Source organism: Kogia breviceps, chromosome 1, assembly GCF_026419965.1.
Source record: "Kogia breviceps isolate mKogBre1 chromosome 1, mKogBre1 haplotype 1, whole genome shotgun sequence".
NCBI classification, from domain to species: Eukaryota; Metazoa; Chordata; class Mammalia; order Artiodactyla; family Physeteridae; genus Kogia; species Kogia breviceps.
In genome coordinates, this window is record NC_081310.1 from 124,874,382 (window position 1) to 124,946,470 (window position 72,089).

General features: G+C 37.9%; 1 long non-coding RNA gene across 3 annotated transcripts; it reads left to right on the forward strand.

Moving 5' to 3' along the window:
- Positions 1–15,783: 15,783 nt before the first annotated feature.
- On the forward strand, positions 15,784–43,562 carry LOC136794699 (uncharacterized). 3 transcript variants are annotated; one of them, XR_010841815.1, is made up of 5 exons: positions 15,784–16,102; positions 37,275–37,397; positions 39,437–39,502; positions 39,966–40,087; positions 43,288–43,562. It is a non-coding gene; the product is annotated as an uncharacterized lncRNA (long non-coding RNA). The 3 variants fall into 3 exon arrangements; XR_010841818.1 differs by lacking the exon at positions 37,275–37,397; XR_010841822.1 differs by lacking the exons at positions 15,784–16,102; positions 37,275–37,397 and adding an exon at positions 37,527–37,598.
- Positions 43,563–72,089: the final 28,527 nt, after the last annotated feature.

Genomic DNA, 72,089 nt, shown 5'->3' on the forward strand with positions numbered 1-72,089 from the left:
CTTTTCTTCATATGTCATCTTTTCCATGGTCTTTATTAACCATTGTATTTTAAATTGAATCTCTCTGCTGACTCCCTGGCTTTATATATCCCCTCTCCTAGTTTATTTTTCTCAAGGACATATAAAATGATGCACTACATATTTTATTATCTATGTGTTTTATTTTCTATCTCTCCCACTAAACTGGAAGCTATATATGGACAGAGATTTAATCTTTTTTTTTTTCCTCTCTCTCTGAGATAAATCCAAAACTTAGAAATATACCTAGTATGTGGTAGGGCTTTGGTAAGTATAGTTGATCACATCTTAAAAATAATATTTTTCTAAAAATTACCAAGTTCATAACCTAGAAGAGAATAATTATACAGATTTAAAACATTTTCCATATTATGTATGGATTTCAAAATACCCAAGTTGCATTTTTTTCCTCCAGAACTCTATTTTATGGAGGCAGCATTCTTCTTACATAGTTAAGAGTTAAGAAGTAACTAAGGGCTTCCCTGGTGGCGCAGTGGTTGAGAGTCCACCTGCCGATGCAGGGGACATGGGTTCGTGCCCCGGTCCGGGAAGATCCCACATGCTGCGGAGCGGCTGGGTCCGTAAGCCATGGTCGCTGAGCCTGCGCGTCTGGAGCCTGGGCTCTGCGACGGGAGAGGCCACAACAGTGAGAGGCCCAAGTACCGAAAAAAAAAAAAAAAAAGTAACTAGTATATCTAAGCATCCAATATCAATGTCACAAAATCTATATGGAATAAAACTGAGAGTACTGGTATCTTACCCCCCAAAAAGCTCATTAATCTGATTTTGCATGTAAGTCTTTCAACTCTACCACCCAGCTTCCAGTTCCACAGCAGAATAAAAATTGCCAAATGCATTTTTATTTGTAAGCACCATGATAGGGAACAGGAATTAACATTGGTTTATTTTTCACTACACTTAAGACCCATCATTTAATGCTTATTACATCTCTATTAGGTGAGTTGCTGTGATCATTTTACAGATAAAGAAACTGGATTAAAAGTGTAATTGGCACCCCAATCAAGAGCTTGGATCTAAACATAGCTTTCTCTTCCTTCTAAGCCTACCTCTTTGTACCTACCTGTGCTGCTTTACTGTCAGCAGTGAGAATGACAACTAGGGGTCTACCAGTAAAGGAAGAATATAACCTAGATGCAAATATTCATAAAGACTAATAGGACCACAGGCCATCCTGCATACCACAATCAGTGTCTAGGACGTCATCTCTGGATAGCACAGCACAGTCATTAATGTTCATAATGATAAAACCAAGTCATCAAAAAAAGATTAATTACATTCCATCCACTCTGTTTAAGAAGTCAGGGAAGTGTGAAATCCATTTTAGAAAGATTTCCATCAAAAATGATTAAAATTTTCAGCTATCCAGAATGATTCATTCCCTGGGGTTTCTACGTAGCCAAATATGTAAATGAAAAAGCACAAATATTGCCCATTTCCCACAAAACAAAACAGACAAGCAAACCACAAAAAAGTGCAGAAAAGACTCAATCGAATTGAGGATTTGATATCCTTACAGTGTATATACCAAGGCGTATACCTAAGCTGGTAGGCATCCATTTTTTTATATATACTATATCTGTTCTTATTGGTTAGGTATCCTTTTGAATGGTTGGTACCTTTGTTTGGAAGGTTTTAATTATTTTGATTATTTCTTCTGCTGTACAATATTTTAGGTGGGGTAAATGTATTTCCCATACTCCTGGGCACATAGCTGGAATGATTGAGTCTGCCTTAACTACACCTTCTTCAAAAACCTAAGTTTGTTTCAGATACAAAAGAGGTTAACTTGATACTAAAAGTAAAGCTGAACACTACTTAATTCATATTTCGTTTATAAAAACAAAAAACAAATGTACTCCTCATCTCAGTGTAGTGCCTTTGGTATCCGATAGCTATTTAACAAACGTTGGTTAAAAGAATTTTAGCTGTCCATTAGTAGAAGAATGATTAAATGAGTTGTGTGAAATTATGGAACATCTATATGATGGAATTATGTATACTTATTTCAAATAATGACCTGACAGATGCTGACACGGATATTCATTGACCCCTGTATCCCCATCTCCTAAAAGAATTCTTGGCATCTAATAAGCATCCAATAAATACTGGTTCCAAGAATGAATGAATAGATAAAACATAGAATAAATGAACAAGTGGTAAAACTCTGATTAATAGTATAATGATATGACTAATTTGATATAATTTCAGGGAGGGGTATATACATTTAGCTGAATCAAGAAATAATCTGGAATGCCACACTGTAGTTACTCTGGTAAATGTAGGGGTACTTAAGAAAGACTCTCGGGCTTCCCTGGTGGCGCAGTGGTTGGGCGTCTGCCTGCCGATGCAGAGGATGCGGGTTCGTGCCCTGGTCCGGGAGGATCCCGCGTGCCGCGGAGCGGCTGGGCCCGTGAGACATGGCCGCTGAGCCTGCACATCCGGAGCCTGTGCTCCGCAGCGAGAGAGACCACAGCAGTGAGAGACTCACGTACCGCCAAAAAAAAAAAGACTCTCACTTTTTACTTTATTTATACATTAGTTAAATGTTCACAACACATATATACTACTTTCACAGTTAAAATGGCTTATGCTATAGCTACCACAAATGATTTATTACATCAGACAGTCTGGAACTTAAGTGTTCATTATAGAAATACAAAAATGAGATATTAGCTGCCTATAATATAGAACACTAACCAGAATAAATGCTGATGGACCCAGAAACAGTCTTTTAGCATTAAAAAGCCTTAACTGGGCAGGGAGTAGGAGGTGTGAAAAGTTAAACAGAAAAGAAACTATTAAAAATATCCTCGAAGTACAGGGTTGATGGGAGAAACTGCCTTAATGGATATGAGGTTTCTTTGGGCGTTTATAAAAATGTTTTAGAAATAGATAGAGGTGGTGGTTGCACATTATGAATGTACTAAATGTCACTGAATTGTTCACCTTAAAATGGTTAATGTGAATTTCACCTCAGTTTAAAAAGAATATAACTGGGACTAATTTCCAAAATAAAGGGGCAAGGATTGGTTCTAATCACCAGAGCCCAATTCTTTGAAAACTAAATCCTAGTATCTATTCTTGTGACAGGAACTTCCCAATTGAATTATCTTCCAGAAGAATGTAATAGAGGAAAAATAATCAAATCCTGATACCAGGAAAGGTCAACCATTGTCAGCTAGGTAGACCACAGGATGCTGTGCCTGGCAATGAGCTCATTACCAGGAGAGACCACATGTACTTATTCTTTGTGTACTCAGCTCATGGAGTAATGCCTGACACAGTAAATGATGGATGTTGAACTAGTGATAGTTTACAGGGGGAGTAACACTGGAGGGAAATGGCCCTCAAGTCCCGTTTGATGTTGACCAATGGAGAACTGAATTCAGGAGCTCACATGGCCATCTCCAAGCCAAAGCAAGCAAATAAAAGGGCTATTCCTTCCCAGTAGGGCCTTCTACCCACCCAGACATCCAAGAATCAGTTAAGAAGTTTGTGAAAAATGTATATTCAGGGCTCTACCTCAAGATATCCTGTTTCAGAAGGTGTCAGGTGGGGCTTGGGAATCTACATTTCAAAAGAAGTTCTCAGGTGGTTTCATGCAGGTAGTCTGTGGACCACACTTTTAGAAAAATAGAAGCCGAGGATTGGGAATGGCCAATGCATTTTTTACATATGAATTAGTAGCCACTGCTTTCTTTTGACTTGTTTTCATTTAATATAAGGACTTTAAAACAACCAAAACTGTCCAGAAAATGAAAAAGCCTTGTGGTGTCATGAGCTCTAGAAACATTCACATGGTTGAAAAAAGCCTCTCTCAGGGGTGTTATGATAAATTCCTTTGCGGTAAGCAGGATTTCAATTGGTTGACTCCTAGGGTTCCTTCCAGCTTAGATTCTCTGATTCTATAATCACATCAGGTTGAGGGAGAAGAGACAGATGATTCATATAAATGTAACTACTTTGAAAAATGTGGATTACTATAAAAATGTGAAATATTATTTTTATTATTCATGATTTGGAGGCAGAAGTCTAACATTATTTTTTGAAAGTTTCTGAACTTCATTTCTATTTTTATGAAAATATTTAATAGAATATTGTTGACAAACAGGTGAATTTGGGGAAACTTGAATTTTATTTGTAAACTATAACAGATATGGTGTTTTCAGGACTTATTTTGTCTTCAGTGTTAATCATTTACTTTTTTTCTGATTTTAAAACTAATGAACTTTCATGGTAGAAAATTTGTAAAATTCAGAAAAGTTAAAGAAGAAACATTAAAAGGAGAAAAGTTAAAGAAGAAAATTTTACCACTGAGAGATATACTCTATTAGCATTTTGGACTATTTCTCTCCCCCTCCCAAATACACACACACTAACAAAAACTTTCATGGTGAGCATTTTCTGTTGTCTTATATACCCTTTGAAAATGTTCTTAACAACATACTACATCATTAATAAATGGATTAATCCTGGAATGAAATGGCCCCTTGGGTCAAGTTTGATGTAGGCAAGTGGAGAATTGAATTCAGGATGCCATCTTTAAACTAGGCAAGCAAAAAGAGTTCTATATTGATTTAATCAAATTCTTATCTTTGGACATTTATTAGAGTATTTCCATTTTTCCCCTATAATAAATTTTCAGTGAAAGTGCTTGCACATGATTCCCTGACATACCTGTATATCTTTAGGTTAAATTCTCAGGTATGGAGATTGTGGTTCAAACTCTATGAACATTTGTAGACATTCCATACATGTTTTCAAAGTGATTTACAGAAAGATTGCACCAAATTGCACTTCCACCAACTGTGGATGAGAGTTTTTCTCTTACTGTCCAGTGGCAAGCATGAGTATTAATAAAAAAACAAAACAGACAACTTTCTGCCAAAGTTAGTGGGCAACAATTTGAAATCTTGTTTTAACTTCTCCTTTGATTACATTAAGTTAATTATGTTTATATATCCATACTACACATTTGTATCTTCTTTTAATGTTTCCATTTTCACTTTTACTAACATTTCTTCACCTAAGGCACAACTGTGGGAAATTTTTTTTTTTTTTTTTTTTTTTTCGGTACGCAGGCCTCTCACTGTTGTGGCCTCTCCCGTTGCGGGGCACAGGCTCCGGATGCGCAGGCTCAGCGGCCATGGATCACGGGTCCAGCCGCTCCATGGCACATGGGATCTTCCCGGACCGGGGCATGAACCTGTGTCCCCTGCATCAGCAGGTGGACTCTCAACCACTGCGCCACCAGGGAAGCCCACAACTGTGGGAAATTTAATCTTCAAAATTCTTCTTACTGTTTATTTTTGAAAAAAAAAAAAATGGATTGGGAGGGAGAATATAAGAAGATACAACTATCAAGTTATTTTAATATTTTTATTATAAAATTTGTGCCATTATGTGGTATTTGCTGAGCTATGCAATGGTAACTCTTCAGAAAAATAATATAACAATAAATATGAATGACTTTTTTTTTTTTTTTTTTTTTTGCGGTACACAGGCCTCTCCTGTTGCAGAGCACAGGGTCCAGATGCGCAGGCTCAGCAGCAATGGCTCACAGGCCCAGCTGCTCTGCAGCACGTGGGATCCTCCTGGACCGGGGCATGAATCCATGTCCCCTGCATAGGCAGGCGGACTCCCAACCACTGCACCACCAGGGAAGCCCTATGAATGACTTTTTCAAGAGCGTTGGAAAACACCATGCAATAGTAAATATATGTCTTCCAAGTAACTATACCAAAATTTTGTTTTTAATAAACAGTTTTCAGCGAGAAAGAAATAGTTCCATGCAGCTTTATTTTTATATTTAAAAAAACCCCAAATTTCAACTGACAAGATTTCTTCAACTTCTATGATAATCTCAATATCATATACAGATTACTTGTAAAATTGTGTCTTTATTAATGTGGTATCTGTTGCCACCTAACAGCTTTGGGACTCCTCCCTGAAACTGCATCTCCTATCTGGGTATCTGCCAACAGGTTATTGATGATGTCTGGTTTATGAATATGAGCCCATTCTACAAGGCACTGTACAGTCACAAATTTCTGAATTTCATATAGTATATGTTTTCCCTCAATTAAGCTTTTTCTTATAAAATAAAACATCTGTTAAAATAAGTAATAGATACATTGCTACATTTTAACATTTCCATAGTATATCAAAAAAGGACAATTTTAGAGCAAGATTTAAATAAACACAACTTTCTAGATACTATACCTTTATTAATAAATAAACCTTTATTTTATTTAATCATAGTTTGTTTTAGAAAAGAAGGTTTTTCCCTTCATTTGTAATGCTTCAGATGTTGAAAATGTGGATTGTGCTCAGTTTCCTAGCAGTAGCACTAGTCCTAATAGCTTAATCCTGTGATGTGAGATTGTGCCTTGCTTTACTATTACTATTCAGATCTCACTATGTAGACTACTTCCTTGTACAAAGAAAAAATTGTCTTCAGTTATTTTCTTTATCTAGTTTTGACTGTAAATGAAAAAATGGCAGCAAAATATTGTGGCAACTTAGAAAATAGTTTGAAGAAAACCATGTTTTTCAACATTTTTATTACTCTCCTATTAGTTTATGTATTTAAATGTGTAGTCTGTGATTCAAAATGTGCAAAAAGAAATGTTGCCATTCATTTGCCATGACTAATCTAAATGTTCAAGCTCTCCATCCTGTTGGGTATCAGTGAATACAAACTTAAACTTGGTAATTAAAAGAATCCCAGACTCGTGCATTTAAACAAAGCTTTGGGGTAAATATTCAGTTAATTTAAAGGTAAGCTTTTTCTTAGTGGTATTTCTCTTCTTTCTGTCCTTTTTTTCAAGATGCTGTCTAGGTTCATGGAGAAGCTTCTGTATCCACCTTGCAAAAAGGAAGAAGGTCTTCATGTTGTCCTTCATATCTTTGCTGGTCTATGATGTGACAAAGCCAGTCTGGTCTCTTTACTCACTAGCCATCTGACATTACTGCCCACTGAATTGTTGTTAATACTGCTTTTTTTGTTTTTTGGGGGGTTTTTTTTGGGGGGGGGGTGGAGGGGGGATGAGCATAATGCCACTGCTGAAATTCATGGTTTATAAATTTCAAAGATATATCCAGCTCAGCTTTCACTGGCCTATCAGTCTTACCTCAGCTCTCATTGATTCTACAGTACCTCTGGTCAGCTTCCTTTTATCTGCTCCTAGTTTCACCATGGTGGTCTCATTGAACATCTGTTGCTTCTCAATTCAACTACCTTCTTGTGCCTCCTATTGTACTTTCTTAAGGGAACATCTAGATCTCTTCTCTACTATCTCTTCCTCTCTGCCTCAGTATGTCATGCAGCCCTTTCTCCTCTATAGAGGTTAAACTGAAGTTGATGTGAGCCACCCTGTGAAGGTCCTTCTCAAGACTTTCCTCTGATTAAATACTTCTAGGACAGCAATTTTTAAAGGACATCCTAGAAACACCTTAGATGGCATTTTGTGGCCATAATCATTCTGACCTGAGGTATTTTCTTCAGAGGTCTGTAATTTTCCTGAGCTATATCTGAAACATCATGTACAGACTATCTTTTCAATCCTTCCCTCTTACCTCTTGCAACTTCCTCAGGGGAAAGCCAGGACACATAATTAGGATTCTTTCCCCCTCTCCTTAAATTCCCTCAGAATCACTATCAGGACTATATCTTTTGCTTTCTTTTGTTGAAGTTGAGCTTTCCCTACATTAAGTTTTCTTTTTCTCTATATACTAAAACATATTTTCATACCTCCAAGATTTAACTTATATAGCAGAGTAGCTCTTGGAATTTAGAAAACCCCTTTATTTTGCCACAAATTTGTATTTATAAATTTTGTCTCACTACATACTGATAAAAAATAAAAACAACAACCTTCCTAGAACACTGACTTTTTCTTTCCTCTTTGTATTCCTGCTTTAATAATCCAAATCCTGCCTCAAATAATGGATGCCTCTGGCTGAATAGGGGGAGGGTCAATTAATTTATTTCAAAAAGTCTTTTCCCTCTTACAGTTGAATTGATGATATTGATAAATTACTTTTATCTTCCAGTTGTTTCCAAATTCATTTCTTAGAAGAACCATTCCTTTTCTCCAGAACCTATTTTTAAAAACAAAGTGTTTTAAACAAAGATACACTATAGTTTATCTTCAGCTACACAAGAGCTTCTATCTTGTACTACACATAAAGATTTCAATGAATTTTTTTTTGTTTTTTTAAAAATTTCAATCCAATTCAACAAGCATCAGTTAATAGTTTTTTAACCAGCCTATAACTGTGCTTTATATTAAAAAAAGTTTACAAAAGGAAAATATAAGATCCTAACTTTTAAAATGTAAGTAACCAGATGCATACATGAAATAATCAGAATACTGTATAAGACTTGGGGTAACTATGTCAACACGTGCGCACTGCTTGTAATAAGTTCTTAATAGATATTTATTGTTCCTTATTATGCATTGCATAGACAACACAGTGTAATTTATCTGAGCATCTTGAAAATATTGAGTTAGAGAAGACATTAAGGAGGAAGTAGGATGGGCTATACTTACTATTTTGGGTAGAATCTGGAAATGGGGTAATGAGGAAATCATCTATTCCAGGCAAGAAGAAAACAACGTGGGGAACAACTTGGAAAAATAATAAGAATTGTGGGCTCAGAAACAGTTTTGTTATATTAAGCTTTAAACTGGCTGAACAGCACAAGTCATTCTAGAAAAATGTATTTTTTCAGATATTTGTTCTTGGCATTGCCTCCCTCATTCTCCTCACCCCCATATTTTCCCTAAAGCAAATGCTTTGTCATATTCATCCTCTTCATGCGATTCATGTTGGCTTATTCCACTGCTTCTGTTTGCTTGGTCACAGCTGCCCATGAGAGTCTCTCTTCTCTCAAATGGTCTGACTAAGTGAAGCTCATAGCAAATAATGGGCAGCCCTAGGGTCAGCCCCATCGGGGCTCACAAGCTTTTAACTTTGGACTAAAGCCATTTTTGCTACTCATGAGACTTATGAGAGTTTGTTTTTCTTGTAATGTTGCAGCTAAATTTCCATTAAAATAATAATAACTCAAAAAAGTAAAAGATGCTACCGTTTCATCTTTTCTCATTCCTTTCACTGTCAAACATATTAAGAGAATGAGAAGATATACACTGCAGAAACTCTCTCTCAACCTACAGCTCTGCTGAAACTGCATCCTCCAGGGTCCCAGTGGCCTAAAGAGACTCGTCTCAGACTGTGATTTCAACTTAATTATCCTTGACCTCCCTTCCACCCTTGGCACTTTAGCCAAGCCCTCTTAAGATGTGTTTCTTGGTTTCTAGCTCTCCTGGTTTCTAGCACTCTTCTGATTTGCCTCCTACCTCTCCAGACTATTCTCTTCCTGCCTCCCCTTGTTCTCCCAATACAGATATTTTCTAAGATTCTGTCATTATTTCTATTTTTTCTCTCCCTGAATTCTCTACCTAGGTAATCTTATTTACCTTTAATATCATTTATATATATATGGCTCATTTTGCCACGGGACTACAATCCAGCATTTCCAACTGTTTGCTGAATATTGCCATTTAGATACTCCCAGTAATTACTGCCAATTCAATGTGTCCAAAGTTGAAGTTCCCAGCTCCCTTTCTGGATCTCCTAATCTTCATTCCTCTGTGTCCATAACTGGCAGCCATGTGCTAGAGCTAGCTCTTACCAGCATATGAGGGTTCACTGTGTGCATCTCTTCCCAACTCTGATGTTGGCCATAGTGGAAGCATTTACACCACAGATAATGGCAAATGCTACAAATCAGAGCTTTGTTTTCTTCTTCTTCTCTTTCCTCTTCCTCTTCCTTTTCTTTTCCTTCTTCCTCTCCTCCTTCTCCTCCTCATCCTTCTTCTTCTTCTTCCTCCCTTCCTCCCTTCCTCCCTTCTTTCATTCCTCCTTCCCTCTCTTTCTCTCCTTCTTTCTTTCTCTCCTCCTTTCTTCCTCTCTTTTCTTTCTTTCTTTCTTTCTTTCTTTCTTTCTTTCTTTCTTTCTTTCTTTCTTTCTTTCTTTCTTTCTTTCTTTCTTTCCTTCTTCCTTTCTCTTTCTTTCTTTCTTTCTTTCTTTCTTTCTTTCTTTCTTTCTTTCTTTCTTTCTTTCTTTCTTTCTTTCTTCCTTCCTTCCTTCCTTCCTTCCTTCCTTCCTTCCTTCCTTCCTTTCTCTTGTTCAAGCAGATTGTTGAACATTTTCTAGCACACCACTGATTGTCATACTCCTTCAGTAAACTGAGCTTGAAACATGGGGATGGTTTTAGATTATTTTCTTTACCTCACCACCTAAGTAATTCAACTACTCAGTCTTCTAATATTTATATCACTCCAAACCTTCCCATTTCCATTTCTCCTAGCCTATTTCTTGCTAGGCCTTGCCTTATCTCTTACCAACTAGGCAAAATGCTACGAAAGTAACTTTCCCAAGGAAGAGCTGTGATCACAGTAAAAAGTTCAGTGATTATCTTTGCTTACCAAAGTGAAGAATCATTAATTTTCAGTCAAGATCAGCCATAATCTGGTTGCCAGTCCCACTGCAGCCTGTCTCTCAGTGTTCCTGTCACATAGCTCAGGATCCTGAGCTTCTAGCTTATGTCTAGATTATAAGTACCTGGGAAAACCTGGAGGATAGATTGTCTAACTGACCAAATGTGAGGGCCTTTTTGATTCTGTGCCTAGTTTTTTCCTCCTGAACTCTCTCTTTGCCATTTTCACAAACCTACATCTTACCTATATGTCAAGGTTCAGCCTACTGACCACTTCTCCAGTCAAAATGGTCTTTTTCCATGATCTGAGAGCCCAATCTCATTTTTCTTCTATAGTCACATGATCATTATCATTCTCTGCCTTTTGTTAAGATTTCTAGTGAATATACAGTATTCTACTTCTTTATGTTGTTTGTTTTTTTTGCGGTATGTGGGCCTCTCACTGTTGTGGCCTCTCCCGTTGCAGAGCACAGTTTCTGGACACGCAGGTTCAGCGGCCATGGCTCACAGGCCCAGCTACTCCGCAGCATGTGGGACCTTCCCGGAATGGGGCGTGAACCCATGTCCCCTGTATTGGCAGGTGGACTCTCAACCATTGCACCACCAGGGAAGCCCTATTCTACTGTTTTAAGTGAGCAGGACCATGATGAGTTTCTTCTTGAGTCTCATGAGCATACAACCAAACTGTGTTGAATAAATTGATATAAATGAGAACATCTAGGATTTATATAACATGTTTTCTCTCAAAGATTATCTATCTAGTATTTTTTTCATTTTTCATAACATGTGATAATGCAGGAAGAAATCAGAAATTTTATCTCATCTGTAATATTACTCATTAGGAAACTGAGGGCTACAACTGAGATGAAGTTTACATGCAAGACTTCAGATTTCCTACTTTTGCAGCATTATTTTCTACCATGCACACCTTTGCTCTTTACATTCTAGGCAGAGTTTATATGGTTGGATGATTGTTTGGTTAATATCTATCTTCCCTGAATGTATAAAGAAGGATTAGAAGGATATTAGGGATATTAAGGGATAATATAGTGGACCATAAGCTCTATGAGGACACAGACCAAGTCCATTTTATTCTCCAAAATAACACCAGCACCCAGTTTGGTTCAACATTATTCTGTTAAATTAACAAACTTTATTGCCTGTGTCTTTTTAACACCTTAGGTAGAAGGATAAATATATAGTTTCTAGTATTATTCTGCAAAAGTTTATTTTCCAAAGTTTTTCTTTTCAAGCTACAAAATCACTGTGTTGTAGATTAAGGACTTTTCCTCAAGGGTTTTATTGGTTTATTTATTTACAGAGTTTGACTATAGCTTGGCAGATAGTATCAGTAACTGAGCACAGAGAAAGAGTAATTGGGCATTGTTTTAAAATTTACTGATAGCCTCTTATGGCTGTAATACTTTAACATGGGCAGTGTGAGTAACATCTCTAAATATTTTTTACCCTTTTTATCTGTTAGATGGTGGCTGACATCCTTAGGTGCATAAGGTTATAGCTAATGATCATTGAACATATTCATCTTGTTCTAATATACTTACCTTGTTCTAATTCTGGAGAGTTTTTTGTTTATTTGTTTTGTTTATTTCTTAACATTAAACTGAGAGGATTCCCCTTTGTTTTACTTTCTGATCTGTAAATAGCTCCAGTAGCAAAAGCTAAATATCCCTTCAAAATGTGTGTACATGGACTGGTTGACAATACAAATTGGTAAACCATATGAGTAGATATTGCAATCTTAAGAATATCACTATAGACCAAGATCCAAAATAAGAAAAAGACTATGCTGAATCCTATGAAGGTGATAGATAACATGTCAGGCTTAAACAAAATTGGTGACTCAGCTATTAATATTCTATGTATACTAGTGCATCTTATTTTGCTTCCCCATATCTTTCTCTCAATACAGCACATGTTTTTGTAACATTAATATTTTATCTGTGGTTGATTGCTTTAGTTTTTTTATACCATACTCTTCATAGCAATATTTATGATGGAATCCCTGGTCTACTACACATACTTCTCTCATAGAAGGTTTTAATGTTCTTCATGTCTCTTGTGTAACTAACAACTATTAGATTTGGGCTTATGGAAGCCTATTTCAACATGCAGATTCCATAAACATTTTTTTTTTTTTTTTGGTATTTAGTGTTAAAATGAAATAGTAAGGACCATTAACCCATCGGACAACCTATTTTAAGGTATCATGATTCTGAAATATGAATGTGAAAAGAAGCATTATCTTAGCCTGGTCCCTTCCATTTCTGTCTCTGTGTAATATTTTCTCAGATTAGTGTAGTTGGTAAACTGTTGTTTAAACTAGTCAATGCACATTAGCCTTGTAATTTCCCTTGTAATAAAAGTCTGTTCTCACTCACCTAATCTGTAATTGAGTATTATTCAGGCTGTTGCTTTGAGCTCCTATTAAGGACAGAGGAATCAGGAGAATGGTAGATATAATCCACTATCATCTACTTCAAATATGGGTTTTAAATGATTCTTTCTTTTTCACATTAGCTTTTCTTAAATTTTATAAAACACTGGCTGTCATTTTGAAAGAGCTATACTCTGCATTTTAAAATTAAAGTTCTTAGAAAATAGTAAATAATCAAAACTTCCAACACATATCATGGCCAATGACCAAACACTAGCTAATGTCCACACCAAAACAGGAGAAACGTGTAAATTTATAAATGATATGAATTATATTTTCATTGCAGGGAAAGTGGTTTTAAATTAAATCCTTTGGCCTTCTTAAAGATGATAATAATAATGGCCATAATAACAGACATCATTTATTGAGTGCTACCTATCTGCAAAATTCTTAATATAAATTAACATTAATCCTCACAACAACTCTGAATATATATTATTCTTACTTTGCAGGTGAAGAAATCAAAGCTAAGAAAGGTTATATAACTGGCTCAATGCTTCATGTTGGAAAACTACAGAGTTGGAATGTAGAACCATGTCTCTTATTTCAGTGTCCATCCTCTTTGAATATTTTACTCTCCACCCACAAACCCCATAAAACTAGCTCCAACTATCTGGGAAATGTAAACTTCCTAATAAGGTTAATACACTCTTTAATAGACTTAACTAATTCATAGCATTTTTCTATGAGCAAGTTTCTTTCTTATCAATATTTGAAAATAGAACTATAAATACTGATTTTTATTAATTTCATTTTGATCTTCCACATCCATCCCTCAACTCCCATAGTCAACACTGATGACCTTCTCAGTTGGCCTCTATCTTTGCTTGGAAGGACAAATGCAGCCCTGAACACCTCCTGCCGAGCAGAAAGCTTGTCTTCCTTATTTCTTATCTTCAGCATCTCTCACAACATCTGGCACTAAATAAATGGAAATTTTTTAGTTAGTTGTTTCTTTACATAGACTGAGACCTCCTTGACTGTTAGGACCACATCTAAGCCTTCTAAGGTGACTGCTTCAGTGTCTGGAGTGGTAGAGGCAAGACCCACACCCACATGGTAAAATGTGCTGAAGGGATGAATTCATCATTCAATCAATTGATCAACTTCTTGAACAGAAAGAAAGAGGCAAAGCAGAATAGCACCCTCCTGAAAAAGAATTAGAACAGTAAATAGCCTTGCCACTGGCTATTTTTTAATGGATTATTTGCATAATAATACATTTAATACCAATAATAAAAATAGCTATCACTCAAAGTACCATTATATTCCAGAATCAGTGTCAGATTCTTTATACATAAGTATTATCTCATTTAATTCTTAGAAAATATGGTTAATCTTTTTCTGTTTTAGAGGCAAAGAGCTTGAAATTCAAAGAAGTCACTGCTATAAAGTGCAAAGCTACAATTTGAACAGAGGTTTGTTTTCCTTTAGTTCACATGATTTTTTTAAAAAAAGTACCAAATCTGGAATTTGTCCAGCAAAATAAGAGGTTCCTGCATCTTTAAAAATACCACTGATTCTTTCTTTGTGTAAGTACATATTTACAGCAGTTCAATGAGCTTTCATAAACTATTTATATAGTTTAAAACATACTCTGCATCAAAGTTGTTTTCCTGAAATCATTGTGTCCATCCAAGAACTGGAAGCCAAATAAGGTGACCACTGGCCACATTGTTACTGTTAGGTTTGTTTTATGGAGGAGTGTTTGTGTGTGTGTGTGTGTGTGTGTGTGTGTGTGTGTGTGTGTGTGTGTGTGTGTGTATTATCTACAATATTAAAAGAACTCAATTCCTGAGATTGATGATTATTTTCCATTTATCTCCAGGGTTAAATAAAGAAGAAAGTCCTCAAAATAACATCATTTATATTGTAAACTAGCTTATGCCCTGTCTGATGAAAGACAAATTGAGAAACATTTGCAGTGCTGTATGCAGACATCAATTTTGGGTGCTATATATTAGAACTGTGTGTATTATGCTATTATCCAAATAAAAAATGGGTATAGAGAGGAAGAATAAAGTACTAAGCATAGCTTGTTCTTTACCGAAGTTCACCCTGGAAGATGTTTCCTTCTATTTCTTATTATGAACAGTTAGTTTCTGTTTATGTAATTATTTGTCTATTTCAGAAAGAAATTTACCAGTACAATGACTAATTTTTAAGAACAAACCAAATATATTTCAGAGACTCTGCCAGTGTGTAATGTCTTCTAACACTGGCCAAAAATAGCAGTAGACGAGTTTTGAAATGACTGTTTTCTCTGCAGAATTCTCAATGCTGTTCTCATTTGCCCTCCTTTCTTGAATCCCTCACCTTCAAACTCCCACCCCGGAAAAAAAGAAAAACAGATTACAGTAAATTTTGGCAAGGAATTCAATTTGCATCATTTTCTTAGAAGTCACGTGCTTTGGATTTCCTCTTGTTTATGATATATTAAAATGCCTTCCAGATGTTTTTAATTACAAAAAAAAGTTTTCAAGAAAGCAGAGTAATCCATAATAAAATTTCCTCTTTTTTTAATGTCCAATAAATTAGTATACTCCAGCTTATCAAACTGCCCCATAATTCTGAGGATGACCTTTTTAAAGAAGGTCAGGCATTGAGTTAGACAGCTACATTTGGGCAGATACAGAATTTTACCAAGAACACTTGCAGTTCCTGTTTCCAATTGAGGCTGCTCCCTGCCTGGGGCCTAGCCCGATGTAAAAGCCCATTGGCTGGAATTGCTTAAATGTCCCACACAAATATAAACACCTCCACAGTGTTGAGAAGATGAAAGGAACAGCTTATTGATATTGTATATGCTAACGTTTGGATGTGGGACAGGAAAGACAGCATTCAACTGCTGGTATGCAATGCTGAAACTGGGCTGCATGAAGAGGTTTTCATTTACTGATGTTGGATGTGTGCCCAGATTGCCATAGCAGAATTTAGGAAGAAACACAGTAAGGAGAAGAACCACAGAATGGTTTGGGGGAACATCTACGTGGGTAGAAGAACAAATACATTTGAGGACTGTGTTTCCAGAAAGGGAAGGACTAACCACTGGGGAGCAGTTATGAGCCCCCCCAAATCCCAACCTGGTCGTCTACTTGAAGGTAACTGTTCATCGTAATCTTCATTCAGAGTAATAGTAAGATTATAATTCAGCTGAAAGAGAAAGAGAGGCACGGCAGAGCAGGAAGAAACCTTATCTTGCTTTGCCTGTTGTTTTAAGCTTAACAAGGAAAATAAATGTGTTTTTCTTTTACTAATGTTACCAAAAGAGAAAGAGCTTTGTGGATTAGAGACATGGTGGCTTTTTTTTTTTTGCGGTACACGGGCCTCTCACTGTTGTGGCTCCGGACGGACGCGCAGGCTCAGCTGCCATGGATCACGGGCCCAGCCGCTCCGCGGCATGTGGGATCTTCCTGGACCAGGGCTCGAACCCGTGTCCCCTAGCATCGGCAGGCGGACAACCACTGCGCCACCTGGGAAGCCCAATGGTGGCTTTTTAAAATGTATCTGCTAAATATCTATCATGTGGGACAGACCAGGAAACTTTTAGGAAGTAGAGATTTTGTGACTCACAATGTGAATTTAAATTTGAATGAGACATTTACTGACCTCACTTCATAGAACATTTTCTGATAACTCATCACTCTACTCCACCTCATCTCTTTGTTTGTAACTTTAGTATATTTGCCAAATATGATTAAGTGTAAAAATGATGATCACTTTGGAAAGGTAGTTCTTCAAAATAGGTGTCTGCAAGAAAGTGGTGCTTGAGGAAATGTTAAAGAAAATCAGACACTGTGACACATACAAACTATGTGACACATACAGACTAGTCACGCAATTCGTATTTACTGAGCTCCCACGTTATACAGAGAAAAAAGAGGATACTATAGAAGGGAAAAATTGAAAGAATTTCACTGGATAAGAATGAATGCGTCAACAGAGGGAAGTTATGGGATTACTGTGGAGACCTTCTGGCTCAAAGATTAGGAGGTTGGAATTTGCAGAAAAGAACATGAGGACTGAATGTGTGTCTTGAAGGCAGAAAAAAAGATCACCAATGGGTCAAGGACAGTTACCTTGCTACAGGCGTTCAAGACTTGGATTTTGCAGTCACAAACAAAATAAATGGGGTCAGATGGGGTCAAAATGTTATTATTTGTTTCTGCGGTCAAAATGTGCCTATTGGTGATGAGCAAAAGATGCCAGGACAGATGAATACAGTGTGGAGTTACCTATTAACAGCAGCATCATCTGTAGAGATAACACTGTATAAGAAAGGAACTGGATGAAAGAAAGTATCACTAGTAACCATTCATGATAACCACTTGATGCAATTTGAGTTAAAAATTTGGAAGAATCTCTGGAACAATGTCACATCTGGGAGAAGAACAGGTCAACAAATGGTATCATGTGAAATAGGGCAATTTCCATCCTTATTGAATTGATGAGGCTTTTGTAGTTACCAAATAGCATCAACCCAATGAATGGAAGTAAAGATTGAGGGGCTCAAGAACTCAGTTTAGCAAACATTTACTTCTGATTTGTTATGATGTAGGCAGAATTATGGGTACTGTTAAAGAAATAAGGACTACCAGTGACTGTGGAGCAAGAATTCTCTTAGCTATTCTAGACAGATAATGCACTGGCTGATGTGGCTTCAGCAAAAGGTCATCTCTCTCAGATGTAGGAAACGCACTCTAATCATTCAAACTTTCATCTTTAGGAGGAAACCAACTGGAGCAGTGAAAGAACAATTCCCAACCCTTCCTCCTGCTAAATCAGAGCTGTAATCTACAGAGAGATAAATGCCCCAGCCAGATCAATCTCACATTCAAACAGTATTGCCCATATTCCTCAGTTCATGGTCCTTGCCAGAGAGGAGTTTACTGTTTTGCATTCCAGGTATGATCTACTCAGAAATAACCTGAATATGGCCCCAAGCTATCTCTTTCTTCTCATCTCCCTTCCTCTCCACTTTGCTCTCTCACTTCTGGGCACACTGGCTTTCTTACTACTCATAGAACACAACAAGCATACTCTGTTATTTTTAGGGTCCCTTTGCCTGTATATTCTTACCCTAGATATCTGCATGGCTCACACTCTTACTTCTTCGGGCGTCCATTAAGTTGGGACTTCATCAAAGTGGCCTTCCCTGACCACCTACTGAAGGATACCTCCACTCCCCACCCCACCCTCCATCTTCTTTATCCTGCTTTATTTGTCTTCAGATAATTTATCACCACCAGACAAACTATATAATTTTTAGGCCATTTCTTTGTTTCTGCCACTTGAATGTAAACTCCATGAAAGCAAGATCTTTGTCCATTTTGTTCATTACTAGTCTCCCAAGCCTAGAACAGTGGCTGGCTCTTAGTAGGTGCTCAATAAATATTTGTTGAATATATTAATTAGTGCCCAAGGGAAAGCACAAATTGTATTTGGACAACAGATGAAAGAGTGATTCTAGTTGGAAGAATCATGAAGGGCTTTGGGAAGATGATGTGTATCAACTAAGTGCCCAGGAAGTGGTGGTGAATAGCTGTATCAGATGACTCATAATTAAGTATCTTTCAAACTGTGTTATTGTGTGCACACACACATGCACAAAATAGTGTTTTAATTATTATAAATCATTCAGCTAGTTTCTAAAATAGAGGGCACCCAGTTAAATTTGAAGTTTAGATAAGCAATTAATATTTGTTATTATAAGTAGATCTCATGCAATATTTAGGGAAAACTTATACCAACTATTTCTTTATTGTTTATCCAAAATTTAAATTTAACTGGGCATCCTATATTTTATCTGGCAAGCGTATGCTATAGGGAACAACATAATGAAGGAAAGGTGTGTGTGATTCTCCAGAATTCAGAATTTACATAATTAATGTAAGAAATACAAAGCACGGGCATGGCATGCCAGAATTCATTCATATATCTCTGGCATTCATAGCTTTGGGGAAGATTAAGGGTATCTTATAGCCACACCACATGGTGAGGCTTTTTTTTTTTTTCCATTTAAAAATCATTCTTGACTGGATTATGTTACAGTTTTTGAGAATACTAAAATGTATTTAATGTTAACATTGCTTTTTTTGTTCACCATACTCTCTCCAAAATTTCACAGAGGACTTTGTCCTAAATGATTCAAGGTATATCATGGTGGCTATTTGGCTTTCTTGATATCTTCTTATCAAATCTAACTTCCAATTCAAAGTTATTTATTTAGTGCATATTTCTTTAGTACTAATGATTAGTATTAATGTTGACAAATGATTGGATTCACTTTTAATAGATTGTAATTTTAAAATGATAATTATATTGAAATTAAAATAACCACAAAATAGTTACCAAAACGACTTATGAAAAGTTTCAGATAAATAGAAGCGTGGCTCAAATGATACTGACAGAAGAAGAATATTTCTGTTTAGCAGCTAAAGAGATGCTTTTATGAGGCTAAAACGTAAAATTTTGAAGTTGTAAGATTCTTGATGACTTTTTAAAATTATAAATTAATTTTTAAATAATTATTTCAAACTTAGTGCATAGATGTTATTAATATTTTAAGTTGCACTATTTCAAATTGCCTATTTTAAATATTCACATGAAGTGCAGTGGCTTTGTATAGGACAGTCTCTGACCTCAAAGTCTTAGAAGTACTTTGGAAAGTAAAACGAATAGAAGTGAAACAATTACAAGAAAAGGTATTCAGTGTGCTGTCAAGTTCTAAAACCAAAAATTCAAATAATGGAGAAATCATCATAGGATGGAACAGTTGGGAAAACTTCACCGAGAAATGGGGGCTTAATTTGTGCCTTGTAGGATGGAGTGGGAATGTATTCCCAGAGGAGGAAAGGAGGGTGAATGTAAGGCCAAGGAAGAAACAGTATGCACAAAACTTTGGAGAGGAAAATTGGAATAAGAATTGGAAGAGCCAGAGATGATGTAGAAAGGGAGGGAAAAAAAATAGAAATATTTCCGTTTGGAATTGCTGAAACTTGATCATGAATGAGAAACTCAGTCATATTAATCAGGATCTTAAAGGCCACACCACAGAATTTAGACTTCATGTTGCAGACTATAGAGCCATCATATAGGCCTACCTGACAAACGAGCATCACGAGAGGGGTGATCATTGTGAAGTCAGCTCAGCAAATCTGGCTCAGGACATGTGTATACCCTCCCACCCAAACTCGGGGGACAGTAATTGGCATTTTCATTTTTTTTTGAGCATTTCTTTAAGGAAAGTCATCTTCCTTTACAGATTTTCGAGCTTATAGGTTTACTCCTACTCAGAATGAAGCCCCACAAACTTCTGTCTGGGGATACAAATCAATACTTAGGTCTCTGAGAATTTCAAGTGGGTTGGTGGCTTTGTGACCAGAAGGTGAGAGTCTAGCTTGATTCCTGTGTCCTCGCCACAGGCAGGTCCCCCACTGACAGCCACAGGGGTTTGGCCGATGTCAAGGCTCTCAGAGCAGGCACTAAGATTACTTTCCAAACATTAATCTCTTCGAGACCAGCCATACTGTTCAAAGAGATGTCACTTCCGTGCCATTCTCCCCAACAAAAGACGAAGGCATTTTTGTGAGATATACTTTTGCCAGGTCATCCATCAGAGAATATTTATTTGTTCATTAATTTGTTTTATGAACATTGTACAAGTTACACAGTACAGTACCTTCTGATCATTTATTGCCCAGATTTACACTCCGTGACTTGATGGAAAGTGCAGCTCCAGAATGGAGCGCTCTCACCCTGTGTAAACAATTGGGCTGCGATTTACAGGATAAAGACTTTCTTTTTAGACACTGTAATTAACACTTGTCTTATTTATACATCTCCTTTAACATTGTGTCCCCTTTAAAAATATTTTTATTTAAAATGGCTTGCAAGGAAATAGCTCGGCATGCGTAAGGAAAAAAGAAGAAACAACAGACCGCTGATAAATTCATCTGTTAAAAACCACAGCACCCAAATTAAGAGTAAGTGAACATTATATGTCTTAATCTCCTAGCACCATTGTTCATGCTTACTGTTTCTTGCAGAATATTCAAATGGTATTTTTTCCAGTAGACCAGCTCCTTTTAGTTCACACCCTGGAAGTGCTTTGCTTATTTCAAATAGGTGCATTATGCTCTCAACCACCTACATATTTCGTAGGTCCAGCCTTAGTAAAGTGACTGATCTATACAGTTTTCCTCCTCTATTATTTGTTTAGTCTCCTCCAATTCCCCTTTCAAACAATTCATAGTTACCAAAAGATTTATTAAATTCCTCACCGAAGTTTCCCTACTAAATGCAAACTGTGATTCTGCCTCTAGCAGAGCAAGATGCAGTAACTCAACAGTCCGAAGATTTCTTTTCTTAATTCTTAAATGTTTCCCTTCCTCCATCCCTTGTGAGATAGGTGAGAAAAGCAATTGCCCCCACTGCTTAATGCATCACAACTCAGAAACTCACTCCAGCCTTGTAATTTTGAATCCCAGCCCAGCTGGTGGTTCCTGGATTTCAGACTCTGAATATGAGTTCAGCACTTTTAAATCAATCACTCTGAACAGTATTTCTGTCAAATGGAAACCTTTTCTTCTTTGGCAGAAAGGCTTTCCTGATTTCAGCGGCAGCCCTGGAGAACCGAAGAGTTTCATAAATGAAACCAGGATGTAGGAGAAAAATTAAACTAGATATAATTTTCTAACGTTGTCATTGGAAGAGTCTTGTTCCATTTACTATTCAGGAAGATGAAGGCACCTCTGTACCCTATAAGATTTTTCAAACAGTTTCCCATTCCCAGCAAATGGGTTACTGCAGTTTGACTAGCAAGGGGTTACTTGGGTTAGGTGGAAATAGAAGGAGGAATGAAATACTCCTTGGTTTCTATTCCCCTAACTTAAAATTCTCCCTCCAATTATTAAAATGCTTTTAGAATTAGGTTACTTCATAAATTTTGCTTGTTATTGCTCTTAGCAGGCTACGTCCTCCTCTGAAAGTCCCCCTGTTGGTGGTGGGATTGATGGGACAGTACTGAGGTCTCTTGGCCTAACCACATGTGACACAGTAGCTGCAAAAACAACACCTCTTCCTCCATTTTCCTAGGACAAGTTTAAATCTCAAGTCTTAAAAATAAAGAAATAATGTCAAAGCCCTGAAAATTATATAAAAGCCCAATTCTCTTTGGGGCTTTACATAATAATAACAAAAAATGTTTATAAATTTCATTATTCATAGAGTGCTGTTCTTGACTCTTCACATGCACCTTCTGTGACTACCATACATGATCCATTGTGCCCAAACATCATCACGGTAACACAGAAATTAATGCTTCCTATATTCTCAACCTTCTACTTACAGTCTTTATATCATATACACATCAGTCTCCTATTTCATACAATGATCTAAAATATATACAGAAATAGAGACTGTAAGATTTATTAAGAAAAGCCCATGGAGAGGTGCTAATTTTCTCCACCAGATTGCACTGAAGGAAATTTATGTGTCATTTCCTGCCAGTTTTTATACAATGACTGTGTTTCCTGTATGTTGATTTCTTCACAATGCCCTAAATATTCCACATAATCCCTTAGATACCTTGAAATTATTTTATCTATAGAAAACCATTGATTTATGGACATTAAACATGAGATTTTTTGAGCTCTAAGTTACATTGGAATTGGTAATTACAGGGAAATGGGAACAGTGAGGAGGAAAGATTTAAACATATATGGAGTTGAATCTAGCTGACAAATTTATGGAAATAATTTTGAAATAAGTACATTCATTCATTCAATATTTATTCAACACATATTTATTGAGTGTTTACTATTATTGAGTATTGAATGCCAGGCACTATGTTAGCTATTGAAATTCAGCAGTAAGAGAAACAGACATGGTCCCTGACTTTATGAGTTCAGGACATTGGCCTCTGAAGCAGGAAGACCAAGTTCTTGAATTCTTTAAAGAAACATTGCTGGACTCAATTACTATAGAATTCTGAAAGTCTAATCTAAATGTGCAGCAATAAGCAAGGAGCACTAAGGAAGGGCCATATAAGAGGTGTGTTTCAAATGAAAGGCTAAGAAAATTATACAAAGTTTGAGCTAAAAAGCACCTTGAAGATCAAACATCTCAGCCTCCTCATTAACCCAGATGAAATTCCTGTTTATATTCACACCAGTGCTTAATGGCTGAATGGAGTTCAGAACCCATATCTCTTGACATCCAGGAAAGTACCTATTAAATGAGTGCTCTTTGAATATTTTTATAATAAAATTCCAGTCCTGAATGTACAAGAAAGAAGGCGTTATCCAATGAATTGTGGCCCCCACTCCAATTCATATGTTGACATCTTAACCTCCTCCAGTACCTTAGAATGTGACCCTTATTGGAAATAGTCATTGCAGGTATAATTAGTTAAATTAAGATGAAGTCATGCTGGTATAGGGTGGGCCCCTAATCCAATATGGCGGGTGTCCTTGGATAAGGAAAAATTTGGAATCTGACATGTATATACACACACAGGAAGAATGCCATGTAAAAACAGGAGTTACACTGTCAAAAACCAAGGAACTACCAGAAGCAAAGAAAGGCCTGAGCCAGATACTTCCCTAGTGCCTTCAGAGGAAGCACGAATTTGCTGACACTTTGATCTCAGATTTATAGCCTCCAAAACTGAGACAACAAATTTTTGTTGGTTAAGTCATAGTTTGTAATGCTTCCTTACATAAATTCGAGGAAACTAATATACAGGGCAATTCCATTCGAGGTTTACTCAGTTTGCATTTTCATTCATTTACTTATTCATCATATAAATATTTATTGAGCACCTGCTATGTGCCAAGCACTGCACAAAACATTGGGCATACAAAGATGAATAAGACCTACCCTTACCCTCAAAAAGACAGATGACTATTCCAAAGTGTTAAATAATTATATTGTTGGGTTCCTCCCATCCCAATCTGGGATCCACTTCCATCTGTGTTGTTCTTTCCCAATAAGCATGATTGATTCCTCCAGTTGACACTGAAAAACTAGATTCCACTTCTATCTTGGGCCCAGCCTCTTCCCTGGAAATATATGAAACTGTTGCTTCCCAGGAGTAGTAACTCTCTCCAATCAGTGAGTCATGGCCTGGGGGTGGAATCCAGGCCAGTGACAGTCCCTTAGCGTGCTGTTAAACCAAGCATCTCAAATCCCCCCACTAGAGGAGTGCAGGGAGGCCAGTGCTGAGTCCCTGTCATGCTTTATCAGGGCTATAAAGTAAGTAGTTAAAATTTTAATGTTTTCAAATGAAATATACAAAAGTGGATTATTTAGCAGTTTATCAGCTTTACCCTTCTGTGGCAAAGGGAACAGACAGTAAAACTGTTCAAAGGAGGCTTCAAAACTGCTTTCTGCCATTTGATTGCAACTTGAAAGAGGACTACAAACAAGGCCCCCAGTAGGCCCCTGGCTGGCTCTGTGCTGCCACTCCTGAGAGCATGTGTGGATTCCTGCGGCTGATGTTGCTGGACTTGAGCCCTCCTCACCCTCGCTGGGACCACACGGCTGTGTCTGTGACAACCAGAGTCAGAGGAATTTCTAGAGCTCTGGCCGCAGAACCAACAGTGGTGCAAGTCAGTGGTGCACTTGTCCCTGTTTCAGTTACCTGTTGCCTGTCTCCATTTTCCAGTAACCATCTGCCTGAAGTCTGCCTGTCCCCACTGACACAGTGGCTACTTTCATGCAGAGGATGGTAAGAATGTATTTACGAAGAATACAAGATTAGGCAAAGGGTATAGTCACCCGTCAGTCCTTTCTCTTTCTGAGGTCGTTAGGAGTCCCACATATGCGCTGCAGGAAAGGAGGGAAACAAGTCCTGCTTCTCCTAAATTGTGAGGAGCAGCCACACTATATATGTTTCTAGAAATCCCACTAGAAAAAAAGCCTGAAAGGTGATCTTTTAAGTGAATTTATGAGTATCTAATTGTCCATGGTTTTTAATACAGCTGCTATTTTGTACTTGAGGCCAACTCCCTTTAAATCTCACCTTTTTCTCTAGAAACATAAAATATAGGCTCATCATGTCCAGAGTATCCCTTTTAGATGGCAGAGAATGAGCCAAGATGTCTAATGCACCCAAGATCTCTTTAGGGCCTCTTGGCCCTTTTGCATTGTTGTTTTATTGTCTCTTCTCAGTTGCAAGAGAACACAATGGGAAGCTGAAATACTTCCCCCCATGGATTTATATAGGACTTCCTGGAATTAAGCCTCTGCCACGGTGGGTACCATCCTCTCACCTGCTAGTCTACATATGGCCCTGGGAGCATATACAACTGCACCTAGAGAGCAGGTGACCCTAAGCGAAATACAGAGGAAAATCCAATTTACAGCAGGTGGCCGAGATCACAGGGAGAGAAGAAAATTAAGGAAAAGATTATTATTAGAGTTATGTATTCATTCACTTATTTATTTATTCAAAAGTATTTATTGAGCACCTACTATGTGTTGCGTTTACATTACTCTGGGGATGATGTAATGTTGCAAAAAAACAGACATATTTATCATCCCCACAGAGCTCACAGTTTGATGAGAAGGAGGCATCCATCAAATAATGATGTAAATAAATTAATTAAAAGTACAAGTGTAACTGCTGTAAAGGATAATTATTAGTGCTATGTGGGCATAACATGAGCCAGTTTCACCTAGTCTGGGGTGGAAGTAGTGGCGAGAGGGTCTCAAAGAAGGCTTGCCTGAAAAAGTAATTATTGAACTAAGATTTAAAGAAATGGTAGTAATCAATTAAACAGCTAGATTGGAGGTGGAGATGGGAACAGGGTAGGGAACATTCTAAGCAGAGGGTAGAAAGAGGTCAAACATCCTTTGTCAAAGGAAGAAGGGCACCTTTAAGGAACTTACCTGAACCCCTGGAGAGAAAGGTGTGAAATGGAGCTGGTGTGGTTGGTAGGAGGCAGCCAGCCCATGCAGGGCTTGGCAGATCCTATTAAAGCTTTGGAAGTGACCCAAAGAGCAAGGCAGAGCCACTGAAAGGTTTAAAGCAGGGAGAGTAACATGAGGAGAGAACCATTGTCCCTGCTAAAATCAGGTGGAATTAGCTGCAACCTACGACAACTTCGTGCTACCCCCTTGCTCCACTCCCAGCCCAGAGCCACATATCCTAGAAACCCCAAATAATCCCAGTTTCCCATGGGATTCCTAAAGCTCAAACCAATTTTATCTTCTTGCACATTGAATAGACAACTTCATATTCCCCAACAAAAGGTACAGCAAATCACTATTTAAAAAGGCAGCAGTTTGGATTGTACACCTAGCAAAGATTAGCAACTCATAATAGATTTAGAAAACAAAATGCTCCATTTGGAATGTCTCAGCAGAGCCACCTGCTAAGAGAACAGGTAAAACTTTTTCAACATATTTCTGTATTACCTTTAATTTGCTTCAATATCTATCCCCAGCTTCTAACACAGTATATACTCTAGGCTATCAAAAATTATCAAAAGTGATCGTAATATAATTTAAGTTGTTTACTTTCAGAAATAATGAGCCGATTCGTAACAACAGAGCAATAACCACACTTCCATGTTACTGGCCAAGAAAACCTGGCTATTACCCAAATTTGGGTAAATCACACCACAAAACACATGTTAATTTTGGCTGCCCCTCCTTACTTAACGAAATGTTTATTTCAAATTATCTGAGCTCCCTGCATCATTTTCTCTGCTCTTCAATACATTATGGATGGAGGGTTCTTTTCAAAACTTGAATTTTCTCGTGCCATTTTGCCTGCTTCAAAGCCTTCACTGGCTTTCCATTGGCTGAAGTTTGGCTGAAGGCCAAACTCTGAAACACAGCCACGTACAAGGCCCTGTGTAGCTCAGAGCCCCATAGTCTGCAGTCTCACCTAATGCCATGCTCCTGATCACCTTCTGTGCCTGGCACTCCATTTGAGGGGAAACAGTGCTGTGAACAAGATTCAGCCACTGTCCTCAAGATGAGTATGGTCCCGTGAGAGAAGTTACATTACAATACATGGATTCCATTAATGCTATGTAAATGGGCAACTTTTTACAGAGTAAATGCAGGAAGCTAGCAGAACATACGTGACCAACACTTAAGCCAGGCTCACAGAATCTGGGAATTTTTTCTGGATTCGGCCTCATCTAACAAGTAGCTTCAGAAGTGAAGACCAACACTACTTAAAACTTCATTATATACACTTTTTTTTCTCTCTCTTCTATGTTGTCATCTTGTTTCCCAAATTATATTGCAAACTCCTTAAAGGCAAAGACCATGACACTTACGTATCCTGAACATTGTCCATATAGTGCTGACCACATGGCATGTGCTTGTAAATACATGTTGACCAATTAATAGGACAGTAAATCCTTAGAGTGTGTGGGGCAAGGGAAGGAGTGGTAAAAGTGCTAGATCCACCAAGTCAATTAGGAATGAAAAGCATGGCTATATGGAACAGGCTGACATAAAGACAAAGCTTTATTGGTACTTAAATTTTTTTTTCAATTAAACAGTGATAATGATACAATGACTATATGATTTACTTGGCAGGTAGGAGCCAGAAAAAGACCTCACTAACTCACACTAATGAGAGGGAGGCCCATTGCAGTCTGACTGAGGTTGCTCTTAGTAATTGATTTTCTATTTTTAAAATATGTGCTTAGCTCACTTTCGCCAACATACACACAAGTTGACTGCAACACAGAATACACTTTGTTCTTTCATTTTGTCGTGTAGTTGCATTTTAATTATTTATGATAATACTTAATAGTATATTCGTAAGTGTCCTGTAGTGTGGCATGTAAAAATAATGAAGTCTTAGTAATATGAGAACATGATAGAGCTTTCAGCTATTAAATCTTTGCTGAGAAGTGAAATGAAACTGCAGGGTTCTTTGTGAGAACTGGGGGTTTGCAGATTAGGGAAGTGAAAATTAGCAAAGTTTTTCTAAATTACATTTATGAAGTATATGTATGGTGATATTTTTAAATGCATTGAATATGACTAATACGTTTGAATAGGACAAATATGTTAAGATACATGTTTCATGTGGGCTACTTAGTAGGTATTAAAACTTAAAAAAAAAAATAGGCCTCAGCTGGTTTTCTACTTGGTGGCATACTTTTAAATACTTTATTTTTTTTTCTGATTCCCACAAAACACATTTTATCTCAATTATTAAGATTTTGAGCATGTGAAGGTTTTTTAAATTTCAGATTAATTTTTCATTTGGTTATGGATGGAATTATAATCATTTCCTGAGGAAAAAATAAGATTAATGTTTTAAAAGTTTATAAGACTTGACTTCATAATTTTGCTATTGGTATACTTTACATAGTATTTTACTTAAATATTCTGTTACATCCAACTTTCCAGTTCTGAATTCCAGAAATAAATTTTACAAGATTCAGTTGAATAAACGTCTGCCAGAAGACTCCACTAAATTCTAACTCCAAATACTCCCCCTACCCCCGCCAAAAAGGGCCCTCATTCTCTGCAGCAGGGTCTTTGTTCTTTTTTTAAACAATAAATTAATTTATTTGGCTGCATTGGGTCTTCTTTGCTGACGCGGGCTTTCTCTGGTTGTGGCGAGCGGGGGCTACTCTTTGTTGCGGTGCGCGGGCTTCTCATTGCAGTGGCTTCTCTTGTTGCGGAGCACGGGCTCTAGGTGCACAGGCTCAGCAGTTGTGGCTCACAGGCTCTAGAGTTCAGGCTCAGTAGTTGTGGTGCATGGGCTTAGTTGCTCCAAGGCATGTGGGATCTTCTCGGACCAGGGATTGAACCTGTGTCCCCTCATTGGCAGGTGGATTCCTAACCACTGCGCCACCAGGGAAGTCCCAGGGTCTTCTTTCTTTTCTACCATTTTAGAAGTGTTTGCCCAGTTCCTTTGTCCTGGTAATTGAAAATGTTTCCCAATCCTTTTAGGCTTTTCGTTTCAGACCATCTCTTCCCTTTCTTTGAACAGCTCCTCTTCATTTCCTTCCAGTTTTGTCCTCATTCCCCTGATCTCTCACAACTCATCCCTCATTCTCTTTAAAACCCTTGTTGGCACCAAGTTCTTATTCTAGTTGGCCCTATTCCCTCACCCATCAATTTTATGAGTTCTTTTTTTCTCACCTTGTACCACACTCACAGAAGACTGAAATAAGGGTTTTGTCCTATTACTAAAATATAGAGAATATCTGTAGCAGGGTTGTACATCCCAAGTGGCCAATTTTTATTGTAGAGTTGCATAGTTACTTTAAGTTTATTGGTGAGAGAATAAGAATTGAATGCTCATAATAAGAACAGTCATGGGGCTTCCCTGGTGGCGCAGTGGTTGAGAATCCGCCTGCCGATGCAGGGGACACGGGTTCGTGCCCCGGTCCGGGAAGATCCCACATGCCGCGGAGCGGCTGGGCCCGTGAGCCATGGCTGCTGAGCCTTCGCGTCCGGAGCCTGTGCTCCGCAACGGGAGAGACCACAACAGCAAGAGGCCCGCGTAACGCAAAAAAAAAAAAGTCATGGAAAGTATGTTCTGTTATTATAAAAATGAGAGTTCAGAGATAAAGGAGTTCATCACTATTTTAAGGACTAATAGCTAAGGCAAGCTTGCAAATAAATATCCAAATTATTAGCCTGAAAGAATATTTTGGCAGCTCATCTTCTATTTACATATTTTGTTTATGAAATGAAGAGAATATATATAAATATATTTATATATACAAATAGTTGATAATGATGTATCAAATAGTTGAAATGACTTATCGGAAAATTTGGTTGTAAGCATTTATGATACCTCTCACAAACAGGGAAAAGATATTCAAGGCATGATGTCTAAAGAACATGGCTAGCATAGACAACTTAGAAAATATGACATATCAGGTTTCCCAAGAAGAGTCCCAGGGCCCCAGGTCAATGGATAACTCTTATAGGTAGAGAATCCAATGTGATCTATACTTGGGAGAGTTTTCAAGAAGTTTGGTGATGGTTGTAGTACCTCTATCATCATACCTGCAATCGGGACAGGTGTTCTGTGCCCAGGGAGAGACACTGGCCAGAATAAAGTAGAGCAGGTGCAGATTCCGGGCTAAGCTATCTCAGAATAGGAATTTTCAAGACAGTGGGCAGAAACCAATAAAGAAGTCAGTTGAAGAACTTAGGCACATGAGGAAAAGCATTAAAGCATTAGCTCAGGAGTGGTCATTATAGGAGCACTGGATCCTTAGTCTAATTAGTGGCACACGAAACATAGTGGCACAGTTGTTAGGGCTGGAATGATCAGATTCCACTGCACTGGGGCTGTGAGAGAAAAAAATATTGCCAACTCTGAATCCAGACTGCTTTGAGAAGCATGGTGAGTGCCACCCCTCAGGAAAAGTAATTAAGAAACACAGCTGGATAAGAGAATCAGAAGCTGAACAGCAGTGATTTCCAAAGCGAAATATCTATGTCTATGTACGTATCCATTTATGTACACAAATAAATATGCATTTTTTAACATCTTTATTGGAGTATAATTGCTTTACAATGGTGTGTTAGTTTCTGCTTTATAACAAAGTGAATCAGCTATAAATATACATATATCCCCATATCTCCTCCCTCTTGTGTCTCCCTCCCACCCACCCCTCTAGGTGGTCACAAAGGACTGAGCTGATCTCCAAAGAATGCTCAACATCACTAATCATTAGAGAAATGCAAATCAAAACTACAATGAGGTATCACCTCACACCAGTCAGATTTTTGGATAAGTATGCACATATACTTTTTAAATTTGGTGATAGCTACTCTCCATCTTGCATCAGAGGAATTTGTGACATAAAAGGTCTAGGCTAATGTGTAGAAATATGACTCCTTTATTTACTCCAAATGCACCCAGACACCTGTGAAAATTGACATATTCCACAGTCTAGTGCTGTCCTAAGTACATACTACAGCACAAAGGGAGGAAATGCTTTTTTGAAGACTTCCACTTCTAGCAATGACAGACTAGCTAGCTTGAAAATTCTCCCAGCAATGAAACATCCAGAAATTTTAGGAAAAAATATATCACACATTTTTTAATGCATAGGCCAGATCACAAGGAAGTAAGGGAAAACCACATGGTTCAAAAATAGATAGGAAATTGATCATCAGTGCAGTGAGCTGAAGCTGATGCTTCAATGCTAGTAGGAAGGGGTACTAGTCTCAGCAACCAAGGAATAAAGAGAAATACCTAGAAGCCCTAATAAAGGCCAGAGTCATAACTCAGAACCCATTTATAAATCTGGAACCAGACAGCATAAATTTTAAAATCCTGCCCACTGATAAAGGAAAATGACAAATATGCTTTTCTGTATAAGTGTAAACTCTTATGTGGTAAAAGTACATATTATACTTTAGACTTTTAACCTAATGCTTTTCTTCAGGCAGGGGTGCTTTCAAATTTATACTATCAATGTGAGCAAGGACCCCTTCACAATAAGAAATTTACATGTCATAGACCAGATCTGGGATTCTGTGTACAAGCAAACACAAAAACATTTATGGAGTGATTGATAGACCTGCAACATGCTGAATATAATTCTCATAGATAAATTTCTATTCAAAATGAGCGCACGATTTAGAATTTATGAAGAATTTCACATTAGAAAACAATTCATCATAAATAATAGTGATCACACATAGGAAACAGGATTATACAGTCTACCTTCACATAAGAAATGTAGATACTGTAAAATAATTGTGTTTAAAATAACTAAATATTTTAAAAGGCAATGAAAACATGATAAAAGAATACAATACTATAAGAAAGACTAGTCAGCTATTGAAAGGAAAGAAATAGAACATATAAAAAATTTAAATATAATCATTTCAAATATAAAACTAATGATCTAGTTAAACAAAAGATTAGATCTAGCTAAAGAGAGAATTAGGAAACAGGAAGATAGATCTCTGGAAATTATAATGTAACATAGAAAGATAAAGAGAAGGATAATATGGAGGAGAGTTTAAGAGACATAGAAGATCAAATTTAAAAAGTCAAACATGTATTCCAAAGGAGTCCAGAAGAAAAAAACAGAGGGAATGGAGAAGAGACAATATGATGAAATAAAATATGAAATAATTGAGAAATTCTTCCAAAATTGATATGAATGTGAATTGTCAGATTCAAGAAATACCAGTAGTCTCAAACATGATAAATATAATTCAGTCCACACTTAGACACATCATAGTGAAATTTCAGAACACCAAATTTTTTAAAAAGCTTCTGAAATCAGCCAAACAGAAGGAAAACAATGAAAGACTAAAATTATAATAGCAGCAGAATTATCAACAACAACACTAAACATCAAAAGATAATGGAGTAATGCTTTCAGTATGTTAAAACCAAACAGCCATCAACTAGAACTGTATGCTTTTGTAATCACCCCACAGAGATGGATGGGTTCTCCCCTCAAAATTTAGCTCAGATATCATGACTGGTGGTGACATACATACACCAAAAGGTATGAAAAGTTTTATTAATCATAGAATGAGGCTTTATGGAGAAAGCAGACTCCCAATCCACTCTGAAAATGGATTGAGAGAGGAGGGTAAGGTGACTGTCTTATGATGGTTATGTAGTTAGAGGGTGAGGTGTGGATTTCCTTGCATGATCCCAGGCTTGCATGGTTTGAACTTTCTGCCACCACCAAAGAAGAGTGCCTAGGTAGCCAGGTAAATGTGTATTGTGTCCCTTTGAAAGTGAAGGCAAACTGTGACTGAGAGCCTGTTGAGGCACAGAATAGACTTAGCTGAATCCAGGACTGAAAAGGACTTATCAGTTGCTGATTGTATAGAGTCAGTAATTTCAATAATATTGAATATGAGGACCACAGCATTAAATTGCAGTAATCCAAAATAAGGTGCTATTTATTCTTTCCAGGTTAAAAACAGACTAAATTGGCTTTTTAAATAGAAAAACTGTGGCAATAATCGCCCTTTCTCTAAATAGGGCTTGTGTAATAGGTTGCAATCCTTGAAAGCCCACTTTTAATTTATATTGAGTGTGTTAACTGTTTTAATCAGGGGCAGGAAGGTGAGGATGTCTCTTACGTCTTTTTGTAAAGCCAACTGAAAGTACCAAAGACTTAATTTTAATTTATTATCATTGAGTCAGATTATTTGGCCCATTATGGGATATTTTAGGGCAATAAGTGATATGACTATGGGAGATTTAGGCAAAGCAACAGTTCCAGTGGTTAAGATGTGACATACAAGTTAGTTCTCTCTTTTATGTTCAATAAATCCTCTAAGATTAAAGGTGGTATTCTGTTTAAATTTAGTGGAACATCCAAGTATAACTGTAATTTGAGCCCCAGTAGTGATTTAGGCCATGAAAATTTGCCAATTGTTATATCTCGGTAGATGTTAAAGTTAATTCAGAACCTATACTACAGAGGCACAAAATCCAATCTTTTGTCTTTTGGTTGCATAATTTCTTTTAGTAAATTTGGATTTCTAAATGGGTCAACATATGGGACTTTGTGTCAGTTTTTTGTTTCTGTACCATATATTCAGGATTTTTAAATGTATTTATTTGTTTTGTGGCTACTATATGTACTCTGTGGAAGCCCTCTCCATCCTGCTCATATTGATGTTTCTTCCTCCAGAGAGTTTTATGTTAGTACCAGCAGGGTTCAGGTTTTCCCTCATGGTAACAGTTGAATTAACCATTTGGCTCTGCCACAGTGTTGTCATAGGTGTTATATCCCTATAACCGTGAGTATCAGGATATTTTTTTGATGACTGAGGCATAATTAGCAGCAGTGGCAAAGGCATTTTTTAGGGTCTTAGTGAAACATCTGTTCTTAGGAACGTGGACCTCAACATGGCACATGGTGAATATTCTTCCTCCCTACAAGTGGTTACCCAATGGGTCTTTGTACTGCACAGGGCATCGGTCTTTCCCTTGAGAGCTCTCTAGAATGTAAGCCAATACCTGGTTGAGACACAAACCCCAAAGTCACAAGGTAAGAGTTGTTCCCTTTATGCTGGCGTCAGTCATGGCTTATACTGGAATCAAGACAGATAATTCAATCTGAGACATTCAGATAGGCCCCTGCTAAGCACACAACCCAGTGCCACCTTATGGAAGACCCCAACCCCATATGCCTGTCCTTAAATGCCAGTTATCAAAACGTTCAACTTAGGTATAGGAGAACTCAGCAAATGCAGTACAAAGAAGCACAGTTCAAAGTGCAACTTGCCAACAAGCAGCTACCCAACTAAAGGGATGTTCTAGTCAGAAGGCAGCAGTGACGTTTAGCAAGAAAAGAAAACCCCGGTGGTGGAAGTCATTGCCTAGATACCCTGCTTACTGCACTGATTATTGTGTCACTCCTCAAAGAAAGAATGGATCCACTCCCACCTTAAATTTAGTTCAGATGTTGAAACTAATAATGTCACACATACATCAAGAGGATATGGAACGCTTTATTACTCACATAATGAGGCTTTCTGGAGAAAGCAGGGCAGGTTACCAAGCTGGTCCAAACGTGGCTTGAGAGCAGGGTGTGGTAAATGGCTTGGGGTTTATGACGGTTATGGGCTTGATTTGGCATCAGAATTCTCTTGCATGGAGCTCGTTTGCACGGTTTGAGCTTCTTATTGGCTCCAAAAGAGGGAGCACCCAGGTTTTCTTATTAGCTCTCCCTGATGTGTAGCAGAAAGGGGCAAGTGGTGGGGCTTGGAAGGGGTCAGTAGTCAAGCCTCAAATAGGGACCCAAACTCTTTATTACATATGCTTACTTAACTATTATTTAAGAGTGGAGGTAAAGTAAAACATTCTTATGAAACAAAAGCTGAGTTTATCTTAAGTAGAATCTCAGTGTAGGAATGACTGAAGGATATACTTCAAATCAAACCTAACGAAGGTCAGAAGTAAGGTCTGAGATATATGATGGAATGGTGAGCCAAAAAAAAAAAATGGGTAATGGCAGAATCTATGATGACAGCCAGCTCTTTCCCAGTCCACTGAAGTTGTTTAAACTCATCAACTGATAACATTTACAGAGCACTATTTTAATTGCTGACATTGTAACAGTGTACAAGGTAAAGAGTGTCCCAGACCTCATGGACTTTACCTTCTCCTGGAGCAAAGAAGTCTCAGTTCACACAGCTGGCTGCTCCTGCTGCTTCTGCAAGTTCTTGTGCTCCCAGCACCACATTCTGTTGGTTCCTGTTCTTTGATCTCACAGGCTGTTCACCTCAGGTGCTGGTATACATCTACTACTCTGCTACTTCTCACAAAACAAAGTGTGCTGGGGATTAAGTTCACAGAGGCTGAGGCTTTTTACCCTGAGCCAGAAAGGTGAGAGGGCACCTGAGGTCCTGAAACAACCACCTTAAGCTGACATTCAAGACTCTTGGTAATATCTTGAAGGCCTTGAAACATCTATGGATCAACAAGCAACTTCCTAATGAAACAAGTTAAAATTAACTATTTCTCATTTTGTTCTCCCAAAGAACTTTTTCCTACCTCTCTTTTAGCCTTTTTTCCCAATCTATTGGAATTATTATTCATTGTATCCCTGGCCAGCCACTAAATCATAATCCTAAAGAACATGATTCCTGAGTTTAGAAGATCTAAACTTGATTCCTGGATTGCTTCTTTATTGTCTATAAAGACAATAATAACTTTGCTCTTAGGCAAAGTTACTTAATTTTTCTGAGCCACAGATTCCTTATCTACAAAATGGGAACACTAATGGCATTTAATCACTTAGTGTAGGGAGGATTAAAAGTGACACAGCCTGTTTGAGTTTCACTCACAGCTTGGCACAAATGACAAAACTAATGGCAGCAAATATTATTGATCTGTTTCCTCCACTAAAATGTCAGCCTTTTAAGGTGAGAGAATGTCTCATGATCTGCCTGTTAAGTCAACATCACCTAGCATTGTGCTGTGTATGTGGCCATATATATGGCTCAATCAAATTAACATTATTTTTAAATCCATTAAATTTAAGTTCAAATCCAATCCTACCACTGACTGGATTTATTTTCTGTCTGCTTCACATGCCCTTTTTGCTTATCTCAATTTTTGTCTCTTCCAGTTTCTTTACCTTTTTGTCTTCTCAATCTCAAACGTCAGGAAAGTCCCAAGAGATAGGTGAGAAAAATAAGATATAAAAAAACCTTTTCAGGGCTTCCCTGGTGGCGCAGTGGTTGAGAGTCCGCCTGCCGATGCAGGGGACACGGGTTCGTGCCCCGGTCCGGGAAGATCCCACATGCCGCGGAGCGACTGGGCCCGTGAGCCATGGCCGCTGCGCCTGCGCGCAACGGGAGAGGCCACAACAGTGAGAGGCCCGCGTACCACAAAAAAAAAAAAAAAAAAAAAAAAAAACCTTTTCATAAGGCAAAGCAGTCATGGACTATAAATGAAACTTAATTTCAGAACCACACTGGAATAAGGATGGCTAAGGCATCAACTCATAACTCCTAGAAGTGCAATCACAGTGCAGGTTTCTCCACCAGCTGTCCAGAGGTGGGTGGGCTAGCGTGGAGGTGGGTCGTAGTGGAAAGGTAGTGAACTGTGGCACTCGCTCTCCGGTGAACACAGCAGTCCTTGTGTGACTGTTCTCCCAGGGTCTCGCAATGGTATCCGGAAATACTGTCTCCCTGATGACTTCTTGAGTATAAAACTAAAACTTCAAACTCCATCACAGTGACTGCCATTAACTGATGAAATCAATAAAGCCAGCAGCGCTACCTGCTGAAAACTGGATTAGCAAAGACACAGAGGAAGGAATGGCAGGGTAGAACAGATGAAACAGAAAGATAGGGGTCTGGGTTTTCTTTTCATTCTGTTTTTAGAAGCGTTAAGTTCCATCAATGTGTCCTTTTACACTGCTCTGAACCACTGCTTCCCCAGCAACTGTGAACAGCCCCCTGCTGGGCCTCATTCCTTAACCTCTCTAAGTGATTACTGTTAATACTGTGGTTAATGGTTTCTGGAAAGACGATATCTATCAACATCTGAGTGTACACATTTGGGCCTAAATATTGAGAAATCGTAGGTATGTAATGCAAAGCCTGGGTGTGCCTGCCTGTAGAAAGGAGTTCATTAGGATTAATCTTTTACCCAGTGACTAATGCAAAGGGAACGAGGCCCTTTCCTCTCTGACTCCGCAGAGGTTTTGTCCAAGCTTTCAAACAGGTCTCTTTGGAATGCGCTGGTCACTTGTGAAGACTCTACTTAAGCATATGGAACTTAAAAACCTTGATTTTTTTTTTTTTTCTAACTTTTGTATACTCTAGCAAGTTCCTGAAAATCAAATGGCAGAACCTAAGCAGAAGACTGACTGCCAAAACACATGCCCAGCTGGGGAGAAGTGCATGGGGAATCATCCAGCACGCTTCGAGAACTTCCAGCCCAGACTGGTAGAACTCTGTATTACCTTCTGTTCGATGCCTGAGCTCTGCCAGACTTTTGTGTGAAAAAGCATCTTTGTGAAGCAGTACATTTGTTGTGTTGTACCTGTGAATCCTTTCCTTTCACCTTGGTTGCTGCTTTTAACTTGAGTGGCATAACTTCCTCTCTTGAGGTACACTTACAGGAGAGACCAAAAGGATACAAGGCGGGTGAGGATACCAGGGAGACCTTCTTAGGGGGGATATTTTTGTCTGCTAAAATTAGCATAAGACAATAGAAATTTTTTGTTCAAGTGCTGTAGTCAGCTAATATAAGTCAAATTCTTTTTCAGGGTAATGTACTTGTTAGCCCCATTAAAAAGGGGAAAAAATTGCTGCTTTATCAATAAAAGCATACTGAGCTGAATACCTACACAAAGAAATTTTCAGTATAATTTATGGCATTTCATCTTGTTGAACTGCATTTCAAATAATTCACCCTGGCAGTTTTACTCTCAAAATAGAAATCTTTGTACTTTTCTTGACTTCATTACATAAAATGAGTTTGTGTTCAACTGTAGTCCATATACTTGATAATTTGTCTGACTGGGTAAGGTTATTAGCAATTTAAGAAATAAACCCATTTGGATTTTCAGAAAGAGTTAACAGAAACAGGAGATTGCCATGATGATCTCTTAAAAATTACAGTGTAACACATAAAAGTGAGATTTAAGTAACAAGATTTTCCATACACCAATAACACCAGGGAAATTCAAAGTCAAATTCCCTCGATTAATTTCCAGGGATGAAGTGGTCAGTATTAAAGTCAATGGAAGATACATTTTACAAAGCTGAGAGGTCAATTCAATTCAGAAAAGCAGACCAAGTGGCACACTATCTTTAGAGTTTCTGAGGCTAAAATGCATCCAGATCAATTGCGTGAAAGATTTTGTAAGATTCTCCAGTCTGGTCAGAGTAAAGTGAATAGTGGTGGTTACAGCCAAAGACTCCTGAAGGTTTCATGGAGAGAATGTCAGACCTGTAAGGCCTTTGGAGATTCCTTAGTACAACCTCATAGTTTTAAAAGGAGGAAATTGAGGCTTGAGGAGATTAACTAGGCCTCATCTGGTCTGTATAGGTACCCACTCTCTACTTTTCAGACAGAGATCTTTTTAACTCTCCCATCAAATTCTTTCAGAAATTAATGACTTTCTTGAGTTGGTTTCTTTTGATTTTATATTTTGTGATGGGGATGATAATAATTCTTGGGTAAAATACTGATACAGAGAATTTTCAAAATTCGTACTATTTTTAACTTTCATTTAGCCTCCTGTGACATTGCACAGAAGGCAGATAGCATTCATTTTATATTTGGATTCAACTTTTCAATTGACAAAACACTTGAATATCTAAGACTTGCCAATAATATAAGCTACTTACTGTTTAACCCATTTACAGGTAAGTTATTAGGATGAGCAAAGTTAAATGACTTTACCAAGATCACATAACCAGGCAATAAAGAATTAGGAACTTGAACCCAGGACTTTTTATTGTTTATACCACATAAGTTGTGGATGGATAACTAAGATAAAGGGATAAACTCATAAAGTTCTTACTGAGGAGAAACTGTGTTCATTTGCTATTTTCTTAGAAGAATTTCACTTGATGGCTAAGAGCATGAGATTTAGACTCAAACAGAAATCCCACATCTACCTTAAACTAATCTGGGGACATTGATTAAGTGATCTCTTTAAGTCCCAATTTTCTCATATGTTTAACCATGATTATAATAACCATAGGTTTTATATAACTATTAAGTGGATAATATATGTAAAAACAGTGTGTCTCATTGTTTGGCATACAATAAACACTGTATGCTGTTTATTCCATACTATTATTCTGAGTTATAATATCAGCAAAACATAGGTGATGTTTATTGTCATTAATATATGAAGATTTATACATATAATTTATTTATATGTGTTTATATATAGATATAGAGATACAGAGAGTTAAGTTTATATGAGCTTCAGTAAACACTGTCAGTAATTATCCTTTATGTCTTTCAGAATGCAAGCCCCTTAAGAGCAAGAATAGGTGTTTTGTCTTTGATGTAGAATATCAGCAATGACAAGGTATGTCCAACCATATATCCCCAGAACCCAGTATGTTTCTCAAAGAGAATAGGTGTTCAGTAAACAGTTTTTATTGTTGAAGTAGAGTTTAATATTGATTCTGAAAACAATACCTACCCTGGGCTGACTGGCTGATTGTCTTGCTTATATTTATTTATTTATGAACTTATTTATGTGTCTGGAGAGTGAAAAGAGATGTGTGAATTTGCTCTTCTGTCTTAAGGTCTCAGTTCCCACAGGCTGCTCATATGGTGAGCATCTTCCTCTGCAGTTGTTCCTGTGGTGTTTAAAGTTATAGTATGTGAATCTTATAGCACAGTTTCTAGCTACTTGTCTAACAAGCTAACTATATTATCTGAAGCTCAGAGAAAGAAACTACCTAGTCCAGTGCTAAAGAAAACATTGGCTGAGTTGAACATACTGAGAAATAGTACCATACTTACAGTGCTTTTTGAAATTTTAGGGTTTTGATGCTACACAATTTCTGGGACATCCTTAAAGGACTGTGATAAATGAAAATCCTACCAGTGGGCAGATCTTCGAGCAGGACACCTGGATACACACTGGAAGGAGAAATGGCAAGAGGTAAGAGTCTATATACATTCGTGGGCTGTGGCCAATGGTTTGGCTGGATTGTTAGAGACTTGGAAGGAACATGATTGGAAAATTAGCAACAAGGAAATTTGGGGAAGAGGTATGTGGGTAGGCGTCTCTGAATGGACAAAAAAATGTGAAGATATTTTTGTCCCATGTGAATATTCACCAAAGGGTGACTTTAGTAGAAGAGAATTTTATTAACCAAGTGGATAGGATGACCCATCCTGTGAATACCAATAAGTCTCTTTCCCCAGCCACCCCGTCATTGCCCAAGGGACTCATGAACCAAGTGGGCATGGAGACAGTGGTTATACATGGGCTCAGCAGCATAGACTTCCATTCACCAACACTGACCTGGCTTCAGCCACTTTTAAGTGCCTAGTATGCCAGCATTAGATACCAATGAAGATTCTCTGATATGGTACCATTCTCTAGGGTCATCAGCCAGCTACCTGGTTGATGGCATTGGAACTGCTTTTATCATTGAAGAGGCAATGCTTTGTTCTTACTGAAATGGACACTTATTCTGAGTATGGGTTTGCCTTCCCTGCACACAAAGCTTCTGCCAAAGCTGCCATATGTGGATGTATAGAATGCTTTATCTACTGTCATGGTATTCCATACAGCATTGCTTCTTATCAAGGAATTAACTTCATAGTAAATGAACATGACCAGGGTATCATAGGCAAGGTAGAAAGCATATGCAAAGACCAAGAGTGTATTCAAAAGCACAGAGGCAGGAAAGGCCATGATATATTTGGTGATTGCCAAATACTAAGGCCTGTTTGTGATGTAGATGCGTATTGAGGAGTGATGGGAACTGAGGCTGACTATAAGTTTGGTAGTCAGGGGTGGGTCAGAAAGGGACATACATTCCATGCCAAGGCAAGTGGACTTTATCAATTGTTCACTGGAGATCCACTGAAAGTTCTGAAGTCAGAGGATAAAAACATCGGATTTACATTGAAAGCATTCAACTCTAGCAGAAGCAAAGATGAAATGAGACAGCAAATTCCAGGCCATAACAGCCTGAAAGTAAACATAGCTTTGCAGGAACAGACACAGGGCACTATTTCCCTGACTATTCACAAACCACATCCACATTTTTTTTTTTTCCTAAATAGATGTGGGAGTCCTCAAAGGTGTCTCCTACAAGGTTAACCCCTTTGGTTATCCTGTAATATTCACTGTTTCCTCCCTCCATGTTTAAGTGTATAGGATCTGGAGCAAGACTGCCTGGAACTAAATTCTGCCTTCTCTACTTACTAGCTGAGTGAAAACAGTAAAATTATGAGGACTAAATAAATTAATATATGTAAAGTACTTAGAATCATACCTAGCACATAGTAAATGCTCAATAAATATTAGATATCACAGTTGAAATCCCTATTAGAAAAGTGTTTTTCATACTATGGGTCAGAATCCATTATTGGTCCATACATCAATTTGGTAGAACAAATTATCATATTTTTTAAAATAAAAGAATATAAGGTACAATCTAATAGAAAATATCAATTGAAAACAGAAAATATCAGAGTGATTTCATGGCAAGAGTTAACCTTGCTTCATGAAACTTGGTTTCATTATATATAAATGTGTGTGCACACTCAGTTGGAAAGGAAAATATATTTATAACATATTTATAATATATATAATATATTTATAAAATATAATATATAACAAAGGTAGATGCAATATGCATAACCCCTAGTCTTTGGAATATAGTAGGTACTCAATAAATATTGGTTAGAATCAGTGAATGGATGCATGAGAACACTGGCTTTCTGTAGTCATGTCCCCCATGGTTGTCAATGTCCAAAAAGCTGTTTTGTAGCTAATGCACAGTTAAGGGGCAAATCCTGCTGTTCCTATGGCCACCTATGGACATCTCAACCAAAACTACTGATGGAACTGTGGTCTCTGCAAGGACACCTCTTCCCCTGGCTGCAGAAGGTGTTGAAATCAATGCCACCAAATGCTTCAAATGTCCTGTCGAGACTGAGATGAAATTAACTTATGTTTTCCACCTACAGCCACCCAAAACTCAGACAAAAGTCTAGGAGGCTGGCAGGAGGACACTCTGAGTACAGATATGCTGTCATCTTCAGAATCACCTCTTTCCTCTGACATCAGCCCATCTCTCTTGAACCAAAACTTCTTTCTTGGTTTCTATCTTCCCTGAACTTTTAAACTTTTTCTTGAATGTTCTATATTTATCATAATAATAGAGCCTTGCTGAGCAGACTTACCTACCTGGGCCTGTCTCAGCATGCCTATGTCCTATAGTGAACCCAACTGATCTCATGCCCTATCAGGGCCTATTGCAATAGTCTTTGCAAAATGTGACAAGGGCCTGAACCAAGTCAGTGGCAGTGTTAATTGAGAGGTAGTGACATTAACCTGGGGAATTCAGGACACTAATCACCATGCATCCATTCATGGGTAATATTCAAAATATGTAAAAATCGGTTTGGCAAGAACACTGACCAACAGAGTTGATGCCACAAACAATCTGAAGCGACTCCAATCATAAACAACACTGTAGCTGTGAGCCATTGTGCACTGGCTGAATCTCAGCTTTGACTTCCATGATTGTTTCAGATCATATTTTCAAAATTTCAAGTTAAAAGAGATTTCTGAGCAATTGTATGGAGGTTAGAGGATAAGAAGGGAAGTTTGATTATTAAAGTGCCCTGGCAGAGGGCAGGTAGCTAATAGAATCATCAGTGATTGTGTTGCTATGGGTTGGTCTAAATGAATGGGTAGCTGTGTTTAATGACCACAGCTTAAGAACCTCTGGAAGATACCCACCCTTGAGAACTTACCAAAAAGTAACTGCCTATATCATACACAGAGGTTAGACTTCTACTTTCACCATCATACAAAGCTATATAGTACACAGACATGTCATCTATTGATCTGACTTTCCTGTGGACTTAGAGAAGGTAAGACTTTTTACAATTCATGAAATTAAAACATCATTCTTAAGGTGATGATAAGCCTGCTAACTCTTTATCCCGACTTGGCCCAGAAACAACCTACAACATTTCACAGTGCTAGACCTTTCAAACTGAAAGATTATTTTAGATATGGAAAAAAATTGCATTCCTATTGCATTTGATCTTCGAAATGGTAAAATTCCTGATTATTTGAGGCTCTTAACTTTTCCTTTTTTTTTTGCGGTACAGAGGCCTCTCACTGTTGTGGCCTCTCCCGTTGCACAGCACAGGCTCCGGGTGCACAAGCTCAGCAGCCACGGCTCACGGGCCCAGCCGCTCCACAGCATGTGGGATCCTCCCGGACCGGGGCACGAACCCACGTCCCCTGCATCGGCAGGTGAACTCTCAACCACTGAGCCACCAAGGAAGCCCCTTTTCCTTTTTAATTCACCACCCTTGCAAGTTTTATCAGTAATACAGAGAAAAAATAACTCACCTGATCAATGCCAGCATCTCCTTTAGATTTCCCTAAGTATTAAAACATAACTTTAATATTTACATTGGTTGGAGTTGTATGTTTTTCATTTTGTTTGAGTTAAACATTACCTGTTTTTACCCTACCCTATTTTGTTATCACATACAGATACAAAATTATACTTGTTTCTTGACAAAAAGAGAAAGAAAAACAAGTTAATGACAGAAAGTATTTTTTAGGTGTTTTGAGAGCCCAAAGAGGAAACAGGAATGTTGTTTGCAATTTTTCTGTATCTTATCTATGTCCTCCCTAATATTCTTTTCTCTAGATTCTCTAACACATTTAAAAATGTCCAGTTCCTCTTTGTTCCTCATAAAGGAGACGTGGAATGGGGATTCCAACTTCCTCAGACGTGCTCTGACAAGAACATTTCTAGCAACACAAAAAGCACAAGCCTGTTAAGGATTTCACCTTTTAAGAAATGACAGAATAATTACAGGACAACATGTCCTTCATGAGTAAAAACAACCAAACTAAAGTGCTTTCAAGGCTGGCATGGCCTACTTCTCTCCTGGCAAGCTGCATAAATCATCAAGTGTGAAGGGACTGGTTCACAGCCCACGGAGCATGTGTGCGTGTGTGTGCACGTGCGTGTGCGTGAACGTGCGTGTTGGGATGCACATGGACACATCATGGGTTAATGACCCCGGTTTCAGATTAGTTGAAACTCTGATAATAAACCCCCAGTACATTTTACCTCCATCTCTCTTCCCCTTAATCTTTAAACCTCAGGCTGCTTTAAAGGGAAAATTTAATCCATATATATCTGCCTCATTTTCATTTAAATCGTCAAAAAAGTTGTTTTAAAAGAGTCCTTTGATGTCCTACACTCCCTTGAGCCTTTTCTTAGCCTATTTTCTTAAAAACAGGGATTAGCCTTTTCCCAGGTTTAAAGGGGCTCTAACTCTTCCTCCCCACTACAAGCCCCACTGCTCCCAGCCCAGGTCTCAGCTGAGAAAAAGAAAAAATCTTTGGAGTTATTGAGGGAGCGCTGGTAGAGAAAACAGCTTATCTGAGGGTCAAAAAGCATTTACAAATATGAACTCTTAATGTGGGGCCCAACATTGAGGTTAATCATTAACATTTCTGCTCTTTGGGGACCTCTTTCTACCCTGAGGATCTGCTCAGGGAAGTATTGGATCTCCCCACCCTTGACTGGTTCCTGCTTGCTGGAGAATTCAGAGATGTGGATCTTAATGCGAGCAGCTTTTTTTGCCTATCTTTTTGATAGAATTACAGATATGCCTACGTTGGAACCCGTGGTTTTTGCCTTCCAGGTGGTACTTTACGTCTTTGCTTTGCGCCTAATGTGTATCATTTCATTCTGGTTTTCACATTCAGGACAGAATTTCTTAATCATTTTTATATACACAAAAGTAGGCATATTCCATCTTACTGTGCACAGTCTTATCCAAAGAGTAATCTGTGTTTGGCTAAAATGGAAGGGCTCCCACAGTGAAATCCTAATTTTCATCAATGGAGAAATCTCAGAAAATTGTTTAGAAGAAAAGCACAGTTCGAGAAAGAGAGAAAATATCATAGTCCCAGAATTCTTACTTTTTGGAAGACTTTTAAAATAAAAGAGTTATATTTCAAATATTCTTTCTTCCTGTTTCCTCACTTCTACTGAAGCTTCCCATTTCAGATTACATTCAATTAATACCAGAGGGGCTGAATCTGTGATCGTGGCTTCTATGAATCACCCTGAAGAATTCATAGTCATCATGTATCAAGTGGCAAATCACTTGGAAATCCGGGTATAAGATTCCAGTTCTGGAAGCTCAGAATCAATGAGGTGTTTCTATATTGTTTTTGGAATGCAAAGTTGATCATGACACTCCATTTAAAATCCTCAGTGGCTGCTCATTGAATTCAGAATAAAGAATAAAATTCAGGATAGAGTCAGCCAAGCTCTGAAGGACCACACTGTGCTGAGGCCTCTGCTCCATCTCCAGGTATGTGGTATCAGAGCCATAGAGGTCCCCTCTCTTCTTCACTGGCAGGTGCTTACATATCTCTGTGCCTTTGTGGATGCTGATGCCTATCCTAGGAGTGCTCCCTACTTTTTGTGCCTGCTGGAGTGTCCCCTCATTCTTCAAGGCCTACTTCAAAAGATATCCCCTCTGCATAGCTTTCCTTAACCCCTTCAGGCAAAGTTATTGTGATTTGTCTCTTTATCTCTTGGTCTTTCCCATGACAACTTAAGCTTTTGGAGGGGTATGGTACTAGTTGTTATATCACCAGCACCTGGCATAGTACCTGGCAGAATGATGTCCTGGGGAGAGTGATCTGCACACATCACCCACTCCCATCCAGAGCTATAAGCCTCAAATGCTGCCAAGGGGAAGCCACCCAAGCTGAGCTCTGGGTCCTCCAGTGCAATTCAATCAGAGCAGCCTTGCTTTCACCTGTTGACATTCTGGGCTTCCACGGTAGCATGCATTAGGCACATTTAGATGCTTTTTAAATGGATGGATGGACAGATAGATGGATGGATGGTTGGTTGATTAGGGTGCAAAATCTTAGAATTCAAACCAGTTGAACAAATCCACAAATATTTATTAAGCACTTACATACAGTGTCTCAGTGAGATCTAAAGAGGTCTCTATAAGGAAGTAAATAATTCAATGTCCCCTTGAAGGAGTTTGGGATTAGGTAGTGAGTCAAGACACATTACAAAATAAGTTACACTACAAGTAACATTTTAAAATACCCGGAATTCCAGAGCCAAACAACAATACAAGTCCCACAGACAACTTTTGAGGCTGAAGCAGTAGATGAAATTCTAAACTGAAGTAAGGAGGGCTAGTGGCTTTTTAAATAATGCTTTAAATAATGTACTATTTTTAACTTGCCAAGTACTTTTCCGTAGATAACCTTCTCTAAAATTTACCATTGCCATGCCTTGAAAGTATTGTTATGAATGCTTTAAGGGAACATGAAGTAAAATTATTATTATTATCATCATCATCATCATTATTATTACAACAATAGCAATAAATAGATAAGTTAAGTGATGAGCCCAGGTTTTCATAGCTAGAGAGCAGCAGAGCCAAGAAAGAGGAATTCACTTCTGTCTACCAGAGGCAGGTCCAGGTTTCATGGGGGTTAAAGCATATACAGTTGGGGTAGGGGAGTTTCTTGAAAACAAGAAAACATTATTAGAAATAGAAAATTAGAAAGTATTTATTTAGAATGAGAAAGAAATCACAACATAATTTTTTTTCACAACATAATTTTTTTATTAATTGTTTGACATACATTGATGATGCTTTTCTTCCCTATACTTTTTTGGCCCTGTACTTTGTTCAGAGTTCCAGCCCTGGTATTAGGCCTGTATTCATCTGTCAGGATCAAAGTTATGGTAACCAGATAGCTTAGCCTAGTTAGAAACTAAGCCACTAAGACTGGAATAAGAATTGGCCTCCACTTAAGCTGTGTGCAAGTTCAGAACACCCTGCAATATTCACTTATGACCTCACCTATTCCCTCCCTTAAGTGCAGTCAGGTATGAGCACACTTTAAAACTGAAAAAAGTTTTTGTTTGAAGAGTCATTAAATGGTCCTTGAGATAATCAGAAAGTCCGTGGTGCTGGGGTGATGGGGGAGGGGTCATCTTTTTCAGATCTGCCTCACTCCTCAGTTAATGTTAACCAAAACAGTTTCTCCTTACTATCAGTTACCATGTTATGTCCATCTCTAAACAAGTCCATGGCATGCAGACAACACATCAACCATATCTGGTGAGAGAATGAATGAAAGAATCGCAAGACAATGTTTCATATTAAGGAATATCATCCAGAGTGGTTATGCTGAAGCACCCATTCCTGTGATCCAGAGAGACAATCTTGAGGAGGATTCCCTAATAGAGAGCTGCTGGAAAGAGGTCCCCCACCATTACCTAAGAAGTAGGACAGTTTACACAGAGGACAGAAGCAGCAGGGAGGTAACGGGGTCAGTCAGTAAAAGAGCAGGTGTTTCTGGGACTTTAATGCAATTCTCTTAGCCGTATCCTAGAAAAATTCTTCTTTTCATAGCATAGGAAAATGAGTCTTTGCTAAGTGGCTAGATATTGTTTTGATTTCATTGTAAATTTTTTGTTGATCTTGTAATAGGAACTGCTTTGGTTCACTTTCTGTGCCCCCATTTTACTTTCCAGCTTTCATACCTGTTTTTCAATTGATGGCATTTTTCATTAGCCCTGAAGAATTGGTAATGTTGCTAACAGTCCTGTATATATATCCACAAAAGAAAAAGGTATTTTGTAAGGATAGGAGACAGAGGAGCTCTCTCTTTTTTCATCGTTGGTACTTACTGCAGTTATGCACCTTTGATGCTTAGCGTCAGCCCGGGTCTCTTGGTTAGTGTTTGCACATGTACGGCGTCTCCTGCTGACTTTGGTAATCACCTCCCGCATGTAAACAGATTGGTTCTAATGCCTGTATAACTCGTTGAGTTTTTGGTCTGACATCTGACATCTATCTTTTTTTCCAGCCACATCACTACAGCTCTTCTGGGGCTCAGGACGAGGAACACCACTTTATGCTCCCACATTCTTTTCTTTCCATAGAGCCCAGTTACTAACCCTGCTCCATACCAAGCCTTTTTAATCTTGGTTACCCTCTTGTGCACTTTTTAATTCTTCTCCAGTATATATTTCCTGTAATATGATATTTGTGTGGGAGCCTAACTGTGGGGCTGATATGCACTGAGCTTTGGTGTTCAAATCATTTGTGAAATCTGCTGCCTGGCCTTTTCACTTTCAGTATTCCATCATTACTTCCTTCCATTATTTTGCTTCATTCACATCTGTGTTTGCTTATTGTGCACCCAAATATGTCAGATATTTCAATGGCAAAAAAAATACAGACACTCCATCATCTTCTTTTCTGACTTATCATAGGGTATGATCCCTAAACAGACTTCAGCATACTCTGAAGAAGATGGTTATAAAAATAGAACAATCAAATATGGTAGAAACTCAATGAACTTCTTAATGAACTAGACTGGCCTGAACCCAAGGAGAGAAAAGGCATTATTAAAATCTTTCTTTGACATTTTCCATGCAGCACTCTTATCATTTATCCCCCTAATATTTGCTGGATAACGTGTACTAGCCCTTCAGGTTTCAGATACTAAAGCACTTTGCAGAGCTTTGAAACACTCTCCAAACTTTATAGTTATCGGTCTGTATCTATCTCTCCTCCAAAAAACTATGGATGCCACAAGGAGGACAAGGAGTTTATCTGCTTGTTTACTGTTGTACCCCAGTTCTAGAAAGATAGTAGGCCCTCAATGCATATTTGCTGGAGGTATAATGAATGAATCTCACCTTATTCTTTTCAGTGGTCATTAATCTTCAATATGGACCTTTAATGTTTTGTTTTTGGGTTTTTTTTTGCGGTACCCGGGCCTCTCACTGTTGTGGCCTCTCCCGTTGCGGAGCACAGGCTCCGGACGCGCAGGCTCAGCGGCCACGGCTCACGGGCCCAGCCGCTCCGCGGCATGTGGGATCCTCCCGGACCGGGGCACAAACCCGTGTCCCCTGCATCGGCAGACGGACTCTCAACCGCTGTGCCACCGGGCAAGCCCTTTAATGTTTTATATATATTTTATTCTAGCAAGTTTCCTTGTCTCTTCATTCTTGTAGTGCTTTCTGACTTCCACTTCAATCTTGTCTTGTCTTTTATGTTCTTTTCCTTTTGAGTTGGCTTTCAACTTCAGAGGCACCATAACGTATTTTCCTCCCACTACTGTCTGCCTCTCTATGGCTTTCGAACAGTTTGCGTTCCACAGTGAAGTGGATCTGGGTCTTCTGGGGCCTGGAATAGAATTAGGGGTGCCACCTTGAGACAAATAATGCAATATTATAAGCAAGACTCCTGGGGATGGAGAGTTCGCCTCTACCCACTGAACACCTTTCTGTCTGTTTCCCGTAGAAGTGGCAGATGATGTTGTCTAATGAAGACACAGAATAATTCTGAAAGCAAAACAAATTTAATTTAAAAATAAGTTAACAGAATAAGGAGATAAAAGTGGTGCATAGGTAAAAGGGATTATGATGATAGTTAAGCAGAAGTAGGAATGAAAGGATAAATTTGAGAGTCGGAAATTTGGAAGCTAACATCACTATGGCTCATGAAAATCAATTATCGCATAGTGGGTAACAGCTTTTTAATAATAAAGGCTTGGATTTCATGCACTAGCTGTGTGACCTCAGGTAAATTACATAACCTCTCTGTGCCACTGTTTATTTGTAAAATACTTACCACACGGGGTCTCTGTAATGTTTAAATTGGAGGATACATGATAAAGTATTTTGTGCAGTGCTCAATAAATAGCAGTTAGATATGGTTTGTTCGAACCATAAGAAAAGCCTTTGTTCAAGAATTGCAAAAGGAAAGAGAAAAACAGGAGGGAAAAAAGCAGTATTGACTAAACCAGTTTCCTTGGCACTATTCTATCTTCCACACTATCCAGCCACCACTATCAGCCAGGAAGCATGAAACCCGTAAAATGTCTAGCTCTTGAAGGCCCCATTTCAATGAATTAAGTGAAATACTTGCATTCAGAAGCTGACTATTGTCCCTGGTCAGTTCAAATGAGTCACGGCAGATCAGCTGGAAATGAAACATTGGCAACACGAAACAAGTGTTTCTCAAAACAGCATCACCAAAATGATAAGGGTTCATATTTCCCAAGCCATGATGAGTTTGCTTTGGGGGTCTTTCACTATTGGACACTTGGTTATTGATGATCTGACCCGGAAGCTCAAGGAAAAGCCCTGGTTTGTTTTTGTGGTTCCTCTGGGAGAGAATGAAGAAGCTGAAGAGGCCCATTTTTCTAAGGCAGTTTGCCTCCAAGCTACAGACTATATCATGATGGTAAAATGATAAACACTGATGGTTACCACCCCACACTTGCATGAAGCAGAAAGCATTCTATGTAGCAAATCCAGCACCTTTGTTTATGATTTCTTTGTGCAACTTGAAACAGGGATCTGAACAAATAATCTTCCCCTAATGTTTAATGTTTAGGCAAGGCTCTTGTTTTTTGCTTTTAGACATGTTCAAAATGTTCAAAAAGCCTGCTAAACACTACTTCTTGTCCTTGAAATACAATATGTTGAACCCTATTATTCCACCTTCATCTGTTCCTCATGTAATCTCATAGTATGGAGTAATTTAAAAGAAATATTGTTCCTCTGTAGCTTTCTTGTTCTAACTTAAGACCAAATTCTGGGCTATTGTAAAGTTTTAAAAAAACTACCTCAAAAATCTGAATACTTAGCTGTATTAACTACAAAGATTTTGTAACATTGTTTTCAATGTTACAAAACTAAACTAAACCCTAGGTAGCCCATCCCATCCACTTCTCTAAACACTGGCTCCACAATTCAAATGTTATTTTAAATGGCCAAGATGAAGCATGATTACATGAAGCATTTCTCCCTATTTTGCTCAAACCCTGGAGGCTGGTTTGTTCTGGTTCGGCTCTGGAAAATCAGTTTCAAGGAGATCAGAACAGACATGGAAGTCTTCCAGGTAAAGATCTCACCCACACATGGACGGTGTGTGCTCAGGCTGGTCCAGAATTCTCTGACCTCTCCACGAGCAGTTTGGTATTGAATTTCTGATGTCATCCTGGGATACACTAGGTATGTTTTGCTTTGGTTTGTAGTAAGCCTAGATATTATAGGACTTCTACATATTGGAGTGGAATTTCTGAGCCTATTCTAGGCCTACTCTAGAACTAAACTCATTTTATAACATGGCAGGTTATGGCAATAGGCCAATAATAACTCATCTTATTTATTGTTACCATCACTTCAGGAGGAGGGATTTTTTGCAGGTTTCATTTAATGTTCCCATTTTTTTGCCTCTTCCATCTGTATTATCCTCTATGAATCTTAAATTACAGCACGTCTTCAACATGTTTCTGTCATTAATGTGTATCTGCCTTTAATACATAACATAGAAAATTACATAGAGCTGTGGATGTCACTTATCTGATAATCAAAGAGTGAAAGGGATAAAAGGAAGTGTAGCTTGGCCAGACATGACACAGGATGAAGCATCCTTAGGTTGTTCTTGTTTTTTGAGGGTGGGAGTCCTTTTTCAACAGGGTAGAAGAAGCTGTCTTTAACATGCGTGGCCAGCCACGAAGGCAAAGCATGACGGATGCCATTTAAATGGAGATTGTATCTCTGCAACCGCCAGTAAACTTTTTTTGGAAAGAAGTGTTCATCGAGGACTTAGCATCAACTTTGTATGTAAATGTGTGCTAAAAATAAACCATGCATTATGGATGATAGGTACATGGCTCTGTCTCAAGGATTTTGCAGACTAGTTGGAAAGCAAGCCCTTTACCTACAAAACATTTCATCCAAATGTCCATTTTCACTTCCAACCAATGTGTTGTGCTTTTTTTTCCCTACAAGAGCCTCCAGACTAGCTGTCGGGGTGACAGACACTCTGCCTTATCACTAGCTCCATGTAGACCAACATATGGAAAAGTAAAAAAAGGATCTGCAGCCCAAACAATGTGCTTCTGTTGCTTGTTTCAGAATGTTCTGTTGGGCTGGTGCTCTAGCTGTCCCACTGATAATGTTTTCTGGTCCTAAAAATGATGAAACCAAACATAAGTTAGAAAAGTATCCAAGAAGAACAAAGGAAAATGTGGAAAATATCTGTTGTCTCAAATGATATGTTTTCATTTGATTTCATTGAAAATGTTTGCAGATCTACAATATTTGAAATGTATGGCTCTCTGTTGAAAAATTTAACTTTCAATATCGGTACGTTTCCCAGTAAAGAACTATAGGGGTATCAGTGGGTGACAAGTTAACACAAAGTGACTGTTTTTGAGAATGTACTCCCAGCATTTTCAATGTTTGGCACATAGAGTCGCTTCTATGTTTTTCCTCTCTTTCTGCATGTTTGGCCTCTGCCTCTGCATTCAGTATGTAGATCAGTCCTTCCATATAGCCTTGGACCCAAACTAGGAACCCCTAGTTCTGATCTGAAAAGATATTCTCCATCCCAATGTTTGGCTCTCCATCCTGAGGTTTGGGCCATGCCCTATGTGTTTGGCAGAGGACAGGCTCCACCCTCAGACAGTTCCTCAGAAAGGTATAGAGGTTGACTGCCCTCATGAACATTTTAATTTGGTTCTTTAAGATTCCATCCTGTAAGTGCAGCTCACTGACTGCGGTCTGCATTGCACTTTTTTGAGCACGGTTTAGGTAAGTGGAGACTCTTTCTCTGGCAAAGAAATTCTGACCCCATCTTTTACCCCATTGCCTGAAAACATTGGCACAGGCAAGAGAGGCTCTGAACACAGATGAGCAGCTTTTGAGAAATCCAAGGGGGGCCAAGATGACAGCCTCTGACATGGGCAGGCATGGCAGAAGAGTATTAATTATCCATAACTACAAGCATTTCCATGCACACACTTTCCACCTGCTGGGCCTAACTCTGTGACACTCTGACTTTCCCCACTGTGGGAATCTCTAAAAGGTAGCATCCTTAAGAACGTTGAGTACTTGCAATGCGAGAACATTATGAGAGGTGCTGGACACCAAAAGGAGAAAAGACGGATCTCCCAGCCTCTAGAGATTCACAGCCTAGGGGCGAAAGAATTGAACCAAAAAGCCAAGATACAAAGAACACTGTGTTTAGTACCATTTCAATGATGAAAATAATATGCATCACGTAATTTTAGAAAAAGAAGTAGTACTTTGGTCTGGGGATGTGGCTCTACACAGATGTGGATGTCTTGGAACAGGCCATCAAGTTCCTGAGGGCAAGGACTGTGGTCCAATGCAATGGACCCTGGTGGAGTGAGATTTCAATAAGCTAAAAACAATAAGGTTTTAAAGTAGTGGATTGCATGCCAGTTGGAGTTGTATGCACTTTCTCACAGAAGTAAGAAACTAGAATATAGAGGCAATCAGCACTGTCTCTAAGTGTGTTGAGTCATATAGATGAAGCTGCTGCTTCATCTTGTTTGCACAGGAAAGCCTTGATAGATAAGAAAAAACACTGAGACTGCAGGCTCCTGCTTTGAACTGTGCAGATGTGAGATGTGCAAAGAATGTTACAAGCCCCCTGCTTTGACACAGATAAGAGAAACATAGAGAAGATAGAGCCCTGGGTCAGAAGGCTGAGAGCCTTGAGAAAAGGCAATGCCCATGCATTTCAACCAGTGAAGGCTTCTAGCAACCAGAATGTGAGAGATTCTGGGAGAGGAAGGATTCCAGTTAGAACTGTAGTTTCAGACAAAAGAGAGGGATATATACTGGCATAGGAAAAAAAACAGGAACCTTGAGAATCAACTGGTCTTCTAGAAGAATCCTTTTTGCCTGGAGACCTCATATCCACAAAGAGAATGTAAACTATGAACTTTCCAAACTACTTTCTATATCTCCAGCTGTTTGCATTCTGGTTGCAGCCTAATAAACTCATAAGCCATGGTGCCTGATTGACCTGTGGGTTCTTAATAAAATTTGATTGCATTGAAATTGAGTTGCTAATCCCCCAGAAATTGACCCAGGGTTGACTCCACTCCTTCAGATTGTGTAAAAGAATTCAGGGTCCCCAGAATCACACACATTTCCAGTTGAACCCAAGGGCCAGGGCATGTTGGTATTTTGTGTCAGTTTGGGGAAGACATTCTAGGGGATATAAATTCTTCAAGCATTAAGTTTGTCTTGTTCTATCCCAAGCACGATAGTGGAGTCTTTGGTAAATTTTTAACTTGTCATTAAAAATTCCTTTCATATCAGAATTTTCAAAAGCACCAATAGCTGAACAAAAAGAAAAGGCAAGCATAAGAATTATAAAAATAAGCAATCATTCATTTTGAATACAAAAGGAAAATGTACCTCTTTCAGGGTGTTTCAAAAAATAGAAAAGTGCATTTTTGCTGATAGATTGCTATTAAGGACACCTCTAAACTATCAGCCATAAGAGGATTGCTTTGCCACTCTTTTTGTAAAGAAGGAAAATGAATGAAGTTGGAAAATGTAAAACCTACAATGTGTTTTCAATTGTAGATCATGGCACTTTCATCCTGAAATTTGGGGAAGATAACTTTTAATTACAGTAATAAGAACCACATGGGCAATGATTGATGTGAACCTGATGTGTCCTATTCCTTTATTAATCTTTTTAATTAGAGGCAAAAGAATGTTTTATCTGACGGGAAGGAGATGAGCTGGGCCATGGTGCTCTGCTGCACTTTAGGATGGAGAACCTGATTGCTCACTGAGGGTCCCTGTTAACCTGGGGCAGGAGGTGAGGGACCCAAAGCTGAGATCACTTGTTTCCATCTGGGAACAGCTTTGCTTGTACCTCTTGCTGCAAATCATCTGCATGAACAGCCTTTTATTTTTTTCTTTCTTTCTATTGGATTGGTTTTCTTGGCATTGTTGAAACTGGTGAGTTAGGGAGAGAATTTAAATTGTTGCCACACCAGTGTTGGGAGTTCCCATTTGCCATGAAAGTGAGGGTGTGGAATTGCAATGGCGGATGTCAGGGCATCTGGAAAGGGAGCCTGGCTCTGAAAGGAGTGTGTCAGGAAGTGGACTGAGGCCACAGAAACAAAAATAATGAAGTTAGCACTAATTGGGATTGCTGGCTGATGACAGAATTGACAAAACAGAAAAGCAGGGTTGGGAAGAATCAGAAAGCTAAGTAAATGATCAACAGTTATGAAACATGATATAACACCCGGTCAAACTCTAAGGGTTGATACAAGTTAGTTCTTTGGGCCCTATGGTGTAGAATAATATATTCAGTCAATAGATTTTTATTGAAGTCTCACTATGCATCTATGCCAGGCCCCAGGGGATGCTATTATTGGGAAGATAACCTGGAAGAGTCATAATCTCGTGAATAATATAGGTACATGTGTAAATATGGAGACACAATAAATGATCTAATTACCTAGTGGTGGGGAGGTCAGGGTAAAGCTGGACAAGGTAAGTGGCCCATGAGCTGACTGTTGAAGAATAGGAATTTTCTGGGTGTGTATGAAGAAAAGTTGTTTTGGTAGAAAGAATAGCCTCTCAAAGCTATGGAGCTATGAAACAGAATTTCCTATCCGGAAAACTACACGAAGTTGGGTGTGTGTCTGGATTGGGTGAATGGTGCACAGTGAGGCTTGAGAGGCAGGTGGAAGCCAAGTTAAAAAGGGACTTCATCCTTTGTGTGATGGGAATCCACCAATGGAGCTTATATTAGAAGGCATTAGAATGTGGAGGATAAGAGCACAAGCTATAGCGTCAGAGAGCCTCTGGATAATAGATTCACCCTTTACTAGGTGCCCAGATTGTGGCAGCAGGAATGACACAGGCCTGTGTCTGAATCCTCCTAACTCCACTTACCATGTACTCCCAGCCTCTGTGTTCTTTTCCCTAAAGAAGGAATGATACCTCCCCTCAGAGCTTAACTGAAGAGACAATGATGAGGTATGTAAAAGTGTCTGGCAGGTAGTAAATGCTCAGTAAATGTGACTTTCAGTTGCTCAACTCCTCAACAGAGATTTGTTGCAGAGAACTTCAATTTTTGAAGTGCATGCTATTTTTTCATAAGTCAGGGTGCTAGCCCCACTCAGGGAAAAATTGACAGAGGTTCATTTCTAGATTTTCTAATGAGCTTAAGCAGTTCCCAAACAGCCAAGTCTTTCATAGTCCACTTATCACAGGTACTCCATTCAAAATAGGTCAAACTGATAAATACTTAAAAGAGAAGGAAGGCCTGGGGAGAAGAATGAATTGTTAGGAGCTGTACTGAGGGGAGAGCGTTCATAAAAGACTTTGAGTGATGACAACATTTATTCAAATAGACACCATCCTGCTTCTTCTCCTTCAAACCTAGTTTGGAGCCATCTAGATAAGCCTTTCCTTACGCAGGACATGTATGTAGTACAGGTGAAGGGTAGGAAGAAGAGCAGGGCACAGTGGGTTTGCTGAGATTGAAGACAAGGTCAGGCCAGAGCAGAGGAAGACTGAGCAACACTGAGGAAGGAGTAAAATGGCTCACGTGTGGTGTGGGAGAATTCAATGTGGAGGGACAACCTTCCACCCGCCTCCCCCAGAGAAAGGAGGGCAAGACCAGAGCTAGGGACTGGAAGATGGGTTTTCGGCCATATCAACGCACATGTTTCCTGATAGTGTTTCTCATAGCCTTCTCATTCTCCAATGCTGATGTGTTTTACTTGTTTTATGATCCAGTTCATGTTCTTGGACTTTGATCAGATGGGACACAGAGCTCAAACAGATAAATTTTGGCTTTTCTCTTTCAAAAAATTAAAGAGCTTTTAAGTCAGTGCTCCTAAACATGACCCGCCCTTGGGTCATTTTGCATTTGGCATGCTGTTCTGTGTACGCGTGTGGGAGAGGACCCACCGAGCGTGTGCTCCAATCCCTTCAAATACATTATCATCCACAGCAGACATCAAATTTTCTTGGCTTTCTTCATGTATAAAATGACCTGGAGGAGTCAAACTGTGGGACTCTGGAAGAGAAAGGAAATGCAGGAAGAGCAAAAACAGTATAGGCTGCCCTTAGGGAAAGGGACCTGTCATTAAATAATCTTTTTCCAGATAGCACATGATCAGATTCTTCATAGTCCACTACTGTCTTTAGTGGGATTTGTCATCAACCCACCCCCCCAAGAGCCAGCAGGTCTCCTTAATTTTTCTCTTTTTTTTTCCTTTTTAAAAAAAAATTTTTTTAAGGGGACAAACAGTTGTTGGATTGCTGAATTAAAAAGCACAGAATAAGGGCTTGGTCCCGTGTTGTGTGCTGTCTCCCAGGGGTATCGGCAATGTCATTCACCAGGAGTGCTTGTTATAAAAACAATGAAATTATACACTAAGTGACATTCATGATAGCAGCTGCTGGCTAACTTGTGCCCTCCTCTACCCCCTTATCAATGCTCTTGACAACCCCTTCTTGTGCTTCTTAATCGAGCAAACCAACCTGTGTCTCCACACACACACACACACACATGTTACTTGCTGGCTCTTTGAGGTATGTTAACATGCCCATTGGAGTAGTGAAGATTCTGAGATGGTATGCAATAAAAACTTGATTTAACCCAGCATTTCATGTTAAACTGAGTAAGCTCTGACTTTGTGGGACCTAGGATGGGAGTTGCTGATTAGGTATTCTGATAATCTGATTCTTCATGCTTGAGTAAGAAAGACTGGTGGAAGAGATGCTTTTGGAGATTCTCAAGGGTATTTGACACCCAAACCACACAGCGTTGGATGCCAACTACTCATTCAATGGTCAGGCTCGTCCTCATGATTTACCCATGACAGCTGTGTGCATGACAAGTACGTATGCATTTGTCAGTTGCTGCCCTCTTCATCTTGCATTTTTACTTCTGCATTTTCTCCACATCTTCCTTCCTCCAACTAAACTTCATCAGATGTTGAATATTTTCTTATTTGTCTGAGGTTTAAGCTCTAACTCTAGAGCATTTAGGTTCTTTTGAGTTGTAGCCAGCAGAGAACTGCTCCAAAACTAGCTTCATCTCTTAAAGATTACTGACTTGATGGAAAGTTGGAAGCCTAAAGGGAACTGTAGAAAATGTTTTGACTTGTATTTTTCCAACTATCTTAGTTCTGCCAACTGAAGATCAGTGGGAAGAAAGATAAAAGCCAATCCCTGGTTAATTTAATCCCAGCCAATTTATCTATCCCAGGATCTCATTAATTAATAAATCATGTTACTCAACAAACTTACTGAGCACTTACTATAGACTAAGTAACATCCAGGAAGTTAAGGATAGGAAACTTGGTAAGGTACAGTCCCTAGTTGATCAATAGACGTTGGTTGAGAGTTTTGGGTCTACATTTTTAACAATCAGGGAATTCTGACTTCGGTGGTCTGAGGACTAAATTTCATGAAAGGCTGGTCAACCGTGGTTCAATATTCTAAAACCTAAACTTATTTTCAAAGTAGATGCAAGTAGAGAATGTTAAATGCCCTTTAATTCTGATGTCTAGTCCTGTCTGCAACATAGATATTGTTGTCCAATCAGTAAAGATTTTGGTAAACAGAGCATATGTTGACAGTATCTCAATTGATATTAATGACCCCAACTGAATCATCTGTTAGTGATAAGAATTGTCCAGCTTAACTCTCCTGGTGCCACAGATCTCTTCCTCTATATGTTACCCATAAATATCCGGTGGTTTTCCAAAATTTTTTAAAATGGTGCTAACCCAAATGTTAAGGGGAACAGAGAGAAGGGTGATGCTCTCGTTTGCCTTAAATGCCTCAACATTAGTTATAAAGCAGAAACTAACACACCACTGTAAAGCAATTATACTCCAATAAAGATGGTAAAAAAAAATTAGTGAAGGCAGCAGATTTGAGCAGTTTATATAACTCTCTTTGCTCATGAAAAGAAGCAGCTCTCTCCATTCATTTTTGGCATTGGTTTCTAAAGTTCTTTCCTCTTGCCTGTAATTAGAGCATTGATTTAAGTCCTAACAAAGTACTTAAAAAGGTACAGGACACTCTGGACCTACAGAGGGAAAACAGAATGCTCTGCTCTTCTAGACTAGTGTCTCTTGGACTGGACATGGAGAACGCCAGGTCAGGGTTGTGAGCATGCCCCAAGCAAAACAGCGTCTGCATTTGGGACGCTGGAATAGCTATTTGATGAGGGCATCAGTTCAGCCCAATAATCTGCTGAGATAAAGATATAATAGTGGTAGTGTGTTCGTGGGGTATTGTATTCTAAGTGTTACCATAGAACTCTATAATCTCTTAAGTATGTATGATTAAGCAAGAGAGCTTTGACATTTGAGAACCTAATGCTTAAGATTATAGCTTTTTATAAGCAAATGACCCAAAGAGTCAGGCCTCTAATTTATGGAGCTGGTATTCAGCCTGAATCCATCAGTTTATCTTGTCTGGATGTTCACCGCTGACATCTATTCTGATTGGCTGGATGTTCATTCTGATCAGTTGCTAAACATTTATTGGGCTTTACAAATTTTTGTTATCATCCCTGTGATTTGTAGTTTTGTGAAAATGTGCTCTTGACTCCCACTTATTGTGAGTCAATGTGCCCAGCTGGATCACTCTCATCAGGTCTGAAGGGGGCTCTTATGGTTTTCAAATAGACTTCACAGAACAATATGTTTTATTGATGTCCACAGAAATAAGGATTTTCAAAGTTTTAAGATATATTTATCAAGAATGTGAAGAATCTGTGAAATTGCAGGTCAAATCAGGCAAACACAAGCTGTTAACATATTTTTAAACCTAAGTACTCTATCGTTATTTTCAATGTTCTCCCATCAGACTTAGGTTTATAAAGAGATTCTGTTAACCATCCCTGTATTTAAAAATTGTGATTTAAACAAGCTACTGGACTAGCACTGGGGATACAATGAAGAAGACAGAAACAATCACTGCTCTTATAGAGTTTACATTCTGAATCACAGTATGTACCTATATTTATAACACATTTCTATCACTCCCCCAAAGTGTCACATGACCACCAGTGTAGTCACTGCTGATACTTTACTTCTCTCACTACTCTTGTTTGTTTACCAGACCCCTCACTACTGTTCTCACCCTCTCAGAAACACTTTAGTCTATTTGTGTGCTTCTCTGGATTGATCAGACAATTACTATGTTACAGGCATTATTTTAAGCATTTTATATCTGTCATTTAATATAACCTACCCAATAGCACTGTGAGAGGGGTACTGCTACCAAACCCATTTTGCAGATTAGTAAGCTTAGTTTCATAGAACTTATATAACTTGTTCAAGGATACGAAATTCACAATGATAAGGCCTGAATTCAAATTCAAGCAGTCTTACTCCAGAGCCAGTAAAGACATAATGATTACTCAAATTGAGTCAACAGTGAGTAAATCAATTTTAAATATTAAGGAACTGAACTTAGTGTATGCTATGTGGTTTCCCTTGTTTAACCGCTGAGAGTCGGGGTGAAAGTCACTGACTTTCCTAGTTAAAAGGGATCTTAGAGCCCTCAGAGAGGAAGCAAGATATAGTTTCTTCAGCATATCTCTGACTGAGGATCATTCAACTTGAGGCAAACAATGGGGTGTATATTGTATAAGGTTCTCCAGAGAAACAGAACCAATAGGATATATACACACACACACACACACACACACACACACACACACACACATGCACATATACATACACATATAGAGAGAGACATATATATGTATTATTTGAGGAGATTTATTATGGGCATTGGCATACATAATTATGGAGGCTAAAAAGTCACACAATTTTCTGTCTGCAAGCTTGAGAACCAGGAAAACTGGTGATGTAATTCAGCACGAAGTTGGAAGGCCTGAGAATCCAGGGCCAATTATATAAATTCCAGTTTGAGTCTGAAAACTCAAGAACCAGGAGGCCAGAGTCAAGGGCAAGAGAAGATGGCTGAAGCAGACAGAACGAATTCACCTTCCTCTGTCATTTTGTTCCATTCAGTCCTTCACAGGATTGGATGATGCTCCCCTGCCCTGGTGAGTGTGATCTTATCTCAGTCTACTGATTCAGTGCTAATCTCTTCCAGACACACCCTCACAGACACACCAAGAAATAATGTTTTACCAGCTATCTGGGTATCCCTTAGTCCAGTCAAGTTGTCTCATAAAATTAGCCATCACAGGGTGCTTGTCACTTCATGAGCCAAACCATTTACTCATAGAAATTTCAGTTTGAAGACTGTTTTTTTCTCCTGAGGCACTGATTTATTCCTTTTAGTAACTTTCATTCATTGGGCTATTTCTCTCTTCTAGACTGATCCAGAATATGTCTGCTCTACTAGGCCCTCTTTCATGTCTCCAGCTCTGAATTTCCTCTTTTATCGTCCATTTTTCAGAGATGTCATGGATGCCTATGGCCATATTTGTCTCACGGATGTGATTTACTACACTGACACACACTGGTCTTCACAGAAGTGTTTTTCTCTTTAATTACGTACAGTATAGGTAATATTTAAAAGTTCGGAGATTTTTATGTAAAGTGGTGGATCCCCATCTTTCCTTAATAACGATACTCTATAAATTGCATTCCAGGTAACCACTATTCCATGAGACACAGAGTCTCCTTTATTCAGATCCCTCTTAATGACTCAGTATCCTGCTTGTGCTTTTATTTTTCTTAAGAAAAGAGGTAATATTTCTTGGACCAATTTTGCTATTAAAGGATAGGTGGAGAAAGAAGTACTGAAGTCTGCATTTTTAAGAAAAATAGGAACAAGAATAATTCTTTAAGGAGGTGAAAACTGTCCATTATACCTGGCCTGCTTTGTTCACATTTATTACTCGCTTGTCTCCTAGGAGGATTTTCAGTTCATGATCTGGGCTTTAATTTTTTTTTTTTTTTTTCCTATAAGATGTTTGCTAAGCTTCTTACCATTGTTCTCACCCTCTCAAAAACACTGTAGTCTGAGTGCTTCTCCAGATGTATTTCAACCAGCATGGAAAGCGTGAGTCTTTGACCTAGAATGACAGTTTGTGCCTTCAAAGTCTACTTGCACTTCCTCTGCTTTCTCCCACCATAATCTTTTTTATCTACTTACTACATGTTAAATGTTAAGACAAAGAGGTGGCATTCATTCAGGTAAATTTTCCTTAAGCCTTATAGAAAAGCGATAAGGAGACAAATCTTCGCAATGTGACATGGCAAGAACAGGCCAGGATCAGGTCTTAAAACACAAAATGCAGAATTTCCCTGTTGGCTTTCTCAACCAAGGTGTCAGGATGTCATGAACAAAGTTGGAGTCTCAGTAGAGCATCTTCAGGCATTTTATTTTTAGGAAAAAGAAAGTGGTCTTTAATAACTATAACTGGGCAAGAGCTCATCTTTATAGCCCATTATATTGATAGAAAGAGCAACTAATGACCTCTCATTAAAATCTAAAGACTCCAATTATTTTATTATTGTTATTTAATATCTATTGAGTTCTAGCTTTAATTTTACTCAGTTGGGCCTATGGATGTAATGTCTCAGTTGGTGTGGAATTAATTTCAGCTTCTTTATGGACCAATATTCAGAACCTCTTTTCAACTTTGGTAATTTTCTACTCCTCCCAACACACACATATACACACCCACTCGATACACACAAATCTGTTCCTATCCTTTGTGTACTTTAGTTTCTCTATAATTTCTGTAGCAGAAAGAATGGAGGGAACTTGCTAGAAGAAGCAAAAGAAAACATGACTTTATTCTAATCAGTTGTTAAATAGTATTCTATACATACAGAATTTGTACTCTATGGTATTTGTTCAAAAGTAAGTCAAATTTTGTCCTCTCATTCCCTGAACTTTACTCCAAATGATCAGTGACTGAATAATGTATTTCAGCAAAAAGAAACCGAGGCAGGAGCATCTTGCTGTCCAACTGAAGAGACTGACTAATGTGCCCATAGCACACTGTCACTTTTGGGTGGTGTAACAAAGGTCTGTCTCATCTTGAGACTTTATCTTCAGAAGCAGCGTCTATATTTCTATCCCAGCCCTTGCTCCAAACAACCATAATGTACTTTCTATCTCTATTCATTTTCCTTCTCTGGATATTTGACATAAATGGAATTATATAATATGTGTCTTCCAGTGTTGGCTTCTTTCACTAAGCATAATGTTTTTGACATTTGTCACTGTCAGAGCATATATCAGTAGTTTGTTCCTTTTTACCACTAAGTAGTACTTCATTGTATAAATATATCACATTTTGCCTGCCCATTCACCAGTTGATGGACATTTAGGTTGTTTCCAATTTTTTACTATTGTGAGCAATAGTAAATATTGTTGCTCAGATTGCAAGTATTGTGCAAGTCTGGATGGGTGTATATTTTCATTTCTCTTAAATAGATACCTGGGAGTAGAATACCAATGTTATATGAGACAGTGAATTATAATGGGGAGTGGCGGAGCAAAGTCTTCAAATTCAGGCAGATTTCAGTTTTAGCTACAACTCTTACGTTATACTGTGTCTTTTTCAATCAGTCTCTAAATGTTTTTCATCTGAAAAATGGAGGTACAGTAACTATCACGTTGGTTTCTTGTGAGATGCAAATGGTGAAACATAGGTTAAATTCCCAGACTAGAGCCAGGCATGTAAAAGTTACTCTGTATTTGGTAGTATTATTAAGCATTATAATCAGGAAGGAAGAATTTAATATTATAATCCTTCTAAAATTATCAGAGCAAAAAGTAACCACATGTCAGGCCAGGCTAAACCATTTACTCATTGTGGACATGAGCAGATACTCAACTTTTTTGCTAATCTGTCTAATCCACCTTTCAGGGTGACTTGAAGGATTTGGTGGAATCATATGGATGAAAGAAACTAGCATAGATCTTGTTCACTTTTGATCTTTAGTAAATGGTACCCACTAAAATTATTTTGGGGAACTTTCTTTCATATATTTCTTTTTCTACAACCTGATTCCTCAAATGTATTAACCTTTCTAGAAGCCCAGGCAGGAAGGTGGTCATTTACATAGACCTTCTTTCATAGATTAGGAAAAGTGAATTTCAGAATAATTAGCATCATATTTAAAATGATAGCTAATATATATTGAGCATTCATTAATATGTGAGGCACTAAGATGAGCATTTTTTGTAGCTATCAGATGGAATCTTCCCAATATCTCTATTAGTAACTAGAGACCCAGATTGGTAGACTCTCCTTTTTTATAAGTGAAGAAACTTTAGTTTATAGATATTGAGGCAATAAGAGGCAGAACCAGGACCAGGCTGTCAGCCTCCAAAACCATAACCTTAACCTTCAGCTCTGACGTCCTGTGTTCTACAACAAGGAATGAGCTCAGCCCACCTGACTCCCAGCCCACTTGGGCTCTGTAAGACACAAGTGCTCTGTGAAAGGTGATTTCTAAAATCAGATTAAATCCAACTCTTGCCCCTCTTCCCTATCACCTTGCCCACTCAGTAGAGTTGATGGGAAATCAACCTCAGTTAATTTTCCAGGGTCCTTCTCTGAATTGGCATTGCATGAGAATCCTGGAGTTTATGCAATCCAAGAGCTTAAGAAATTGTGGAAGAGTCTTTTATCCTCTTGCTTTCAGTGCATCATGATCACTGCTGAGATGCATAATATCCATGAGAGTCCAAGACTAGCAAATCTTTTGCTCATGACATCCACATCTTCTTTTCTCACACCCTGTCCCTGGAGACTCCCCCATGACCTCTAAGGCCTCTGTACTTACTGTTCCTGTCCCATCTTCAATCTTCATACCCTGAGCATGACAGAATCTCTGTGTTTGGGCTACTCTTCTCCTCTTTTCAAACAAACTCTCATAGTCTTAGTTTTGCAAACTAAAGACCTCTCAACTATTCCCTGAGGAAAGGGAGGCTAAAACCACCAAACTCTAAAGCCTTGGCTGCCCTCTTTAAAAAATGTTGGAAAATAGCTTCTCAATATTTCATGGTAAACCCATAAAGCACAGTTAATTTTCAGTGTGATTATGCTGCCATATTAACTTTTCTTTTTTTAAATGTTTTTTTGACTTTTAAAGACCTCAAGTGAGTGTTGATAATTTATTTTTTAAATTTTATTTTATTTTTATTTATTTATTTATTTTTAAACATCTTTATTTGAGTATAACTGTTTTATGATAGTGTGTTAGTTTCTCCTTTACACATTAACTTTTCAATAAATCATTGTGCTACTAGTATGTTGGGTATTTGAAAAATCAGATTAAAGCATAAGCTGATACGCTGCTGATATTGCACACACTCTAAAAGGGGTCTAGCATTTTCCTAAATCTTTGATTTGATTCCTAATATACAAAAGGATGACATTGTAACAGGAGGTGTATATCTGAAGCACTGCTGGTCCCTGGAGTTACTGTTAGGAATAGTTTTCTGGCACAAGCATAGTCTAAGTAGTGCAATTTAAAAAAAAAATTTTTCCCCTTATTTTCCCATTTTCCTTTTCCTAGGTGTATTTCTTTGTTCTCCCAATTATATTTAGAAACACAATTAAAAAGTGGCAAAATCGGTGCCAAAGTTGCTAAATATATAATTATAAGAGTAAATTATAAGCAGCCATGTAAAGGGTGGTATAAAAAAGAAAAACCTCACTCATTCCAATTAGGAAATAATGAAAAGTCCTGCACCCAGGCTCCCACTATTCTCTGTCACACATTCCCCTTTAGAGGGCATCGTCACCCAGTTATTAGTATTTTCAGGACATGGTCACAAGGTCACTGGGCTAAGTGTGAAAGGCTGATGTGTTTGTCTCACCTTAGGTCTTGAGTGAATGTCAGGAAGCTTGGGGTATGTTGTCCTGGGGAAGGGACTCCATACTTTCAAACAAAAACTCTAAACCCTTTTTGAGACTATTTCCTCTGATCCCAATTACCTGTACAGCTCTATAAATTGTATATGGTATTGGGCCAATCCTAGAGATAAATCTGCTCAGCATCACTTTCATCACAAATGTGTCTCTTTATCTGAAAGAGTTTGAAAATAGATGTTTTAACAGTGTTTTAGGAAGTATAGGTCTGAGCAGGTGATATCTTTCCCCAAAATGTTATCTCCCCTCAGCACAGAAAAGTTGGTTAACATTGGAGAAGGTGCATTTAATAGATTTATTTAGCCCTCTTTAAAGGTCAGGAAATACTGCCTGCCTTCCTTGGTCTTTTCCCCCTTCTTTTCTCTCCCTTTTTTCCCCCTTCTCCTTTATTCAAATGCTTTTCTTATAAATTAAAAATGCTCTAATTAAATATTATGCACAGAATATTTGTAATATATGGGTAAGTTTTAAAAACTAAAAATAAAACAAACACCCATGTAACTACCACACTGCTGAATGAACAGAACACATAACAAGTTTTGAAGCTCCTCTATACTCCTGTTTCCATAGAGTTAATCACAAACCTAAATGATTTTATGTTCTGTATTTCCCTATTTATTTCTGTATTTTTCTTCATAGGTTCCTACACATGTATTTCTCCCTAAACAATATATTATATAATATAAGAATTCTATTGTTTAGGTCCAGTAATTTATACTATATGTATGATTTGCTTTTCTCACTTAACATCATGTTTCTGAAACCTATCCATATTAGTACCTATAGATAAATTTTCACCATATGTATTATATATATATTATTGTGCATATCTCCTAATTTATACTTGTAAAAGGTTTTAGTGCAGCAATTATTAAACTTTCTGGTCTCACGACCCCTTTTTACTCTGAACAATTGTTGAGAACTCCTAAGACCTTTTGTTTATATGGATTATACCTTTATCTATATATTTTCATAGTATTAGAAATTAAAATTCAGAAATGTTTAAATTTTTATTAATTTATTTAAAACTAATAATAATCCCATTACATGTTAATTCTAGTAACATTTTTGCAAAGAATAACTATTTTTGAAAAAAATATATTAATGAAAAGAGTGACATTATCCTAAATTTTTGAAAATCTCTTAGTGTCTGGCTTTAAGGAAAACAACTAAATTATCATATCCGCTCTTCATTCAATCTGCTGGGTTTGTAGTCTTGCTTGAAGTACCTAAGAAATATCTGGTCTTGCACAACTATATAGTTGGAGAGAAGAGGACCTTGAAGACTTCCCGAAAAAATTTTTAGATCACACTTTGAGAACCACTGCCTAGGAGTTGAATTGCTTTCCAAAATAGTCTCAAATTGTTTTTAATAATGGTTGTATCAATTTATATTCTATTAGCAGTGTATTCTTATTGTCCATGCCCTTGAAGATATTTAATATTGTATGGCTTTTATATCCTTTAGAAATCTGTTGTATAGGAAATGGTGTCATATAATGGCGTTAATTTTCATTTATCTAATGACTAATGAGTTGAGTATCTTAGGACTATGCATGTTTCCTCTTATATACAGTGCTAGTCAAATCTTTTGATCACTTTATTATTGAGTTATTTATCTTTTATTGATTTGTTCTTTTTATATTCTGGATATCATTCCTTTGTCATTTATACACATATTGCAAATATATTCTCCCATTTTGTGGTTTCCTTCTTTATTCTCTTTATGCTAATATTTTTTCTTGTAATTTTTTTTAACCAGGTAAATAGCATTGATATAACACCATTATCTAATCTACACACATTATTCGTATTTTGCCAATTGTCCCAATATTCTTTGATTGCAAATAAAATAAAATAAAAAACTGGATCAGGGTCCATTCCAAGATAACAGATTGCAATGAGTTGTCATTCCCTTTGGTTTCTTTTAACCTTGAGCAAATTCTCCTGTGTTTGCCTTTTGTGACCCTAGCATTTTTAAAAAATTTTTAATTTAATTTAATTTATTTTTTATACAGCAAGTCCTTATTAGTCATCAATTTTATACACATCAGTGTATACATGTCAATCCCAATCATCCAATTCATCACACCACCACCACCTCCCCCACTGCTTTGCCCCCTTGGTGTCCATACATTTGTTCTCTACTTCTGTGTCTCAATTTCTTCCCTGCAAACTGGTTCATCTGTACCATTTTCTATGTTCCACATATATGCGCTAACATACGATAGTTGTTTTTCTCTTTCTGACTTACTTCATTCTGTATGAAAGTCTCTAGATCCATCCAAGTCTCTACAAATGACCCAATTTCATTCCTTTTTATGGCTGAGTAATATTCCATTGCATATATGTACCACATCTTCTTTATCCATTCATCTGTCAATGCGCATTTAGGTTGCTTCCATGACCTGGCTATTGTAAATAGTGCTGCAATGAACATCGGGGTACTTGTGTCTTTTTAAACTATGGTTTTCTCTGGGTATACGCCCAGTAGTGGGATTGCCAGATCAAATGGTAATTCAATTTTTAGTTTTTTAAGGAACCTCCATACTGTTCTCCATAGTGGCTGTATCAATGTACATACATTCCCACCAACAATGCAAGAGGGTTCCCTTCTCTCCACACCCTCTCCAGCATTTGTTGCTTGTAGATTTTCTGATGATGCCCATTCTAACTGGTGTGAGGTGCTACCTCACTGTAGTTTTGATTTGCATTTCTCTAATAATTAGTGATGTTGAGCAGCTTTTCATGTGCTTCTTGGCCATCTGTATGTCTTCTTTGGAGAAATGTCTATTTAGGTCTTCTGCCCATTTTTGGATTGGGTTGTTTGTTTTTTAAATATTAAGCTGCATGAGCTGTTTATATATTTTGGAGATTAATCCTTTGTCTGTTGATTCATTTGCAAATATTTTCTCCCATTCTGAAGGTTGTTTTTTCTTCTTATTTATGGTTTCCTTTGCTATGCAAAAGCTTTGAAGTTTCATTAGGTCCGATTTGTTTATTTTTGTTTTTGTTTCCATTACTCTAGAGGTGGATCAAAAAAGATCTTGCTGTGATTTATGTCAAAGAGTGCTCTTCCTATGTTTTCCTCTAAGAGTTTTATAGTGTCCGGTCCTGCATTTAGGTCTTGAATCCATTTTGAGTTTATTTTTCTGTATGCTGTTAGGGAGTGTTCTAATTTCATTCTTTTACATGTAGGTGTTCAGTTTTCCCAGCACCACTTATTGAAGAGACTGTCGTTTTCCATTGTATATCCTTGCCTCCTTTGTCATAGATTAGTTGACCATAGGTGCATGGGTTTACCTCTGGGCTTTCTATCTTGTTCCATTGATCTATGTTTCTGTTTTTCTGCCAGTGTCATATTGTCTTGATTACTGTAGCTTTGCGGTATAGTGTGAAGTCAGGGAGTCTGATTCCTCCAGCTCCATTTCTTTCCCTCAAGACTGCTTTGGCTCTTTGGGGACTTTTGTGTCTCCAAACAAATTTTAAGATTTTTTTTTTGTTCTACTTCTGTAAAAATTGCCATTGGTAATTTGATAGTGATTGCACTGAATCTGTAGATTGCTTTGGGTAGTATAGTCATTTTCACAATATTGATGCTTCCAATCCAAGAACATGGTATAACTCTCCATCTTTTGGTATCATCTTTAATTTCTCTCATCAGTGTCTTATAGTTTTCTGCATACAGGTCTTTTGTCTCCTTAGGTAGGTTTATTCCTAAGTATTTTATTCTTTTTGTTGCAATGGTAAATGGGAGTGTTTTCTTAATTTCTCTTTCAGATTTTTCATCATTAGTGTACAGGAATGTAAGAGATTTCTGTACATTAATTTTGTATCCTGCAACTTTACCAAATTCATTGATTAGCTCTAAGAGTTTTCTGGTGGTATTTTTAGGATTCTCTGTGTATAGTATCATGTCACCTGCAAACAGTGACAGTTTTACTTCTTCTTTTCCAATTTGTATTCTTTTTATTTCTTTTAGTTCTCTGATTGCCGTGGCTAGGATTTCCAAAACTATGTTGAATAATAGTGGTGATAGTGGACTTCCTTGTCTTGTTCCTGATCTTAGAGGAAATGCTTTCAGTTTTTCACCATTGAGAATGATGTTTGCTGTGGGTTTGTCATATATGATCTTTATTATGTTGAGGTAGGTTCCCTCTATGCCCACTTTCTGGAGAGTTTTTATCATAAATAGGTATTGAATTTTGTCAAAAGCTTTTTCTGCATCTAGTGAGATGATCCTATGGTTTTTATTCTTCAGTTTGTTAATATGGTGTATATCACAATGATTGATTTGCATATATTGAAGAATACTTGCATCCTTGAGATAAACCCCACTTGATCATGGTGTATGATCCTTTTAATGTACTGTTGGAGTCTGTTTGCTAGTATTTTGTTGAGGATTTTTGCCTCTATATTCATCAGTGATATTGGTCTGTAATTTTCTTTTTTTGTATTATCTTTGTCTGGTTTTGGTATCAGGGTGAGGGTGGCCTCATAGAATGGGTTTGGGAATGTTCCTTCCTCCACAATTGTTTGGAAGAGTTTGAGAAGGATGGGTGTTAGCTCTTCTCTAAATGTTTGATAGAATTCACCTGTGAAGCCATCTGGTCCTGGACTTTTGTTTGTTGGAAGATATTTAATCACAGTTTCAATTTCATTACTTGTGATTGGTCTGTTCATATTTTCTATTTCTTCCTGGTTCAGTCATGGAAGGTTATACCTTTCTAAGAATTTGTCCATTTCTTCCAGGTTGTCCATTTTATTGGCATAGAGTTGCTTGTAGTAGTCTCTTAGGATGCTTTGTATTTCTGTGGTGTCTGTTGTAACTTCTCCTTTTTCATTTCTAATTTTATTGATTTGAGTCCACTCCCTATTTTGCTTGATGAATCTGGCTAATGGTTTATCAATCTTGTTTATCTTCTCAAAGAACCAGCTTTTAGTTTTATTGATCCTAGCTATTGTTTTCCTTGTTTCGATTTCATTTATTTCTGCTCTGATCTTTATGATTTCTTTCCTTCTGCTAACTTTGGGTTTTGTTTGTGCTACTTTCTCTAGTTCCTTTAGGTGTAAGGTTAGATTGTTTATTTGAGATTTTTCTTGTTTCTTGAGGTAGGCTTGTATAGCTATAAACTTCCCTCTTAGAACGTCTTTTGCTGCATCCCATAGGTTTTGGATCATTGTGTTTTCATTGTCATTTGTTTCTAGGTATTTTTTGATGTCCTCTCTGATTTCTTCAGTGATCTCTTGGTTATTTAGTAATGTATTGTTTAGCCTCCATGTGTTTGTGTTTTTTACATTTTTTTCCCTGTAATTCATTTGTAATCTCATAGCGTTGTGCTCAGAAAAGATGTTTGATATGATTTCAATTTTCTTAAATTTACCAAGGCTCGATTTGTGACCCAAAATATGATCTATCCTGGAGAATATTCCGTGCACACTTGAGAAGAAAGTGTAATCTGCTGTTTCTGGATGGAGTGTCCTATAAATATTAATTAAATCTATCTGGTCTATTGCATCATTTAAAGCTTCTGTTTCCTTATTTATTTTCAGTTTGAATGATCTGTCCATTGGTGTAAGTGAGGTGTTAAAGTCCCCCACTATTTTTGTGTTACTGTCGATTTCCTCTTTTATAGCTGTTAGCAGCTGCCTTATATATTGAGGTGATCCTATGTTGGGTTCATATATACTTATTACTGTTATATCTTCTTCTTGGATTGATCCCTTGATCATTATGTAGTGTCATTCCTTGTCAGTTGTAACATTCTTTATTTTCAAGTCTATTTTATCTGATATGAGTATTGCTACTCCAGCTTTCTTTTGATTTCCATTTGCATGGAATACCTTTTTCCATCCCCTCACTTTCAGTCTGTATGTGTCCCTGTGTCTGAAGTGGGTCTCTTGTAGACAGTGTATAGATGGGTCTTGTTTTTGTATCCATTCAGCAAGCCTGTGTCTTTTGGTTGGAGCATTTAATCCATTCACGTTTAAGGTAATTATTGATCTATATATTCCTATCACAATTTTCTTAATTGTTTCGGGTTTGTTTTTGTAGGTTTTTCTTCTCTTGTGTTTCCCACTTAAAGAAGTTCCTTTAGCATTTTTTGTAGAGCTGGTTTGGTGGTGCTGAATTCTTTTAGCTTTTGCTTTTCTGTAAAGCTTTTGATTTCTCC